The sequence below is a fragment of the Lacerta agilis genome, chromosome 1 (assembly GCF_009819535.1).
Source record: "Lacerta agilis isolate rLacAgi1 chromosome 1, rLacAgi1.pri, whole genome shotgun sequence".
Classification (NCBI taxonomy): domain Eukaryota; kingdom Metazoa; phylum Chordata; class Lepidosauria; order Squamata; family Lacertidae; genus Lacerta; species Lacerta agilis.
In genome coordinates, this window is record NC_046312.1 from 108,353,985 (window position 1) to 108,415,698 (window position 61,714).

Below are 61,714 nucleotides of genomic sequence, written 5' to 3' on the forward strand. Positions count from 1 at the left end.
CATCAGATGTCAAACAGATAAACAACTATTTGACTTTTATACTTTTTATATTTAAAAAAATATATTTTTATTAAAGAATTTCTTGATTTACAAAGGTATTGCAATGTCTCTCTCGTATTTTCCCGTATAACATTTTTACAAATCCGTTTTTGTTGTTGAGACATTAGGAAGAAAAGGGGGAGAGAGGTGGGTGGGATGGGGGGGGATAGGTGGGGCAGTATTTGACTTTTAGAAGACATCTGAAGGCAGCCCTGTTTCTGGAAGTTTTCAATGGCTGATGTCGTATTGTGTTTTTAATATTTTCTTGGGAGACGCCCAGAGTGGCTGGGGGAACCCAGTCGGATGGGTGGCATATAAATAAAATTCTTATTCTTATTCTTACTTAAGGAAGAGACGTTCTGCTCCTCTCCAGTTCCTGGGAATTTCTAGCTGTATCGCCACAAGGAACTTCATGACCATCGGTTTATAGTAGTAAGGTACAGTACACCCACTCTAAATATAGATAGGAGAGCTAAAGTCAATTCAAGAATAAGCATTCCAGTGGTCAGGAACAATGTGGGCTGTAGTCCAATATGGAGGCCACCATATTGGCTAGCCCATGGGCCCATGGATGGGCCCATGATCGGATCCAACAGAGATCTTCTTATGTAAATTCCTTAACAACATAGCCTGTTACGTACATAACAAAATAAAATAAAAAATTCCTTCCAGTAGCACTTTAGAGACCAACTAAGTTTGTTCTTGGTATGAGCTTTCGTGTGCATGCACACTTCTTCAGATACACTGAAACGGAAGTCAGATACACTGAAACTGTAACGTACATGTTACAGGAGTTGTTCGAAGAAGGTGTGCCTTGGGCCACCGTTCCAATCATTCTCACCTGGAAGCCTGCTTCATTTAAATTACCAGACATCGTTTCCAAAGTATGTTAACACTGAGGGTTAGGCAAGCGACTGCATGCACACTTTAACCTCAGCCTGCAGGTACAAAAATGCACACTAAATGCTATGGTTGGGTCATGATTTTTTTTGTCATCTGCCCTGCAAATCGCTGTCAGGTTCAATGGTCAAAAAACTGTCCCGAGGCCATGAAGTACTACAAATAACATTTTGTTTGCTTATAGTTCACAGCATGCTCATCCCCAGAGATGTTCATCTGTCACCAAGTTTCTTGAAATCCTTTTCGTTTCTCTGGTTGTTTTTCGCCGGTTGATTTAATTCTGTTTTTCATCTGCCTGGGGAAAGGCTGTAACCAGTTTTATTTTTCTAGAAAAGGAAGTGCCACAACTCATCATGAATGCCTCCCTTGTTCTCTTATAAATAGGTAAAAATATATATAATGGCAATGGCGCCCACCTGAGAGGTGCTGGAACTGAGTTCTGGTGGATTCCAGCTGAAAAATGCTCTGGCTGCATCTCAGTGGTAGAGAATCTGAACTGCATGCAGAACGTCCCAGTTTCAATCCCCAGCCTCTCCAAGTAGAGCTGGGAGAAACTTGAGTCTGAAAATCCTGAAAAGTGGCTGCCAGTCAGTGTAGACAGTACTGAGCTAGACGGAACAATGGTCTGCCTTGGTATAAGGCATCTTCCAATGTTTCTGTGTTGTGTTTTGTCAAACTTTCTGTTTTGGGTTGTTTAATTTTTTTGTTTTTTGTTTTAGCATTATATTATGAGCTGCTCTGCGAATATTTGCATTGAAGAGGACGGAATGAAATAAATGTTATGATATTATTACAAGCCGAGCTGCAGCAGCTGCAGCAGCGAGGCCAGCATGACTGTGTCTGTTTTTATCCTGTGGGAAAGCCACTAGTCCTACCAGCTTTCCCACACACACGTGATGTTTTGTACTGTACTGTTGTACTTTACTTTCAGTTCTGGCTCGAGAGATGCTGGATGCTATTATAGACAGCTCTGAAATCATGAGCTGGCTAGCAGAGACATACTCTGCATTTTATCTGCAATAAAGTAGTTTATAGCCTTAATGGCTTGTGTGTGTTGTTCTTCACGCTGGAGAGCAATCGCATATTATCAATGTGCCCCTGGACTCGAGTAGCCAGGAGGGCACGCAGGCTTCGTCCCTACCTGGGGGTCAGTCTCACAACTTGCCCCCCCCCAGGACGTATCATAACAATAAATACATAAATAAATAGATGCCAAACACCAATAAAAGTTGAGTCCACAGTGTGGAACTAACTGACTTTCTTTCTGATTTTTCCCTATTGTGCTGTGTTTATCATTTTCATCATCATCATCATCATTTTTATTTCCATTAATTTGCTTCCTATGAAAATCCCAAGGCGATTTTTGAATAAAAATGTAAACAAAATATATCTATAGGATGATCTCTGATAGAGAACAATGAAAACAAATTCATATAAAAACAATTTTTAATTCAGACTGGAATAAAAACCTCTACTTAAAATGATTATTGTTACTGTTTTTATTATTATTAATGATACAAGTAAAAAGAAGTCGTTCGGTCAAGTAAAAAATATCAACTTAGTTTTCTGTGTAAGTACAGAAAATCTTAAAATTACACATGCATTCCCCTTCAGCACTTAAAAGTATATTTCAAGTTGTGGGTTACGGTATATATTATCATTTCAGGCAGCTACAAGTCTGTAAGCGCCCGATGTAGCATGCAACATGTCACATACCAGGAATTCTAGTGAGAATGTTGTCATGTGTCATGCGCACTTGCCCATAAAGCTTGCGAGAAATCTGCTAAGCCACCCAGGCAAGAAAGCACCTGGGCAAAATAAAATTTTGTCCTGAAGCAAAACAGAACTGCTTCAGAACACTATGCATCTAAGGAGTTGCTACTAAACACACACACACTCACACACACACACACACACACAGGCACGAGTAACAAATGATAATTTGGGTGGGGGGGATTTCTTGCTTCTTACAGATCCATATTCGAGTTTAACATGTTTCTTTGGGGGGGGGAGCGTTGCTGCGTTGTTCTGTCTGGGGCCTCTTCAGCCAGCAACAGAACTTATTTCTCTATCTCTCTTTTTTTAGAAGCACACTTCTTTTGAAAACTTTAAGGATTGAGTCATGCCATTTTTCTTTTCTGTTTTTTTAAGGTTGTCCTAGACTTGAACCCAGATCCAGATAGACTACTGAACTGTGATTTTTGCGGTAATTTTGCTACCTGGGGGAAATGCAAGCAGGAAACTCCTCTCACAACATTTCAAGGGAAATTGGGTGATACACTGGCTAATTATTGGGGGATAATAAACATGGACTAAAGATGTGAATAACAGCACAATTATTTTAGCCCTGATACAGATGCATGTTAAGATTTTGAAAATATTTGCTCTACTGTTAGGTAGATGAAGCAATTCTGGGTTTACCCATCAGGGGCTAGAGAGAGAGTTCTAAGCAAGTAGGTAAGCTACTTTGACAAAACAATTAAGGAAAATGTGAGTTATGTAGAAGACACACGAGACCACATTAATTGGTGTTGCCCCCGAGACTCATGTCCAATTTCCAGATCTCATGAAAATTGAGCAATAATGCCTCTCGTATTAACCTGAACTATGGAACAAATATTTCTCAGAATAATGAGACCTAGGTGCAGGCATGTTTGACAATCCTATTTCTATAAATGAGGTTTCCACGGTACCACACACAAAAACAGTTTCTTCTCCGCAGCTGAAAAAAAATAAGAAAACCATTTGCCCCCAATGAATTAAACAGCTTTGTTGAGTCCAGGTGTGTGAGTACGAAGGTGGAATATAAACTTGGTCATACTACCACACACGGATTTACGTAGCCTGGGGATGAGTAAAACAATTGCGAATAAATGTGTCCTGGATGGAATTTGAGTCAGTGTGGCTGTAGCTTTCGGTGGAACTAGATGATTGGAGGAGTGGTCCCTTTCATTTGTCAAACTTTCTTCTTCTCCTCCTGCTCCCCCCCTCCTGCTCCCTCTCCAATTCACTTCAAGAGTGGAAGGCTCTGAGTCGGTAATAGCCTAGGCAGCAACATCAGGCAGAAGTCTCTTCTCCCAGACACAGCACTCATCACCACAGAACTTGGTGCATCCAACAGACAGAGGTAAGAATCCTCTCCTGCCCGCCAGCCCCCAGCCAACTGCAGTGTTGTGCAAGGACAAACCGTGCAAGATTAAGATGTCTTTTATAGGCACCAGCCTTTTAGCAGGGAGTTGGATTGCTGTAGGCTTTTTATTGCTCATTCCTCTCACCCTTGAGTTCAGACGGTTTGAAACCAATACACAAAAGATACATAGATTTATGTGTGGGGAGATCTTTATCGCAGCCGAACCCCCCCCCCCAATGTGACTGGCACTTTTTCTGTGTTTATGCTGGGACTATGTGTGTAGAATACTGGGCGGTGAAATCTCTGCAAGGAGGGCTGAAACTCCCCAACAAGCTCTTATCAAGGTAGTTTTTGCCACCAGCAAGCCATAAAAGAAACAGCAAAGGAAACTGTAAAACTAACTAAAGGACAGAGGCACGGGGGGCTTGTTTATATCTCTGGTGTCAATATTATTCCCTTTTAAATCCCAGTTTCATGTTTGGAAACAGCTCCCAGGGGTGAAATTGAAATTGTTGCAGCAAGCGAATTATTATAGAATCAGGTACTTGACATTGATTTTGGTATCAAACACCAGGCCTTTGGGCAACATATTCCTCTTGAATACTGATCTATATGTAATGCATCCCTCTTAAATAGAAACATATGGGTAAAAATTAATTTGCAGACGTAGATGCACAATCTGCCACATTCTTTGTTGTAGTTATTCAAGTTTCAAGCTGTGCCACAACCTCAACCTATGGAAGGCAAGCAAAGATTGCTGTACAGCTCTGCCTACCTGTCCTTCAGCTCCACTCTAGACCTTTTGACTGCTTGAGAGTCTTTTGGCAGCAGAGTGGGATAAAACCTATGGAAATAACCCTGTATGGCATAGTGGCTAGAAAATTGTACTCATTGGGGTAGGAATCCAAATCCTTGATCTGCCAGAAAGCATTCCAGGTGGTCTAGTGCAAGTCATTATCAATCAGCCTACCTTGAAGAGCTGCTGTAAAATACTTTCTAGATTATTGTTGTTGTTACTTATGACTATTCGATGCCTCTAACCTAGATGCTGTAGTATTATAGAATTTAAAATGAACAATCTGTCCACATGTTTGCAGTTTACAGACTGTTGGTGTGTGTGTGGAAATGCAATATAACTTAAATACTATAAGTTGCTTGGACTCCTTGGAGGAAGGAGAAGATATAAATTTGCCAAATAATATTTTTTTAGACATAGTAAATATGGCAAATCCTGTTAATGCATGCAGTGGTATCATTGCAAGTGACATTTCCTAGGAAATGTTAGATGAATGGATCACGTGCTTTTATTTGTCTATTTAAGGTATTTATATACTGTTTAATCATTGACATTTGTAAGCAATGTACATTAAATTATGGTGCATTTTAAAAAGCCACCAAAGAACAATTAAAAATAATCATTAAATCCTTTCCGCTGAGATGGTAACAAGGTGATCTCCATATTGCAAGTAGAAAACTAGCTTTGTTTGCTTTGCATTTTTGTATTGTGTGCTTTGTTTTGCTTTCGCAATCACAATTTCTTGTGTCTTTTTGGCCAACAAAGCAAACCATGTCCTCTAGGTTATGGTGGCTTTTGTTTCTGCTGGACCACCAAGTCTTTTTGGCTCAAAACACCAACGAAGAAAAAAGAAATGGAATCAGAAAACAGAAGCCCAAACCATTCCTCTCGAATGCAGTAGAAAAGTATCCCAGTCCAAGTGACCAAGGTGACTACTTTGAATTTTAACAGATTCTTTGAAATGGTTGGTTCTGATCCCAAAGTTTATCTGGATGGGATTGCTTTGAAATGTATTAAAGTCTGAACACACCTGCGAGGAAGGACTGTGATGTAGTGGTAGGCAGGAGTGTCCAATGTGATGGGGTTGGTGCCACTTCCCAACAGTGGTGTTGCTGCTACTTACTGGGATGGGGCAGGGGTAAAAACAAACAAAATGGCAGCTGCTCAGATTCACTTTCCCCCAAACTGTATTTCACCTCACCCCTGAAATATTGGCAAAATGTCAATTTCAAGGTGGGTGGGACTGCTGAGAAATTGTTCTTGTCACTTCAGCCCAACTCTAATGGGAGTAACATTCTCTACATTTATCAAGTGATTAACCTAGGCCATTTTAAACAGTCATGCCTCCCCCCCCAAGAATTCTGGGAGCTGTGGTTTGTGAAGGGTGCTGAGAGAGTTGTTAGGAGGCCCTTCTCCCCCACCCCATCCCCCTGCCGCCCCAGAGCCCCAGTTCTCTGTGGAGAGGGTTTAATGGATAGACGCTTTTGAGAACTGTAACAAACCATAGCTCCCGTAATGATGCAAATTATTTACCTGGTGATGTGTTATTTCTAGATGAAGACTGCATTCTGGAAATGGCTTTCCTTTTGGACAGTTCGGAGAGTGCAAAGAACTTCAATCATGAACAACAGAAGACGTTTATCTTGGAGATAGTGGACAGGATGAAAGGGCTGCAGCTCACCTCTGGACGTTCCCTCAGCTGGAGGATGGCCTTGCTGCAGTACAGCAGCACTGTCCTCATAGAGCAAACTTTCAGAGATTGGAAGGGCCCAGATGCCTTTAAATCCCGCATCGCCCCCATCACCTACATCGGCCACGGCACCTACACCACTTACGCCATCACCAACCTCACGCAGCTCTACATGACGGAGGGGACTCACGGTAGCGTGAAAGTAGCCGTGCTCCTGACGGACGGAGTGGACCACCCGAGAAACCCAGATATTTTCTCAGCCACTGCCGATGCTAAACACCAAGGCATCGTGTTCTTCACAGTGGGGATGACCAGAGTGGCCGAGGAGGTGGCCAATGCCGCCAAGCTTCGGCTCCTGGCCAGTGTCCCGGCATCCAGGTTTGTCTTCAATCTGCAAGAGAAAGGAGTTGTGGAGAGAATTCTCAAAGAAATGGTAGGGACAAAGATTTCAGTGGGGCCTATATAAAGCATATACTATACTTAACAGAATATAAGTGTACGCTGCACTTCTAGTATTATAATAATGGTGTCACCTCTATCCTTGCTTTTCGCCCCAGGAGTCCTTGTTCTCAAAGAGGCCCCTGGTGGGGAACGTACTCAAAGAGTTCTGTTACCCGCCTTTCATCACAGGACTCTGCTGTGTTTTGCTTTATATGCAGTGTTTTCTTGCCCGTCTTCCCTTACATAATTCTTCTCCTGACACTCCCTGTACAGTGTCCACTCCTGCCTGTTCTTCTTCCTCTATTCCCTCTTCATTGCTTTCACTGAGACAACATAAATTTATTGTGCAGTTCGTCTCTTTTGCTTCTACCTACTCGTAAATCTTTCTTCTGTGTTTCTCCTCTGTTTCTCCCATACCCCTCCTCCCTGCTGTGACCCCTAGATGCTGCCCTTTTATCTCTTGAAGGATGCCCACCACCACTTCCAGCTCCCACTCCTCAACTGTGTCTGTCACCTCAACTGCAGCGTTTCTCGAGCTCAAGCAGGGAGTGACAGCATCTGTCTCAGTCCTTTCACAAATGAGTTGTATCAAAAAAACTGACATGAGCAGAGGGCCACACCCTCATACAACATGGCTTTCCTCTCCCCTCCTTCCCATGTGGATGAGCATGACTGAAGAAGGCCATAGCTTCAACATTATCTCAGCTGTGGTAGTTTGTTAAACACACACACACACACACTACTAGATTTTTTGTTGTTGCTGAACAACTTGGTTTCACTTTTATTCACAAGGCCACATAATCAATTCTGAACTTTTATGGTTCGTCAATTCAATATTAATGGGTGCTGACTAAGAGTGGGCCCAAGACATTTTGCTGCCTGAAGTAAGTATGCTGCATTTCATATATGGAAGATGACTGGGTTGGACACTGACCATAAGAAAACATCCTCCTGAGGGCAGCAGGCTAGTTTAGGGGGTAGAAGCAATATTTCTATCATGACATTTATTCATTCTTTCATTCATTTTATATATTTAATATCACTGCTTCTAAGTACAGTAAGCCCACAATGTACACAAGGGTCATGTTCCGGGGATCGTGCCTAAAGCCAACATTGTATCTAGTCAAAACTCATTGGGTTCAATGGCGGGTGGGATTGCCAAAGCCATTTCCCCCAGATATCTCTCTATCTATCTGCCATGCCTGTAAAGCTCAATGTGCACAAGTTAACTGCGCATAGGTTACGGGCTTCCTGTAGTTTAAAAAGTACAAAACCAGTTACACAAACATTTACATGTAAACATTCATAATCAATATTCACAATAAAAGAATCCCTTCAAAATTAATTGGCCTGCAGCATGGGATGCTCCAATTTGGATTAATCATTCTTCTCCCAAGTGCTTGATCTCTGGGGACACATTCCTGACATGATGATAGGCTTTTATACAGTGACATTTTACACTGCATTCCTAATTTGTGGGTTTTAATTGAATCCCTAGGGAGCACATATCTATGCCCTGTTTCTGGACCTTGAACAACCAGCAATACCTAGTACTCTGCTTCTTCCTATGATTTGTTCTGTTTGTGTACAAGAAATAGGCATATGCTGGCTCTATGTCGGCACCTTCCCAGCCAGCAAAGTCTCTTTTTTCATTTTTCTCACAGTGTGCCTTATTACTTATAAAATAATTAATTTTGTTTGCACTTATTTGTCTCCCCAGAAAGATCTGGCAGAAGAAGGGGTAAGTCTTAACTGTGGACTGGGGAAGATGGATTACATCTACAACATTTTAAATTAGAGAGTGGTGGTGAAACAACAAACTATCTTGCCAAAACTATGTTCGTTGTTACCATTTCAGTAAATTAAAACAAACAGAAAAAAGAAGAGTAAGTCTTGCGAAATGATGAGCACTAAAAAGTGAAATAAGAAAATGTAAATTTGTTTGGTCTTTGATGCAGCTTGCAGTTTCTTGTTCCAGCAATAGCACTTTGAATATATCTATAATCTATAAGTGGAAACACCTAACGCTAAGTCCCAAGGGTATCACATAAGAAAATAAGAGCCTTCCTCCATCATGCCAGAGGCCATTTTAGTTTTTTTAGTCCAGTATTGTCTTCTCACATTGGATAACCAGATGCCTATGAAAAACGCACAAGCTGGACACAATCAGAATTATAATGTCCTGCTTGTGGTGCCAAGAAATTGGCTTTCCAAGCCATGCTACCTCTGATGCTGGACGTAATACAGTCGTCATGACTAGTAGACATCGATAGTCTTGAAAGGGGGGGTTTGTCTCATCCCTTTTTTTAAAAAAAACACAAAAGCCACCCAAGTTGGTGGCAGTCACAACATCTTGTGGTAGCAAAGACCAAAGTTTAACTCTGCTGTACTGTATATGAAAAAGAACTGAGTCACAGTTGTTAGAGTACTTCTACACCACACAGACATTTGAGATTCCGCCCAGCTACAGTTCACCCAGGACTACTAGAAAAATCTGAAATGGAGATATTTGTAAATTTATCACTTCAGTAGGGAACACAGAATTCAGCACCAGCCAGAAAGCTGAAACATGAACAAGAAGTATGGATTCCATAACGAAATGAGAAATAAAATAGGAAATTCTTTCCAGTAGCACCTTAGAGACCAACTGAGTTTGTTCTTGGTATGAGCTTTTGTGTGCATGCACACTTCTTCAGGTATCTGAAGATACCTGAAGAAGTGTGCATGCACACGAAAGCTCATACCAAGAACAAACTCAGTTGGTCTCTAAGGTGCTACTGGAAAGAATTTCCTATTTTGTTTCGACTATGGCAGACCAACACGGCTATCCACCTGTAACTGAAATGAGAAATGTAAGTTTTGACTATGTTGTGGGGAAACTGTGAAAATATTGATTAGAAAACAGCACCGTAAAGCAGCATCCATTTTCAGTACTGTTTCAAGATTAGATCTCTTCTACTTGTGGTTAAATAAATAAATTATAGGAAAATAAAAGAGCTGTAGAGCTTTCTGCCTAGGTGGGATCTGATGGTTAATTTGTATGGTTATTTCTATTCAAAGTGTCCCCAGCCTCCTATATGTAACTGTGAAAAAGGAGAAAGGGGTCTTCCTGGCCCTGCTGTAAGTATCTTTTTTCCATTTACTTCCTTCGTGTTTTATTTATCTTATTTATTTTATTAAAAAAATATACACCACTTGATTGTAAACAATCCCAGAGTGGTTTACAAAAACCGCTTATTTTTTAATGGTGGCATTGTTTTATTAATTACCAGTAATATCTATTTCATTAAATACATATTCAGAGGCAACAGCTGAGTGATCCAGAGAGAGCAAGATGTTCATTCATAAATGATAGGATCCTTGATTGTGTGGAGAGCCTTCACATTCAGCTGTACAGATGAGGGCTACCTACATAACAGCTATAATGTAATGCTAAGCCAAACCATGGTTTAGTGTGAATGTGAAAATGTAAGGGTTTTTGAGGGAAGAGATTGCAGCTGGAAAAGGAAAATCAGCATTATATGATGGGGGGGGGATATAAGCTGGCATGTTGATGCCAGTGATGTGTGAACGTTACAGAAACCCTGCGTGCGTGAGAATCGCCATTCTTACAATAAACACCTGTCTGGAAGGGACTGCTTCATGGTTTGACAAAAGACAGAAGAACCACAGGAAAAATATAGCATGGCAATGATTGGATGATGGTGCCATGAAGATGCCCTACAAAAAGCAACTGAGGAAAGCATGACAATTCCACACCCAAATGCCACGTGGAATCAAATCATGGTGTGTGTGTCCCCCCCTTTAAAGAGTCTAAGACTACTTGCAGCTCTTCGACTCTTTGGGATGGGGTTCAATCTCATGTTGTGCAGTTGTAAGTGGCTTGGGAGGTCTTGTGCAACAAACATGCTTCCCCTAAAGATTGGATACATTTATTTATTCATTTTCAACAAGTAGGGGGGAAATGCACTGGAAAGTGTAGGGTTTTATTATGTATTTTTGTGCTTATATACTGTAAACCACCCTGTGATCCTCAGATGAAGTGTGGTATATGAATGTAATTAACAACAACAACAACAACAACACTTGCCTTAGCATAACATCATCTAATTGCCCAGGATGAATGATTAATAATAAAAAAGGCACCTGGAAACACCATAATAGAAAACATATGTTCATGAAAACATTATATCTACCAATGAGCTGTTTGAAAAGCTGAGAATGACCCAGCATTCTGGCCAATGTAGCTCTTGCACTGATTGGAGCATGAGTTGCTTTAAGCTTCAAGTGTGAGAGGGAAATCTTTAGAATTTTACTTGTTTCCTGCAATCATGGAATCATTTCCCTAATAGTAAGAATACAAACCAAGGGGCCTCACCCTTTCTTTGCATCTTTAAAAATGCAATTCACAGATGAAGTTTAAACACAAGGCTTTCCATTTAACTTCACTCTGTTGTTGTTTTTCTGCTTCCAGGGTAAAAAGGGTCGCCCTGGTGATGATGGAGCCCCTGGTCCAAAGGGCGTGAAGGTAACAAGACATTTGATTTAACTGAAATGCTCATTGGTTAACATCAGTAATTTAAGACAGGAGCATGTTGAAATAAAAGCATGCTCAGTCACCACATGGCAGTTTACAACTGAGGGGGTATAAATAATTCTAAATCAGTGGTTCCCAGCCTTTTTTTTTTGGCCACGCCCCACCTAAGCATCTCTAAAATCCTGGTGTACCCCACCCCCCGTGACATATAATTCTTATTATTCAAAAAGTGAGCTCCTATTCATGTGGAGCAAGCCTAACTCATTCTCAAATTGCCCACCTTAAAAATCAAATTGCCCCCCTGTGGGGTGTGTGCCCCACGTTGGGAACCACGGTTCTAAAACACCCACAATTCTGAATATAAATTATGTTTTGCATTGAAGATGGAGGTAGTTTGAACAGCAGGGTACATTTTCCCCATCTGTTTTCAGCAATATATAATGTAATCTTAACTTAAATGGACAACATTTTCACTGAATACAGAATGCTAAGCAAAGTAATAACCCAACACCCTGATGTTTCTAGGGGGAGCCAGGCTTAAATGGAATTCCAGGAAGAGATGGGACAGAGGTAAAAAAATTATATATGTGTGCATATATATATATATATATTTTCTATCATGCATTTATTTGCTTTGAGGGAAACTCTCAACGTTATTTAAAAACACATCTGCCCCATATATATTATTGCTCCTTTTTGATCTTGTTTTTACTTTTTGGGCATGCCTTCTTAAAATGCAAGAGAATATAAAGAAGGGTGTGAAGAAAATAACTTGCAAGCAGCAATGTCAAAGAGCAATAAAATGTCAAAGGGCAATAAAATGCAAAAAAAGACTGCTCATTCTGCTCATGGTTATGCAAGATCCAATCAAGTCCTAAGGTCTCACATAAAAACTCTGTCATGTGATTCAGGTTTCTTGTGTACTTCCAGCCAGCATGGTGTAGTGGTTAAGAGCAGTGGACTCGTAATCTGGTGAACCGGATTCGCGTCCCCGCTCCTCCACATGCAGCTGCTGGGTGGCTAGTCACACTTCTCTCTGAAGTCTCTCAGCCTCACTCACCTCACAGAGTGTTTGTTGTGAAGGAGGAAGGGAAAGGAGAATGTTAGCCGCTTTGAGACTCCTTCGGGGAGTGATAAAGCGGGATATCAAATCCAAACTCCTCCTCCTCCTCCTCTTCTTCTTCTTCTTCTTCTTCTTCTTCTTCTTCTTCTTCTTCCAAATCATGTCAGCAATATTTCTGCCGTATTTCCAGGACTGGAATGACACAGGAAATAGCTTGCTGTTGGCACTCGCAATGATACCCAATGGCATTTGCAGTACCAGCTTTATTACATATTTTCATATCTGAAGCATAAATCAAGACAATACTCATTCTACACGCAACAGCTCATTGGTCTGTTTTTGGAGTGTTTTTCATCACACATATCTAGTGATGGAAAGCAGCACCCGTTCCAAAATTTGCAGAGCAACTTCTGAAACTTTTCTAGGGGTTTGATTTCTAACGAAACAGAGGGAGAGGGCAGTGCCTCCCCACCCCACCCCAAAAGCAAAGAGACCCTAATCACCAAATGCAAGCAAAGCAGGCTGGATGGAGTCAGCCAATAAATTTGTCATTTCTGTTACATATTCTAAAACTCTGGATTAATAAGTAAGATTTATTTTCCTAGTACTTGCTGTAAATTTTGCTGCTGCTGATATATGTATATATACCCCGCCTTTTCCCTTGACAGGGATTCAACGCGGCTTACAGATAAAATAGGAGCAGCTAAAAGCATAGCGGGGGGTGGGGGGCAGGAACCAGAATTAGTAATTACTGTTTAGTGTCAGTGGTAATTTATTCAATATGCATTCTGCTCTTCTTCTTTTTCCCATCAGGGAAAGTCTGGATACAAAGGAGAAAAGGTACGGATTTTTCGCCTTCTTGAATCAACTAGGTGCTGCATGCTAAAGACCAATGCAGCCATATTGATTTATTGGATTTGAGGACAAAGAATTTCGCATCTGAAATAGAATGGGAATGGGTGGGGATAAAGCACTGACAAGAACATTACACATTTTTCAAAAGTTCTGAGATAATATTAATGATTGATTGCGCTTTTCTCAATCTAAGGGTGAAAGAGGCGAATGTGGGACACCAGGAATAAAAGGTGACAGAGTAAGTAACTGATGGTCAACTACATCAGATTGCAATGTAAGGACTTGTATAATCAGAAACTGTACCGCTCATAGAACTTCTAGGCCCAGTGCTGCAATAGTAGTGTGAGCCATGTGTAAAAATCACCATTATTATAATAATAATTATTAGCCCTTATAGCCCACCTTTTCATCCAAGGAACTCAAGGTAGCATACTTGGTTATTCCTCTCCTCATTTAATCCCCACAACAACCCTTTGAGGAAGGTTTAAGCTGAGAGGCAGCGACTGGCCCAAGGTCATCCAGTGAGCTTCATGTCTGAGTGGGGATTTGAACCCTGGTCTCCTAGGTCTATGTCTGACATTCTAACCACTACACCACACTGGGTGTCATAGGGGGCGCGGGGAGAGAGAGAAAGAGAGAGAAAGAGAGAGAGAGAGACTTACTGGAGAGAAAATAGTCCTGAAATGCTAGGTAGGCTACGTATTTGCAGAGAGCATGATCATACAAACTGGATTTTTAAACATCTAGTTTGACGTTAGCCTTTCTGCCCATGTTTCAGTTATCCTTACCACATTTGAATCATTTTGTTTTCCCCTTGCTGGCAATTCACTGTATGATTTGTAATATTTTGCACCGTATATGGGCTCACATATAATTTCTCCTCTTATCACTCAGGGTCCAGAAGGCCCAGGTGGACCAAGAGGCCTCCGAGGTCTTCAGGTAAATGAACAGAGAGTGGAAGTCCTTTGCTTCAAGACAGTACTGGCTGCCATCTTTCTGAAGCTAAATTGTCCCTCCTCTGAATTACCGTATTTTTCCATGTATAAGACTAGGTTTCCCCCTATAAAAAATTAATGTCAAAAATTAGAGGGCGTCTTATACACTGATATATCTCCCCCATTTTCTTAAATCTGAGTCCCCGAAAATAGGGGGCATCTTATACATGGGGGGGGGGGGCGTCTTATAGACGGAAAAATGCGGTATATGTTGGCTGTCAGTCACTGATGCCAACTCCCCATCCCATCACTCTTTGTGTCCCTGGAACTGTGGGCTATCTATATCCAACTGATCACTGCACTCTGCAGGTGAGGACTTCCTGTAGATACTTCTCATCAAGAAGTCTGTTCTGTACAGTGTAGGAACCAGACCTTTAGTGTGGTGGCACCTACCCTTTGAAACTATCTCCTGTTACATATCAGACAGGTACTCATAGCTGTCAACCTTCCCTTCTTTTGCAGTGGGGAAATGGCGCTGGAATAAGGGAATTTCCCGCAAAAAAGGGAAAGTTGACAGCCATCTCTATTATCGTGTTTTTAAGACCTTCCTTTTCCAACAAGGCTTTTAAGTGGAGATTTGCATGCCTGTCTGTGTTTGTATTGGACTCGAAATATGTTTTTATTGTTGGTGTTCTCATAGTTAAATCACTTCAGGATGTTTTATGGGATGTGCTTAATAAATGAAATAAATCAGTAACCCATGGTTAACAAGCTGGTGAGTGACTGACCTTCTTCTGTTTCTTCCTGTATTTAGAGAACTAGTCTCTATAGTCCTCACATACCTTTAACAAAGAGGTGGGGGGACGCACATAGGGGTTTTTGTGTCACAGAGAAGGGAAAGCCTTTTCACAGCCATTTTCTTTAACCATTAGCTTAATGAGGTTAAGGTAGCAATATCCAAGTCAGGATTCTCCAGCAGGCTGAAAGACCATTTTTGTGGGTTGCCAGTGCTAGTAATGGGTTTTATGAGCTAAAAGCACAACAGACAGAAAGAAACTTACAGATCAGAGCTTCAAGTGGAAAAACAAATGCATATGATACAGGTTTTTGAAGGCCATGAAACTAAAGGCAGGGTAATCATTTCCAATGCAAAACAAACCAGGATAAACAGATGGTAAGTGAACGTAATAGGCAAATATCACAATTATTTGAACACTGAATAAACTGCTTTGTGTGGATTGAAGTAAAGCAGTCATATTCCTATTTAACAATGCACTCATCCAAGGTCTTTTTTATTATTATTACAGTGTTTTTAAAAATGCCTTCCTATTTAACAGGGTTCCCAAGGACTGCCTGGAGACCAAGGACCTGAAGGAATGCAAGGATCAAAGGCAAGACTCTTGACATTAATTTAATTCTTTTTTTTTTTTTAAACAGAATTTATTGACATTTTCACAAAATAACACAAACCCAACCCCACACCTACAAATACCAAAACAAATACAAATACACATAATGTCAGGATTCTTCTTCTTATCTATATACCTTGCAACAAAAAAAAAAATTCTAGTTCTGAATCTTGACGTTTGACTTCCCCCGCCTATACACCTTCGGTTTTAAAACAGTAAACTATTCCCTTAACAACTTTTCTCTATAAAAAATTTAACTTTACTTAAAAAGAAAAAACACAATTGTCTTAATCTTTGCATTATAACCTAAATCTTAACCAAGTATTCTTATAGCTAAACCTATTTCTTCTATCGTTTATCATGCTGCTTTTAACTTAAAGTTCAATATCTCCTTACTTATTTAAAATAAACTTATAATTAACAGACTTCACACTCCGATTTCGGATACCGTGGCAGACCATTCGGATTATACATTTAATATTTCAACCCACTCCCCCTCTGTCCATTGTTTTTTTCCGCCTTTCACCAGAACCGGTTCTCCAATTATCTTCTTCTGGATGTCCAGGATGTCCACAGATCCAGGCTGCATTCACAACAAACCTTGCATCGAGCTTCAGGATATTCATCCCCTCCATTCTGGGTTTCTCCGTTTCTTTGTGCCATACTACTTCTTCTTGTAAAAATCTTAATTCTATGTCCCTTGCCCCCGAGCTGCCACCTCGGGGTCTGGATATTAAAAATCTTCCCGTTCCAGGGCTGCCACCCCCAGAAACCGGCCCCCCTTCCAGTCGGAGTTGCCCAGCCGTCTCAGACCATCCTTCCAACACCTCTCCCAGCTCTTTGCAAAAGTCTGTTTCCATTGTGTAAAACTTTTGAAAAGCCTCTTCTGTGGATAATAAGTTCTTTCCATTTATAATTCCACTCAAGACTTTTAGTTTTCGATCAAGCAGTTCCAGTTGAAAGACAGTAAGCTTTTCCTCATCCTCCCAATCCTTCAATGCCAACACGAGCGCAAAATCCAGCATCTTGGGGGGGAGGATGGGTATCAAGTTTCAGTTCCTGTCTCTTCCTTCCTTTGTTTCAATTTTTTCCCACGAAAGTCCAAGTCTCCGCCATTTCTCCTACGCCGGAGTATAAAGACCAAAACTTCAAATGGAGATATTTTTTCCTCAGTTAACCCCCAAAAGGAGATCTCAACAGACTCAGTTTTCAAATTCCAAATGCTTTCAATGATTGTTGTAGCAGCAGTCACTTAAAGAGTTAATTTCTTTCACCCCCCGAAGGGAGGGAGGCGGGCTGCCTTTCTTCTTTCCCCCAGATCGTTCCAGGAAAACAAAGAGTCAATCAATTACTTACAGCCTCTGGGTTCTTAACAGCTCCTTAATGACAGGTAGAACTTAGACGCTCATCACAGGCTTTGTCGCCGCATTTGCATCCCGGTTGGGGCATTTCCCCTGTAGCCCGGCTCCGTCGTCCCTTCACCCCCACTCCCCCTTTACAGGGGGAGCGGGGGAAGGGTTCGGAGCCACAACGGGCACAGCCGGGGAGCCCAGAGTGCGGGACGCTCTTCCCGCACCCCAACCGGAGCCCCGCTTTGCGGTAGCAGGGCTCCTAACCCCCGGGATGGACTGGGTGCTTCGCAGCCGAAGCAACCCACGACCACCCGCAATGGCGTCCGCCGCCGGAACATTACATTAATTTAATTCTAAACGCTGTGAGAGATTGCTGCTACCTTTGCAATGTGGGGGCCTACTTTTGCTTTCACTCACGTTGGCCCGGTTAATGCGTCATATGAAACTGGAAAACCAAAAACTATTAAAAAGAAACATGGTGCCCGGCAGATGTTGCTGGACTCCAACTCCTGTCAGCCCCAGCCATCATGACAAATGGTCGGAGATGATGTGAATCATTGGCCAACAACCTATGGAGGTTTCCACACTGGCTACCCCTGTAAACCATGGCTTGGAAACCCATTGCCTTCCAGGTGTGGTTGGACTCCCAGTTCCCATCAACCTCAGCCACCATGGCCAGTGATCAAGGATGATGGGAATTGTAATCTGGTAACATCTGGAAAGGCCCACAGGCTCCCCATCCCTGAGGAAAATGTTGCTACTATTCGGATATTTCCTCTGCTATGAATTCTATCCATCTTAGCTGTGCTGACTTTTCCGGCCATGTCTGCAAAACCACCAAATGGAATATATAAGAAGCAAGAATAAACTCCATTGTTGTTTAACAGTGAGATGTCATATGAAATTCCACATCACAGGAAAAAAAATCCCCTTCAAGGCACTTCAACCCATTCAGAGCTTTGTATGGCTTTAAGCCGCAGGGAACCATTAAAGTACAGCTCATAAATAACACCTTGTTGAGGCTTTTTATGACACTTGAATTTCTTCTCAAAAGAAAGAGAAAGCTGTTTTTTTCTCCAGGCCATCTCTCCAACAATGGGACAGTACATGAGTATTAATTAGTAAGAAATAGATCCACACACAACTGCTTTCTTCTACTTTGAGATTATTTTTTGTTACCACGCTGTTATGTATTCCATGAGGAAAACAGTCTTCATAGCAATTCATCTTGCGTTTGGCTTTCAAGCTGGTTACCGTGCATGTAGCAACCCAGAAGGTCACATTAGACTCTTTCAAAAGTGCTTTTCTTGAGAATCTCATGGAGAGGGAGATTGATTGTATAATCCACTTCAAGTTGGCCAAATGTGGTTGGGGCAATTTCCATGTGGGCAATTTCCAATTTTGCATACTGTCAGGGTGCTGCCCTCACCTCAAGGCAAAGAGTTGCCAGGGCTGTTTCGGTATCGCGAGCCCCTGCCCCAACTGCTTAGCAATTCATCTTCCTCCAGTGAGGAAGGCAGTGATTCCTCTAGTGGGGAGGGGGAGACGGGACCGGGAAGTAGGAGTCAGGGGTCTGACAGGGAAGCAGAGCCCTCGCACCAAGCAGAGGTTGGAAGAGAGGCACGTCTTCCGTCTCCCCACTTGAGCAGTGGGGGAGGACGCAGAGGGGATAGGCGGGGGTTCCGCATCCCGCGGCTTTTATGCTGGGCAAGGAACCGGAAGGGGCCATTCCCGGACTCTGCCGAAGGATGAGATAGACGTATTTTTATAGCTGCACTGTTCATATCTGCACAATAAAGAAACTTAGTTTCAGAAACCTCGGCGTCAGGCTGGTTACTCATGAGCAATCACTGAAAACTACACATACTTTCAACCCCAGTTAAATTTTAGTGTCATATTCTGACGCGGCCAGGATTGGCATGAGGGGGGCATCAATCCCCCCGCCCCCAAGCCGGATCACTGCAAGGGCCCGGATGCCCAGCTGCAACACCTCCCACTGCGGAAAGTGAGTGGTCCTACCCCAAAAATCACTGCTGTGCATTGATGAAATAGCACACTAAAAAAAATATTGGTGCAATCATATTCTCAGTCACATCAAGACTGCTTTTCTTTTTCTTTTTCTGGCAGTGTATCAGCGTGGCCATGACATTATTCAAGGGGCAAAAGATGCAAAGGAACTGAAAGCTGCAACATAGTGGGCATGCTCTGATTCCAGAATTGATTTTAGAAATTATCCTTGTTAAACTGGAACTCACAAGCAGGGCAAGACAGGGCGGCGCAAACCAATGTTCAATGCAGGAGCACAACAGGGAAAATCCATCCATCTTTTCTACTTCTGCTAATTCCTTCTATGTTTGGATGTGTTTCCCAGTCTTGTTTCATTTATTACTCCCACTCCAAGCAATCTGCTAGTTTTATCATGGCAGAAGCATTATGATATATATTGTGAAAAAAATGCCCCGCAACTTAGGAGCGTTTAGTTTGCGCACATTCAGCTTTACACGTGTGGCAAAAAATTAAAAGGGGGTGAGATTCCAGGAAAAATGACTTTGGCAATCCCACTTAACATTGAACCCCAATTGACCATACACAATTTTGGCTTTGGAACTTAACCCCCCGCATAAGTGGCAGGCTTATTGTACCTTAGTTTAAGGGCAGGAGGGAGGGAGGAGCAGGTTTTATTCTCTCTGAAACCCTATCAGAAAGTTTCAACCAGTTCTTTTGTTTTTGCAATTTTCTAAAGGGTGAAAGAGGCCTGCCTGGCCCTGCTGGACTGACTGGAGAAACGGGAGTAGGGTTGCCTGGCCCCAAGGTAAAAATGTCAATCATATAGCCTACTGTGCTAAAGGACAGCTGCTGAAATAATATATGGCTGGATTTAAAAAAAAAACTTAAAACAAGGATAAATGATGTCTTTGTAATACCTGAAAGGTATTCTGGATGCAGTTCAAATACATTCATACCATTTAAAGGGGGGAGGGAACGCACAGAATGGTGTAACTCTCAGTAGTTTATTGGTAATAAAATTTGACATATATAGAGAGACAGAGGGGCAAATGAAGTTATTATTACAGGTATCAGATTTGTTTTACTTCCCCCTAGTCTTCTTAATATCATTGTATTAAATCACGGAATGCTGCTTCATTTCAGTGTCTATAATATTGTTCAAATCCAAACATAACGTATCTCTTTCTGAAGGGTGACATTGGTTTAACAGGAAGACCAGGCCCTGTTGGGCCACCTGGAGTTGGAGAACCAGGTTTACCGGTATGTACTGTGCGTGGGGAGATCACACAGGGGAAATCCCTTAGGAACAAATAATTGCATCTTTATATGCAAAAACCAATGCACATAAAAAGAAAGAGTGCTTCTGATGCACTCAAGGTTTGGTTTCAGGAGTAGCCAATATGTGGACCTCCAGATACTGCTGGTCTCAGGGCCGTCTTAGGCAGATCTGCCGCCGTGGCGCGGCGATCCCTCCGGCGCCCCTGGCGGGCCGCCTCTCCGCCTCTGGGGCCACCTCCCTCCCGCGCTGGCCGCCCCTCGGGAGGGGGGTGGGTGAGCGGGGGATGAGGGGCATGGCGCTGGAATGGCGTGGGGCTCTGCGTGCCCTTCCAGCGCTCCAGCTGGGGCTCCCCACATGGGATGGGAGGTGAGGGCGGCCGGCTCGCAGCCCGCCCACAAGCGCCATGGGCGGCAGCTGCTGCGCCAGCGACACGCGAGCGCCCGTCTGCCCGTGGGGGCGGGTTGGGGAGGGGGCGCAGGGTATGTCGACGGGCTCGCGTGGGTGCCCCTGGGGGCGGCGGCACAGGGCTGGCTGGTCTCCAATTCCCATCACCCTTGATTATTGGCCACACAGATTGAGGCTGATGGGAGTTGGACTCCCAACAATTTCCAGAGGTCACCACATTGACAACCTCCAAATTTCTTGTTCATATTTATAAATCCACTTACCTGCTTCATTCTGAGATATTTTCTAACTTGTCGCAGTAAATATAACTTTGGAAGTGAGAATGAAACATACTAATTAGCAAACGGATCCTGGTAATTCTTCAGTTATACAGGCACGGCCAGCCGCCCATTTTGTATACCACTTGTGGGGTGGGGAGTTGTTGTTTACAATCAACACAGTATATACATTTTATGAAATAAATTTTAAAAATTCATCTGCAGGGAAATACTGAGTTTGTTTTAGGAAGGGGGTTCATCTCATCTTATGCAAAACTATAATATTTCCTACTAGATCTGGCCTACATTCTGTGTGAGTTTCCAGCACCATAGAACATGTGAATGTCAATAGCATTCTCTGCAATGCCTCTAGAACAGGGTTTCCCGAACTTGGGTGCCCATCTGTTTTGAGGCTATAACTCCCATCATCCCTAGCTAGCAGGACCAGTGGTCAGGGATGATGGGAACTGTAGTCCCAAGAACAGCTGGAGACACAAGTTTGGGAAACCCTGCTCTAGGGGGTTCTGTCAAACACACACACAATCTCCTCAGCAAACAAGACAATATGGAAAGAATTCCCTAGAATGTGTGAAACCACTGCCTCTATTTTAAAGCTTGGGTGAGCCCATAAAGAATCTATTATTAAAGTTGAGCTTACACTTGTCTGCTTTTTCAGGTTATTACAGGGTAAACCTTGCAGGCTTACATGTTTAAGCCTTTTCTTTACTGGTGCCGGGGGCAGGGGGGACGGACGGACTCCTAGCATAATCCAGTAGAACTTGTTATACCTGGAGTTCATAGCTGTCTGCTGTTTGATGTATCATGAAAAAAGCTACTTTTGCTTTTCATAACTATAGCATTACTTTAGCAATTTAGGGCAGGTTGAGACTAAGCTCCAAACCACAAAGATGTATGAAGATCCTACTTTGATTGATTCGCTATTGATTTCCAGAATTTTGCTTTCAAAAACATTTTTACAGGGGCCTCAAGGACCACAAGGTATTCAGGGAGAAAGGGGGTCTCCAGGAGAAGGGCTTCCAGGACCAAAGGTACAGAAGAGTTTTGCTTTAAAAATGCCATGGCATATAAATGACCTTTAAAGTGTTTGTGCAAGCCCATTTCCAAACTTGGAATTATCAAAACGTACAAAGAAATGTGTTGCTTTTCATTGTAACCCAGTCCTCAAAACCTGCACGCTGTGGCTGGAGACCTGTTCAGCATCAATAACAACTTTAGCACTTAGGCTGTGGACACACTCCCATTTATTCTGCATTCAGTGCTCTTCCAGTGTGGTGTAGTGGTTAAGAGTGGCAGACTCGTAATCTGGTGAACAGGGTTCACGTCTCCGCTCCTCCACATGCAGCTGCTGGGTGACTTTAGGCTAGTCACACTTCTTTGAAGTCTCTCAGCCCCACTCTCCTCACAGAGTGTTTGCTGTGAGGGAGGGAGGGAAAGGAGAATATTAGCCGCTTTGAGACTCCTTCGGGTAGTGATAAAGCGGGATATCAAATCCAAACTCTTCTTCCCACCACAGTTTTGGGAAGCTGTGTGCACACGACATTAGCCGCAGTAAGAACCTAAGATTGTACAGTGACATAGACCATAAAAGAGCTGTCCCACTCTTTTAGTCAAGCTGCGTCAGCTCTGGGCTTATATTTCTTTTCTTTTCTTTTTTCAACTGTTTTTATTTATTTTCATGGTACAGAAGATAAATTTTGAGAAAACAATTGTTACAACAATCTGGACTTATATTTCTTAACAATGTGGAGGGAGGAAGCTGGATGAAAAGATAGAGTGCAAGCTCCCCGCTCCCCAGCATGACCTGGTACACTGCCTGGAGCATGCTCCAAGGAGAGGGGAAGAGGTAAACAAAACTGTTAAGTGTTATGGCAAGGCTGGGCAGTCTTCAGACTTGAAGGATCTACCGTACTTTGTTTTTTTTTACTACAACCCCAAGGGCCACCAATCAGACCTGGGTGCAAAGTAGTGGTTTGGAGTGGAGGCTTTGAGGACATAGAATTAAGGAACAAGGTGCCTCGGAATACATGTTCAACCCAGGAATTTGTTTTCAGTGCAGAGTCTGGACTCACAATCCTGCCCCACCCATATCTAGTCCTGGTTTCCCCTTCAAGCTTTCTTCATCTTCATAGCCTAATTTAGGCAGTGGAAAGATGGGCGGGGTATACATAAATTATTATTATTATTATTATTATTATTATTATTATTATTATTATTTTGCTGTTGCTATTGTTCAGAACATAATTCCTAGTGATCTGTTACAAATCACCCTGAGATTCCCCAGTAGATTAGGATCTTTCTACCTTTTGCCTGGGACACGGGTGGTGCTGTGGTCTAAACCACAGAGCCTAGGGCTTGCGGATCAGAAGTTTGGCGGTTCAAATGCCCGCGACTGGGTGAGCTCCCATTGTTCAGGCCCAGATCCTGCCCACCTAGCAGTTTGAAAGCACGTCAGAGTGCAAGTAGATAAATAGGTACCGCTCTGGCGGGAAGGGAAACGGCGTATCTGTGCGCTGCTCTGGTTCGCCAGAAGCGGCTTAGTCATGCTGGCCACATGACCCGGAAGCTGTCGGCAGACAAATGCTGGCTTCCTCGGCCAGTAAAGCGAGATGAGCGTGCAACCCCAGAGTCGGACACAACTGGACCTAACAGTCAGGGGTACCTTTACCTTTTTACCTTTTGCCCACCCATGGGAAGCTTCCTTTGCATCAGTGCTGTGGTTCCACAGGAATGCTCACGTCCCTAATGGTTTTATTATCTTTGGTACGTTTTTATTTTTGTCAACTATTGATGACCCATCCTTCACCCCAAAGTCCCAAGACAGGGTACTCTTGCACATTATAAAGCATATAAAGCCAGAACCAACAATTACTTTTTCAAATCAATATGATTAGGAATGCAGCCAGTAGCAGGAAGGAAGAAAGATTCAGCTCATCTCTCTTTTTATATATAAAGCTGAACATGCCTGTAGAAATCAAACCATTCCTGGGATGACATAAAGCAATTGCTTCCCTGAGAACACACAGCAACACTTCACAACAGCTTAGTGAAGTAAAGAATGCATTAACAAACCGAAACTACAAAGGAGACTTAAACAGGCAGAACAAATGTAATTAACCATTCTGGCATTTAGCCAGAACTCCACTGTTAATAGAACTTAGTTCTTCAGAAAAACAAGGATGAAATGTCAACATATATATGTAAGGCTTCTCATATATCTTTGTACATTCAAGTGTTTTCTTATCTAGGCAAATTATAATGTCACTGTTTTATATATATAAAATTTTCCGTTTTTAAACAAAATCAAACCTGTCAAAAGGAAGAACCAAACATCTGGGCTGTTTTCAAGATTGACGGGTACTATTTTAAAACAAGAAGTTTCAAAATGTATATAAGAAATAGTAGAAGCAAAAGATTGTTCCTTGTTGATACTAATCAATAGCCTGATCCGTCTGGGGTAACGTGATTGAGAAAAAAGGGGGTTTCTCCACCCACATCTCTGGCTACATCAAGAACACAATGTGCAAAGGAATAGGAAGATGGACTCCCCGGTGGTGGATCTCTGTATCCAGTGGCTTGTGTGGTAGATAAGGCATTGGGTTGAATCCTTAGTCTATTTCCAGGGGTGGGGTGAGTTGGTACATCAACCCCTGCCCTTGAGCAGGTTCAATATCTCAGGGTACCCTGGTAAATGGATCTGAATGGAAGTTTATGTCCTGAAGCCATATGGAGAGTGGACGGGCCTTACAATATCCAATGGTGGCCTGGGGGTGGGGCAGCTTAGTTGACCTGCATCTTGAGGTGGCGTGACCCTGTTCAGAACTCCAGCCATCTGGTAGGAGGCTGATACGGAATACACACCCAACACCTTAAGCCAAAGCCTATCTACATTTGTAATCTATAAAGTTGTGGCTAATTCTCAACTCCAAAATGTTGTTGTGCCAACCGCCTCACCCTTCCGTCTCCAGGAGCACATTGCACGTTGGTCTGCAACACACAATGCTTAACAGAGAGTTGGTACTTTCAGTTTTAGCAGCACTAATCACCTGTCTGAAACCTTTTAACTCTTCTCCGTTATGGAGGGTGTCGAAGTGGAAGAAAATTCAGGTTCCTCCCCTCCATAGGAAGGTGATAGTGCTGTTGGCCATCTGCAGTTTTAAATTACTGGAAACTACCCTGGTTTCACACAAAAATGGTGGGTCTAAGCACCTTAAATAAATAACAATATTTCCCACTATAATAGAGCATAACGTTGCCAAAAAGTGTGCAATAGGTGAATCATGATCTTTACGTAGATGAATCATGTACATTAAGAAAGCCATGTTTGTTATATGGCATGCGCTGAATTCTTCCTATCAGTATGGAGGATTCAGGACCGGAACATAAACATTTGAAATGGAAAGAAGATAAATTGTTTTATTCATCTCTTTGTAATGACTTTCAAATTCAACAGTGATCTCATCAGGTGGGCGGGGAACTCTCTTTGATGCACAAGAGAAAATCAACTCCAAGCACTGCCTTTTGCATTCTTAGTATTTTTGAATTATATCCTTACATTGCCAGCAATCAGTCCATTTGTACTAAACAGAACTTTAAGGATAAAGCACAGATCACATTTTCTAATCTAACCTCTATGCAATTTTGTCTTTCCATACAGGGAGATCGTGGCTTTGATGGTCCAAAGGGACCCCGGGGCCAACCAGGCATTGGCATAAAGGGTGAAAAGGTGAGCAGTAAATATGCCAGGGGATTTGCAAAGTCTAAATGACCTGTGACTGATACTAGTCACAAAGAGTGTAATGAAGCAAAATAAAGAATTTGCTTTTTCAATGGCGATTGAACAATACTGTAGTTCGCAGATAGATTTATGCCCAATAAACTACTCAAAGCCCATTTCAACATCTCTTCATAGTAAAGTGTGAGATGAAATTCTGTGGGAAAGTTAAGTTCTGGGGTACAAAAAGAAAAGAAGACTGTACATGTTCCTTACTGTGCCTGAGACAGCATCTATAAAAGGCTGCCATTTAATGTGTCCTAAGAAAATACAGCATACATTTGTCAACGTCTCTGTACTGAGACTATGCCAATGGCTTCGAAGGAGCTGGTCCAAATTGTACCCAGTGAATATTTACAGCACAATCCTATATGTGTCTATTATAACTAAGTTTCTTCTTCTTCTTTTTTTTAATCTTTATTGGTTTTATTTACACACATTAAAAATATTTACAGTCTCATCAATACAGATAAGAAAAGAAGAAAAAGAAAAGAAGAACAAAGAAAAAGAAAAACACAAAAAGGGTTAAAATTGATTTACATAACCACACTTCTCACACTTCTTATAACTAAGTTTCAATTAGTTCAGCGGGGCTTACTCCTGGGTATCGGATTGCAGCCTAAGTAATTTGTAAGGGGTTCCATGCATTTATATTTTGTATTAAGTAACAATGCTTTGTTTATAAGGGTGAAATCGGCCCGCCTGGTTTGCCTGGGCCTATTGGATTACCTGGTGTTGGACTTCAAGGAGAGAAGGTGAGTTTTGGTGCTTGCAGGTATTTTAAAATTGCTTATGCCTTGCTGAGTGAACTCTTTCTCCAGGATTCATTTTCTGACATCTTCTCTAGGGAGTAGAAGGCCCCAAAGGACCACCAGGGCCAAGAGGGCCACCTGGACAGGGATTGCCCGGACCAAAGGTGAGCCAAGTCAACTGTGTCAGAGTTGGGTTTAATTCCGTGATTGGTCTGCATGACAGCAGACTCTGATTGGCTGGAGACTCTAGTCCAGGGATAGGCAACCTAAGGCCCGTGGGCTGGATGCTGCCCAATAGCCTTCTAAATCTGGGCTACGGACTGTCTGGGAATCAGCATGTTTTTATATGAGTAGAATGTGTCCTTTTATTTAAAATACATCTCTGGTTTTTTGTGGGGTATAGGAATCCGTTCACCCCCCCCCAAAAAAAATATAGTCTGGCCCCCCACAAGGTCTGAGGGACAGTGGACCGGCCCCCTGCTGAAAAAGAGTTGGCTGTGATGAGCAAGACAGTTGAAATTTGACAATTGGAGAAGTTGAAGGGAAAAGTAGCTCTGAAGGAGTTCCCCCCTGTGTTTTATTTCTCCTTCTATTGTGTATTATTGATTGTTACCAGTTTCTTTTCTCAACAGGTTCCATATGCTTTATTTCAGTCTCTCTGCTAACAACCAGAATGGCAACTGCTTGATTTTTAAATAACTATGTGGGATTTTGGCAGAGATCCCCAACATTCAAACATCTCACATGTGGGCAGTGTAATCAACAACAAATGTGGTTGGGAGTGGAGTTTGGGCATAACAAGAAGAAACCACAGTATCTTGAAAACTTAAGTGAAAGCCTCTGATTTCCCTGTTCTCAGCCATGCTGGGCTCATGCACATAGAACTAAACCATAGCTTAGTGTGATATTGAAGCCCTGCCAAGGTGTTCAGGATTTTATTTTTATCATTTCAGTTTTGCCATGTATATAGTGGTTGAAATGGTGCTGCTCTCTATTGATGTATTCCCACCGTCTCTCTCTGAAGACGAAATAAACTGAGCAGATTATTTTTATGTTGCTCAAGCATTTCAAATCATTTTGTTTAAGGGTGATCAAGGTTTACCAGGAGAAACTGGAGCTCCGGGAGAAAGAGGTCTTGGAGAACCTGGAGCAAAGGTAAGGTAGAATTCTAAAAGTTGAATATTACGGTAAAACTGTATAAAACTGCATTATAAAAAGGCATTTAATTGTTTTTGCATTGCATAAGTAGCTCTGTGTATTTAAAGTTCAAGGACTTAGTTCTATTGTATATTTAGGAGAACTGAATACCAGGGAGAACAGAAACAGGAGAGAGGGAAAGGCTTTCAGCAACTGCTGGTCACGATGGCTATATATTGCCTCAAATCTATATCAGAGGCAACATAGATTATTTGCTGGGAATCACAAGTGAGGAGAATGCTGCTGTCCTTGTGTCTCACTTGTGAGCTTCCAAAAGGCATCTGGTTGGCCACTGAGAAAGCAAAATGCTGGACTAGATGGGCCTTTGGTCTGATCCAGTTGGGCTCTATTTGTGTTCTTAACTTTCCATTTCTCATTGACATTAGGGGGAACCAGGTTCTTCGGGACTAGCAGGTCTACCTGGTCTGCCAGGAGAAGATGGAGCACCAGGCCAAAAGGTTTGCTTATTTTATTTGAGCATGTCTGTTTCTAAAATTAAAAGAATTACTGTAAATGCCATTTGGCAAATCTATGCTGGTTTCATCTATAGGAATTAGTTCTGTGTGATGTGATGTGTTGGACACATTCACGTGATAACACCTAGAGATAGGGATGGAAGGACCTGCCAATTTCAGTTCTCTCGCTTCCTCATTTTTCCCCAATTTTAAATTCCCTTGTCCAGAATCCTGCAGCAATTTGAAATTATTATTTTCAAAAATCCTCAGCATTTAATGTGAATTTCTCCTAATAGACACATTTCTATGCAGTTTTGCTAAACACTCAAAATTTTTGAAAGCAATTTTCTTCGTATAAATAATTTGTTGCGCTGTGGTGCCAAAGTGCCCCTCCTGACAGCAAAAATGCGGTAACACTGGGGAAGCATCGAAGAACAACAGATAAAAGCATCAAAGAACAACAAATGAAACGGAATGATATGTGAATGGCCCAGTATAAATTCACTGCGAATTCTCTATTATCGCATGAATGTCACATCGCGGAATACACCTACAAAAAAACTCACAAAAAAACCCACCAGTCTGGAGGGACCTTTAATGAGTCCTTGGTGAAGGGGGGAATTCCAAACAGGGACTTCTTGATTCACAGAGCAATATTTTAGCCGCTGAATTGCACCAATATATACAACGATATGCTAACGCATTATTATTATTTTTCCTTTTGCAGGGAGAACCAGGCTTACCTGGCCCCCGTGGTCCAGAAGGTGCTCCTGGAATTGGAATACAGGGTGAAAAGGCATGAATTTATTTTTAATTGGTCGTGGAATTATGTGTGCTTTTTATTACCTTCTATGAGAAAGTTAAAGTAGCTTTTGTATAAAGCAGCTTTTACAACTTTTTCCTAGGGTGATCAAGGTCAAAGAGGTATACGTGGATTATCAGGACCAACTGGAGTGCCAGGACCTGCAGGGGCTAAAGTATTTATCTATCTATCTATCTATCTATCTATCTATCTATCTATCTATCTATCATCTATCTGTCTATCAATCTACCTACCTACCTACCTACCTACCTACCACATCTGGTGTCAAAGGTTGGTGTGGTGGAGCAGTTGCCAAGGGAGGAAAGGCAACAGCCCCTCCAGAGGTCCCTTTTTATTATGCATTTGTGATTATTTGTGCTCATGAAAGTACCTGGATGGCAATCCGCGATGGCACTTTCAGTACTGTTTGCTACTGCAAATGTTTTGTGGTGCTTCCTCTTTTGTCAGTACTTGTTCCATAGTTTTCTTTAAAAATAAAAATACTTTTTATTGGGGGTTTTGTGTTACAAAGCAAACAGATACAGGGAATGGTGCATCTATTGTCTCCACTTTCAATTCATGGTCTTTACGTTTGGTGAGAGACATTTTTTTTCATAGACATCTTGCAGTCGGGAGAGGGGAGAGAGGTGGTTATATTGGTCTTTCGCTCTTTTGCCTATACTTAGTGTAACGGGAGGGGGGTGTAAGCATCACATGGGTAGGTCCTTTGTTTATGTATTTATTTATTTTTATTGATATTGCGAGAGGTTAGGGGTTTCCGAGCTTGGTTGGTTCTGTTTAGTTGATTGCGGTGTGGCTGATTGGTGTGAGGGAGGCGGGCTAGGTTGATGGCTCAGGTGAGCCATATTGATTTCGATGCTGTTGGAGGGGATAGATCATTGTTCTGTTGTGCTGAGTATGTAATAAAGGGGAACTGAAGAGGCAAAATTCTGCAACTTTTCATACTACAAATATTATGCGGTGTTTTCTTGTTTTTTCATCCTGCTTTTGTCGGACTGTAATGCAAGAATGCCCCGCAAGAGAGCAACAGTGGTGTGACTTGCGGAAGCGTTGCTTAACAGCTGATTAAGTGGTATGGTGTGTGGATGGTTCAGTATCACTCCGTCATTAATGCAGGATTATTGCGCCAGTAAGAGAAGTTTCAGAATAGACTCACAAAATTAACCCACCAATCTAGAAAAGCCCACAGTGAAAACACAGACCTCACTAAACCAAGGACTCATCCTGACTTCATTTTATGTGGCATTTCATGGCATAGGTCTGCTCTTTAAAGCTCTGTGCCGGAGTGCTTCGCCCCACCCCCACCCCCCACCCTGGCACTTCCCCTGGGAAAACTTACTCTTTACTGCTGAATTGAACTAATGGCAATCTGCAGAAAACCTGATTTGTTGTTTTTTTGATTGGCGTTAAAGAATGGGTTTTCCTGGGGAAAGTAACAGGAGGGAGGTGAGAGCTCTTGGATACAGAGCTTTAAAGTTCAGACCCGCGTCAAGAACATGCAGGGCAAAAAAAGTATGGGTGGATGAGCCGTTAGGAGTGAGGCTTTGAAAAAAACTTCACATCTCGGTGATCTTTTATTAATTTTGTTTTGTTCCTTTTCAAAGCCATTGCTGTTGTTGTTGTTGTTGTTGTTTTATAGGGTGAACCCGGTACACCCGGCCGTCTTGGAATGCCAGGTCTCCCTGGACGAGCCATAATGGGACCAAAGGTAACAGCCTCATTTCTGTTGCTTCATAATGTTCAGTCTGGACATAGTAATGAGCCTAGCGATGGTTGCAATTACAACAGTCCTTGAATCCGAGATATTACTGAGCGCCAAGTATGACAAGATTTCTACCTGAAAAGCACTGTCGGGTCAAAACCGTTGCAAAATCTGAATGTGGGTCATCATGCGTGAACATGCACATGTCTGTGTATGCACTGGAAAAAAAGCCAATCAGAGCTGGTCAAAAGAAGGACCATCTCCACAACATAGAATTAATGTGTGTTCACGAGCATCACCTGTGCATGAGTTGTAATCTATTTCATATGGGAATTTTGTGACATTTGTAGCAGCCCTTAAATAAAGGCAGATTCGTTTTTTAAAAGGATAGTACATAATATTCAAAATTCACTTCTGCAGTTGCATATGCATATTTTTGGTTTTATGTGTATTTTTTTTTAATTGAAGGGTGATCTTGGATTACCAGGACCTCCTGGCCCAGTTGGAGAACAGGGAATAGGGATTCCTGGGGCTAAGGTAATGACCAAATTGGTATACTCACTTAAATTAAAAAAAAAAAAACAAATTAAAAAATAGAAAATAAACATCTAGCAACTAATAACTGTTGAAAAATGTGAATATGTTCTTCTTTTTTTGCAAATAGGGCGATCGTGGACATCCAGGACCACCGGGACCATTTGGACCAAAGGGAGATGGGTACCCTGGCCTACCTGTAAGCAAATGCAATTTTGACAAACTGCTTGTGGACTTATTTCAATAATGTGTGCTGCCATATTGGGAAATATGGGGCATTTGTCATTGCAAAGCAGTTAATAGTTAACCAATTTATTTTCTGATTTCAGGGTCTTCCGGGTCTTCCAGGAGCTCCAGGAGATCAAGGCCCTGAAGGGATTGGGTTACCTGGACCAAAGGTAACATCTGGTAATTTAAAGTAAAATTATAAAATTATTGTTTCCCAATTAGGTTGTAAGGCTTCTTATTATATTATAATAAGTTTATTATATTAAAAATGATTGTAGTGTTTTTATCTAATACTTTTGGAAAATGTATATTACAGTTCTTAGCTAAATATTACTGCCCTGATATATAAACTTCACATTTCCATATATCTCTTATCTCTATCTATCTAGCTATCATCTATCTGCCTTTCCCTCTGTGGTGCCTCTTAAACCTTATCAAGACTTGAATTTTTAATTTGTTCTCCTTAATGATTCCTTCCCATGTTGATTGCTTAGCATGATAGAAGTAATATTAAGGATGAAAAAGTAAAACTGGGCATTCGGAAAATTATTTAAAAAATTTTCTTTTAGGGTGATCCCGGTATCAGAGGACCAGCTGGTCTCCCAGGCCCAGCAGGAGAAGGCCTACCAGGGCCTAAAGTAAGTTATAATTACTTCTCAAATTGAAACATATCTTTTCAGGAATAATTATTACTGTCTTCTTTCCCTATCTCTCTGCAGCTGTGATAATCTTAGCATTAATTTAGGAATAAATAATAATAAATAACAGGCATTGACAGAGACAAAAAGTTAATCTAAAGTCCTAATTAAATTAATTTGCCAATTTACATCATCATCATCACCATCATCATCACCACTACCACATGCCAAAGTCAATAGTTCACAAACCACATCATCCATTGACCATTTAGAGTAACTTGGGATATGTGATGTATGGATTGTCGTTTAAGACAACAATAAAACATATTTATTTGGAAGTAAGTACCACTGAAATCAAGTGATGCTTCTTAGCAGATATATGGTTAGGATTGAGCTGTACATACATTGGCTACCAGCCATGGACTCTCAAGAACCCACTTGTATCTCATAAACATTTCAAGTAGAAGTGACGTGAAATGTGGCAATGATTATCACATTTTGCAGGCGTATAAGGTTGCTATGCTGTTTCTCTATTCAGGGCAATGTTGGGCGACAAGGACCACCTGGAGCCTTGGGACCTCCAGGTGAAGGTATCCAAGGACCAAAGGTAACAACATTTCTTGCATTCAGTTTTACATGCAATTTGGGTTGGGCTCAGTTTTTGGCAATTTAGAGATGTTAAAAACTTTGTTATGGGTTGAAATATATTGGAAAGACAAACCAGACCAAAAGCACTTGCCAAGAAGGTTGTCATTAATCAAGTCTGAAAAATCAGAGGTTTGTAGACAATCAGATACCATCATAGTTCCAACCACAAATGATGATGACTAGCAATCTCGTGGCATCACTCCCATGATCCTCTGGGCAGCCTTTGGGTTCCTGGGGGTGTATGATTGCAAAGCTGAAACTAAAAGGAATTTATGGAAGGGGACCACCAGGAGTGGAGTTTGTGGCTTAATTTGACCCAATTTGATGCAGCCCAGACATGGAAAAGGTTTGACAGATTGATATCTCTTTCTCTGTGGGAGTGGGGTGCATGGTTGGTGGAACAATTTGTCTGGCTAATTCTGATAATGAATGAGAAGACTCTGTCATGCCAACTAGTTATGCAAACCCCATAGCGGTCAGCATCCAGAATCTTACACAGACAAGTGGCATTCAGCTATCTGAGATTTAGGGGTGAGGAACCTGTAGTTTAATGGTGAGGAACCTGTGGACCTTCATCATCTCTGATCTTTGGTCATGGAAGATGGAGCTGATGGGTCCTGGGTATCCAACAACATGTTGAAGACCACAAGGTGCTGTAGCCCTTTTCCACTGCCTACTCCATTGGTTTTCAGCTGGTGGGTTGCTGCTCACAACTGAGTCAAGGTGGGTCACAACATCTGCACTACTAACAAACATTGTGATGAAAATATTAATATGTGGCACCAAGGAGAACATATGCAGAATTCATTCTGCATGAAGTGCTACATTTGCTAGAATGTCTTTCAGTGTAAGCTTATTTATGAACAGACAGCTCAAATAAAAATCCTTTCCCTTAAAAAAATTTTTTTTTTAACTTTTAATCAAATTTGTGTAAGCAATGAAGGTTGATTTAGGGTAGACAATAAATGTCAATGATTCTGCCTTGCCTTCAGGGTGAGCAAGGAATTCAAGGAATGCCAGGACCCCGTGGGGCTCCTGGAGAAGGGCTTCTTGGACCCAAGGTATGGTATCAAAATCTAAAGAAAGGTTTCTATCTGTTACCCAGTTTAGCTGCTTGAAGTTACTCATAATCTATTTAAAACAAAAAAGCAATGGAATTAATGTTATGGGCATTTTGAAATATATAGTATGGGAAGACTAGACAAGTTTAAATTAAGGGGATTAAATATAGTCATTAATGGCTATGGGTCATGATGACTATTTACTACCTCTAAGGTAAAAGGGTAAAGGACCCCTGGATGGTTAAGTGCAATCAAAGGCAACTATGGGGTTGTGGCGCTCATCTTGCTTCAGACTGAGGGAGCTGGCATTTGTCCACAGGCAGCTTTCTAGGTCATGTGGCCAGCATGACTAAACCGCTTCTGGCGAAAACGAACACAGTGACAGAAGCCAGAGTGCACAGAAACACTGTTTACCTTCCCGCCACAGCGGTATCTAATTATCTACTTGCACTGGTGTGCTTTCAAACTCCTAGGTCGGCAGAAGCTGGGACAGAGCAACGGGAGCTCACCCCGACCTTCCGATCAACAAGCCCAAGAGGCGCAGTGGTTTAGACCACAGCGCCACCCGCTCTAATATCAGGGGCATTATGTCTCTGAACCCCTGTTGCTGGTGATCACAAGCAAAATAGATCTATGCTCCCTACCATCTGCTGCCTCTTTGCCTGCATGATGGGTTCCACCAATCAATTCACTCAAAAGGAGTTTCTCCATACCTTGACCACTTAGAATGGTTGTGATTATTCCAGAAAATCACACCAGTTATACAGCCACTGACTACAATACTGTATCATGCTCTAAGTGCCAGAGTACTCTCCCTTCCACACCCAAGTCTGCTGGGGGTGGAGTGGGGAGTTGGTTTGGTGGATAGGCTAGTATGGGGTCTTTAATTATGTCTTGATGTGCTACGTAGTTGAGAAATTAGGATGGATCAGGCCTATCAAGTCATGCATTATTATTTTTAATGTATGCATTTGGAATTCATATGGTAGAGTCCATTTCTGCTGCAAAATGTAGGGAACTTCGACATAATACTATCTAGTCCTCCCTATCAGTGCATATTATTTTAAACAGAGGTGATTAATGTGATGACTTACGAATGTTGTGTAATTAATTCCAAGGGTGATCGTGGAGCTGCTGGTGAAAGAGGAAGAAAAGGAGAGAAGGGCAACATGGGTGACCCTGGTTCAGCTGGAGAACCTGTATGTAATAATATGCATAAGAAACCGTTAATACTTTTTCGCTTAAAAAAATCATCTAACTACAAATGAAACACATTTGGACCCCATGGGAGTGGGAGGAGTGGCATGAAGGGAAACAATTTAGAGCAGGGAAAGCATTAAATATTCCTTTCTCCCAGGAGACTTCTCCTCTCCAAATTCCTTTCCCGACACACGTATTTGTTACTGATTTTTTTCTTTTTTAAAAAAACCCTCCTTATGCTGTTTGTTAGTTATAAATTAAAATCATTTATATACTGCTCTTCTTAAAAAAAATCTCAGAACGGTTCATAATCATGCTGTAACTTAACACAGCAAAATAAAAACCATAAAACATTTTCAACCTTAAAACAGTAGCAAGGAAATCATCCCACAGATTGTTCTAAGAGACTGGTGACTGGGAGTGGCCGCTGGGACCATATAACACCAGTCCTAGGATCTTCACTGGCTCCTAGTACGTTTCCGAGCGCAATTCAAAGTGTTGGTGCTGACCTTTAAAGCCCTAAATGGCCTTGGCCCTGTGTACCTGAAGGGGAGTGTCTCCACTCCCATCGTTCAGCCTGAGGTCCTCCTCCAAGGGTCTTCTGCTGGTTCCCTCAATGTGAGAAGCAAAGTTACAGGGAACCAGGCAGAGGACCTTCTTGGTAGTGGCACCCTCCCTGGGGAATGCCCTCCCTTCAGATGCCAAGGAATTACACAACTTTCAGAAGACATCTGAATGCAGCCCTGTATCAGGAGGTTTTTAACGTTTTAAGTTTTAAGTTTTTAGATATGATGTAAGTAGCCCGTAGTGGCTGGGGAAACCTAGCCAGATGGGTGGGGCATAAATAAGAAAATGTTGTTATTTAATGAATGATTGTCTTTTTAGGGCAGAACCGGAGCAAAGGGCGAGCAAGGTCTAACAGTAAGCAATTAATATTTTGGAAAGAAAATTCATATATGCAATATTACGGTATCTCAAGCTCTGTATGTTTCACTGAGCAGCTATGAAAGTTTTTTTTTTTTTTAATGCTTTACAGTGGTACCTCGGGTTAAGTACTTGATTCGTTCTGGAAGTCCTGAAACTGTTCTTAACCTGAAGCACCACTTTAGCTAATAGGGCCTCCCACTGCCGCTGCGCCGCCAGAGCACAATTTCTGTTCTTATCCTGAAGCAAAGTTCTTAACCTGAAGCGTTATTTCTGGGTTAGCGGAGTTTGTAACCTGAAGCGTATGTAACCTGAAGCGTATGTAACCCGAGGTACCACTGTATTTGAAGAAGGCATATATAGAGAAAGCTCACTGAGTACCAAATTATTTTGTTCAGAGTATTTCTTTATAATTTCCTGGCTAATGGGAAAAGGGGGATGTTGTTGTTGTTGTTCAGTCGTTCAGTCGTGTCCGACTCTTCGTGACCCCATGGACCAGAGCACACCAGGCACGCCTATCCTTCACTGCCTCTCGCAGTTTGGCCAAACTCATGTTAGTAGCTTCGAGAACACTGTCCATCCATCTCATCCTCTGTCGTCCCCTTCTCCTTGTGCCCTCCATCTTTCCCAACATCAGGGTCTTTTCTAGGGAGTCTTCTCTTCTCATGAGGTGGCCAAAGTACTGGAGCCTCAACTTCAGGATCTGTCCTTCTAGTGAGCACTCAGGGCTGATTTCTTTGAGAATGGATAGGTTTGATCTTCTTGCAGTCCATGGGACTCTCAAGAGTCTCCTCCAGCACCATAATTCAAAAGCATCAAGGGGGATAAAGGAGGCCAAATGAAATAAAAATGACATTGTAGACATCACATTAAAAAAAAAGTCAAAAACCATGGTAGCCATAGAACACTAGAATAAGTCACAAAAATAAAGCCATCTAAAGGAGTGTTTTTGCAGGAAACTGACCACCTATTAAATGTGTATTTTTCAAAGTGGTGCTGTAGAGTGAGCTGACCTGGGCTGAAGGAGGTACAGATTTCAGTTCCGGGTGTGCTGCTGATGGTGTCTCTGTTGGGAATTCCATTCCTCCCACGCTGCAGATGTGTGGGATTGTTACATGTCACATGTCTGTTTACATTCCAGCACAGATTGTTGGAGTCTCATGAGCGGAACATCCGCTCTGTTTTGCTTTTGTGTTCTCTCTCTCTGAGAAGAACGACAAATATGCACAATAAACGTGGCCTGGTATCCACGCCTCGATCCAGATCTGTTGTGTGTTTACTCTGCTGATGAAATATATTCAGAATAAAATGTGAATTTCATGCTCTTTATTCAGCTCATAGTAGCAAGGAATGAATATTTCCTCAAAGTGTCTGCTATATATACATTATTTACACAATGGGCCCCATGTGATTGGCTAATTCCGGGCTACCCCTATAGGCCAATCAGGTTGTGGATTCACTTCCTCCAGGAGCCTGATTGGCTGCTCTTGCAAGCCAATCAGGTTGCTGATTCACTTCCACCTGGAGCTGGATTGGGTGGCTCCTGCGGACCAATCAGACTGCTGTATTCTGGAACCTATTTTTCTAGGATCCAGCTCAGTACATACCGGTAATAGCTGAGTAACGTGTGCTCATGCACAGCAGCATGAGTCGCAGACGCATGTCAGAGGAGGATGACTGATGGATCTCTGCAGCAGCAAGAGAGACGCTCCAGCTGGGGGTCTGTCCAGCTGGCTTTCCATCCCACAGTTCCGACAGTCTCTGGAGCTCTGTCCAGCGAGTAGATGGATCTTCACTTTCAGATTTAAGTTCAGGATACTTCTTGCTTGGGCTGCCTTGTCTTCAGCACCCACGGCTGGATGTCTGGTCCTCCTTCTGAAAGACTGCACTGGTGGACTTTAACCTGCTCACCCACCTTGGCTCACCTTTGTGCTAAGTCAGTGGAGGTGCTGTGCTCACTGGGATGGGGATGAGGTGGGGTAAAATAGTAGCAAATTCAGTGGCAACCCCCCAAATGTACACACACCTGAAGCTGCCTTGAACTCACCCCCATCTCTTTCCTAGCAAGCAGCAGCACTGCCACCAGGAATGCTCCACTGCACTCCACACAAACACACACACACACCAACACTGTTGTGCTAAGTGGGACACCAAAGACATCCTATCTTACATCCTTGGGCCACTCAGGCAAAATGATTTGATGCATGCAATAGCCAATACAGAATTGGCTACGGTAGAGTAATCTTTGGTGAAATGCAGGTGATGGAAAGGTTGCCTTACTAAAATGTCTCCATTAGGAGAAATAAATTCTATATTTTAAGAAATGTGCTGCAGCATCCGATTGGGATTATAATATTCCCCTGCACACACAAAAGGCAGTCTATGAACTTCCGAGGGTATTCGCATCTACTGCTAAAGCTCCCTAAGCCATGATGCATTGCAGCATTTAAGCATTGACTGAATGGTCCAGGACTTAAGTGCTTAAGCTTCGTTGCATGAACAATATTGGCAACAACTCTGATGATGAAAAATGCCTGAAATCTGAGGTATGCTGGCAGAGGCCGTGCTGTTAATTGCTAGGAATAAAGCAGACGTCAGATAATGTATATGGACCCTCTTGTCTTTTCTAACCTAGAGAGAAGATATAATTAAATTGATTAAAGAGATATGTGGTAAGTTTTCAACAAGCCTTCTCATTCCAGTCCTATGCCTGTTTGTTTGTTCTGATCATTTCCTCCTCCCAGAAAATGATTATCAAAACATCTGCAACTCCCAAGGGGAAATGAAAAGGTTGCCCAATAATTTGATATGCCAATTTAATATTTAAAAATTCACATTTAAATAGTTTAGCACCCAAAAAGAGCTGTGAGAATTAGAACACTAACAGATGTCTGCCTTTGGCAGGCACTTTTAAATTTAGCCTACATAGTTTGTCTAAGTCAAAAGGAGAAAGTGTTCGGTCAGTTCCCAGATATTAGCAGTGCTCGCTTCACAGCCCAATTATGGCTAATCTTAGATTCTGACCTAATGGGGAGTGGCCAGATTCTGAATTAATGGAGAGTTTGTCACTGTGTGGAAAGGTTCTTGTGACTCCATCTACCAATGTGAGCACTGTGAATTTCAGATTAGCAATAGATAATCTGAAAGTCTCGGTCATACTAAGGTCTCCATTAAAACCATCAAGTAATTTAAATTGGTTCTGTTTCATCTGCAATCGTACTTCTACCCTAAGAAGAGTGTAGCTGTTAAGTCGACTCATAGCAGGCTGCAATCGTTTGCTCTTTTTTAATTAAAAAATGCCCTTTTCCTCATATACATCACACATAAGGAAGATAGTATATAATTAAAGCAAGCCATATGGTCTATCTGAATGGATTTGGTTTGTTGTTTTTCTTTTTTGCAGGCTGCGGTATCAAATGCAAGGAGATACCTATGGAGCTTGTGTTTGTGATTGACAGCTCTGAAAGTGTGGGCCCAGAGAATTTTGAAATAATCAAAGATTTTGTCACTGCTTTGGTAGACAGAGTAACTGTAGGGAGAAATGCCACCAGAATTGGCCTTGTCCTCTACAGCCTGGAGGTTCGGCTTGAATTTGGACTTAATAGGTACACAACTCAACAGGATGTGAAACAAGCAATCAGGAAGATGTTGTATATGGGAGAAGGCACTTACACAGGCACAGCCATCCGTAAAGCAACACAGGAAGGATTTTTTGGGGCTCGAACTGGCGTGAGGAAAGTTGCCATAGTCCTCACAGATGGCCAAGCAGATAAGAGAGAAGCCGTCAAGTTGGATATTGCTGTCCGAGAGGCTCACGCAGCTAACATCGAAATGTATGCCATTGGAATTGTGAACACTTCAGACCCAACACAAGTTGAATTCTTGTGGGAGCTGAATCTCATTGCATCAGACCCTGACAGAGAACATATGTACCTCATTGACGACTTTAATACTCTTCCAGGTGAGCATGGCTCTTAAAAGAATTACTGGTCCCCACAGATCATCTTCAAGCTTTTGGGTGCCTCAAGTCAGAGGTGTAGGGAGCCTCTTGGGTGCCTGGGGTGGCGTTGCCGAGCAGAGGCACCCCCTGGAGGCGGGGCGTCATGACCCCCCCTCCCCTAGAACCCGGGGCGCACCCCCCCCACCGCCCCCCCCTCACAACGCCCATGCCTCCAGTCAAAGATTACCCTCTACATCCCTCACTAAAGGTCTTGGAACAACATATTGGATTTAGAGCATGCCATGTAGGAATGTTATGTTCATCCATAGATTTTATATCACAAAGCTGTAGAGATAGCTACTTTTCCTCAGACCAAGGGCTGCATTGACCCACATTCAATGCTCTGGGGTCTGCATTTCTGAGTGGCCATAGCTGAAGTGTAAAAGCATGCATAGTTGAAGGGTAATACATGGTGGTTGTTGTTGTGTTTTTTTTTAAAAAAAACCAACAACAACACTATTAAGGAAACAGGACAGAAAAGACTTAAGAATTAATATAGACAACACTGACATGGATCAGAAATAGAATGGATCACCCAGTCTTTTGTCCCTTTGTGACCCAGGACATAAGCAAGCAGGAATGAGAAGCTGAGGTTCTCAAAGGGAGAACTCTGCTAAGACCTCTGTTGTTCTCCACTCAGGGCAAGGGGGTAGGAATTAAAGCAAGACTTTCTTATGTATTTCCCTAAAATTACACAAATAAGAATTTCATATTGTGGACCTATCTTAATAGTTTGCTGCACCAGTTAATAAATGCTTAGGGCAAAATATACCAACTTTTGTGCAAGCACAAAAACATAAAATATGATGTACAAATTCTTACTTTGCAGAGGGGTGGGTGCCATGCTGTTTTTATTGTAATTATTTGTATGGTTTTTATAGGGGTGTGTGTGTTTTGTTTTTTCTATGTTTTTGTGGTTCTTATTATTATCATCTGTAAACTGCCTTGAGTCCCATCAGAGGAAAAGGCTTATACTCAGAGCACACACATTGAAATTAATGGGCTTTATTAACCAAAGTCCCCAAATTTCAGTGGGTTTGCTGAGTAAAACTTAGCTGGACACAACCCATTTACTTTGACATAAATGTCTATGGTTTGGGGGTTGCCATAGGTGAAGAAAATAATGTTCCAACAGCTATCCCAAGACTTAAGAAACAATTACTTCTTTTTAAAAAAAAATGTTTCAACATGCTGAAAATTAAATGAGTAATCTTATTTCTTGACCAAAATGTATTTTTTTTCAACATTTGGGATTTTAAAATGGGTTTTTATTTTCTTTTGTTCCAAGCTTTGGAGTCCAAACTTGTTAACCAGTTTTGTGAAGATGAACATGGCGCCTTAATATATAATCGGATTGGAGCTGGAGGAAGCATAAATGGACCATCTATCCACTCAGTATCTTCTCGTTCTTCACAATACATATTGCACACAAACAGTAATAATGGACAGTCAGTTTTATCAAATGAATATGAAACACCAGTGAAAGAGAATTCTATAAATCTTGGCCAGCCTTCTCAACCATTAATCCCGGTACTCATTGGCTAAGTGGATATTTTCTGGATTCTCTCTTTTTGCTTGTAGTGATTATTATTACTTATTAAATTTGTATATCACCCTTCATCCAAATCCCAGGACAGTTCACAGCTGAAAAATACAAAATGATAAGGTTGTCTTTAAAAATTAATTGTAAAGAACTGCCTTTGCAGCTCAGTATTTTGAACCTGAATACTTATTTTCAAAAAGTAGCTTAGTTAGCCATTAAGTTATTTCAATGAAGGATCTAATTCCAATGCTTTTAATTTAAAGGTAATTTTATCTAAAACCTGCAATCACCTGATTGATGCTTCATGTTTCCATAAATCAGGAAAAGACTATTTGAAAGCTCTGGAACCTACATTTCAGTCTTGAATTTAAAGCATATATGACTTTCATGTGCAAAGAACCAACACAAGTGGTTCTTTGTGGTCAGAAATAAAATGAAGCAGGTCTCTATTAGGTTTCCCTGTATCACTGAACAAATATTTGTTTGTCTGTCTATCTATCTATCTATATCTATCTATCATCTATCTATCTATCTATCTATCTATCTATCTATCTATCTATCTATCATCTATCTATCTATCTATCTATCTATTCCCTATAAAGTGACATGGTGGGTTGCAACAATGTAAAAATACAATATTAAAATCAGTTAAAACAATTTACGATCAGAAGAATAGGTGGAGTCCTAAAAATAAATATCTCAGGTATCAAAAGACGAGAGGTGCATCTTCAGCATATGACAAAACTGAAGAATGCAAGTGACAGATGCAGCTTTGTGGGGAGGGAATTCTTCAGCTTAGGGCACAGAGAATGTCCTCTTTGGGACCACCACTCTCTGAACTTTTGAGGGCGGTGGAACTACCAAGAGGTATCTCTGCTAATCATAAGACCCAAGAGGGTCTGGAAGGAAGGAGGTGGCCTTTCAGATATTTGGGGCCTAAGTTATTGAGGGCAGTAAATGTAAGTTCAATGGTGGAAAGTCCCCGCTATATTTTAAAATTAACAAAACTGAATTTGTTTCAGACCAAAGAATTGCACAGGTCATCTCATGAGAACTACGATGTGGAACCTGATGATCTCTCATCTTTGTCTCCTGTTAAAGGTAATTCTTTTTGCAATCTGGTTCTTAAAGGATATGTCTCATAGGCAAAACAAAAACAAACAAACCTCACCACCCTTTCCTTAAATTCCTAGAGGGTTAGCCATGTTAGTCTGCTGCAGCAAAAAATAACAAATAATATTGTGACACTGCAGGTATTATTATGGCACAAACCTTCAGGGATTAAAATCTACTTCATCAGCTACATGACATGTCATCCCGTCTCTTGAATGGTTTTTTTCTCTCTGTGTGTATAACATTATATTCTGCAGCAGTTACTTCAGCACTGCCGTCATCGCCATCGTCATCACCGCCGTTGCCATCGCTAACAGCAGAGAAAATGCTCCCACCTTCTCATTCATCAGCTTCCTCCATGCCACCTACACCCAAACCAGGTCATGACATGTATCAAAGTTTTAACACTCTTCCATTTCCCCCGTATATAATAAAAATGTAGTGATGTCGTTGTGCAACCCTCACTGGAGGATTTGCAGTGCCTCCTCGCAATCTGGGATTTGCATAAAGCGGCAGCGGTTGTGGAAAATGAAGGCAGACGTTTTGAGTAAAGCGAGGGGAGAGGGAACTGCAAGGAAAATTGGGTTATTAAACAACAGCTGAAGTTGCAGTAAAGTATAATGAAGGTACAGGCGTCTCCCCGCTTACGTGCATTCGACTTACGCGCAACTGCGCATATGCGCGACGCCTGAAAGTAAATAAACCCGTTTATACTGCAAAAGGGCATGAAAGGGGCAAAAAAGTGGGGAAACAGCAAAATTTGTGCGAAAAGGGGGGGGGGGGAGAACGGCCATCCCATGAGTCTTTGCACCAATCTTTGAGGCCTGTGGAGAGTTGGGGTTTGGAGGGAGGTTTGGAGGGAGCAATTGTGGTGGAGTTCAGTGGATTTTTGTGGGTTTCCAGAGGTTTAGAGGGAGGATTTTTATATGTGATTTCACATATACACGTGGTATGCAGGAACGCCACCTTCACATAAGTGGGGGAAGACGCCTGTCCTGTGGAACATTTGAGGGCTCCACATCTTTTATCTCTTTCACATGAGGCAGCTGAGAAAATGAGCAGGAACAGGTTTGAATATAGGAAGGGAATGACACGGAAAAGGTGTGTGTGTGTGTGTGCATTAATAAGAGAAAAATTGAGAGGAAAACTTAAACAATAGAGATGTGAGTAAAGCAAGATTGGAGAAATACTGAAGAGAAGAAGAAACACTATCCATTTATCCATCCATCATGTTGGGGGGGGGGGTTTAGCGTAAATTGTCACTACCTTGATAAATTTAACTTCTAACATGGTAAATGTTTGATTAAATTTGAACTTTATTGCCACAATTACTTTTGTAAAGCACTATAATGAGAATAATTATATTTTGTTTTTGTTTTTTGTAAAGAAAATCTCCTGAGCCCTCCACAATGTAAATTAAGATTAGATCAAGGACCATGCCGTGTGTATATTATAAAATGGTATTACGATAAGCAAGCCAATTCTTGTGCTCAGTTTTGGTACGGTGGCTGCGATGGAAATGCTAACCGCTTTGATATCGAGGAAGACTGTAAAAAGACCTGCGTATTTTCCTCTTGAGGTAGGAACCAACAAGGCTTTTCTACAGACTCTTGTAGTTCTGGGAGGAGCCTGTGCTGACACTGCCCCAATATTTCAAAGAATGCTGCTTTCCTGTGCATGCTTATGTGCGAGTGACCGGAATTTACTTATCAAGAGACTTGTATAGGATTACACTTTCAAGGGCTTCATGATTGTGGAGAGGTTCATGTTACACTTGTGTGTCCTTTCACTCTCACCCAAGATCAGAGCTTCAGAAATAAAATATGAAAAATCAAGGTTGCGCGTGAAAAAGTAATTCTCAACGTAATGCAGGTTGTGTGACCTGTGCCACACATTGTCAATACCATACTGTTAGTAGTCCCACTGGTTCGTGGGCTTAAACCTGATGTTCTCAAATGGCATGGCAGGACCCCCCCCCCCAAAAAAAAATAAGCTGCAAAATATTTGTAAGAGGGTGGAGGAAGGTTGTGACTCTTAGACCTAGCCAGCTGGGGATCACTGTGTCTCAGAGGGTCTTCTCTCCCCCCCCCTCCCTCTATGAGTTCCAACAGTCTGCTGGAGGAAGAAGCTGTTCTGCCATGTCCTCTTAGATCAATGCCTTGAGCATCCTGAAGCTGCGTTGTTTCATTCTTCTAATCCTGTCCCACACATCTGCCTGGATAAATAGCTCTTTCACTTTCCTGTTTCCCAGATTCTCCAAGCGAGGGAGAAGTCCTAACTCCTTACCCTCTAGCAAAGAAGAGAACCGCAGTCTGCTGTGTACCCACCATACTGTACATTTAAAGCACAGCCCCACCAAAGAATCCTGGGAACAAATCTTGGCTACAGTTCCCAGCACTGTTAACAAACTACAGTTCCCAGGATTCTTGGAGAGGGTGTGCTGTAGACGTATGATGTGTACACAGAATATTTTCCAATCTAATATAAATGATGCTCTGAAGAGCAACTTGGGTCACACTGGGAAAACAGTATAACTGGAAATTGTGAAACAAGTTCTGGACACAACACTCGGATTTAATTTTGTTTTAATAGAGAAAATCATATTTATCAATACAAATTATATAACTTGTCCTATTTTACAGATGGCTGAAGGATATTAACAGAGACGCTCACCGAGCAGAATTCAACAGAAAAGATTGTTAGCCAAGAGAGGGGAGACTTTGTGCAAATGTATTAAGATCTTTTTGTATTTTGTACTTGATTAACAAGAGGAAAGATGACCAGTATCCTCAAACCACTTATTCCGCTGTAGTCCTACTGAAGTCAATGGAGCAGTCTATCGTCTATTTCCGAAACAGAGCTTACGTGCAGGTGCAATGTTAAGACACATACTGAGGCCACACAGATGTTCGGATTGTATCATCACATTGCTCAGCTGACAGTAAGGCCTTGTGTCATGGGAATGGGAAGGAAAACAGCCTTTAAATCTGCTTCAGATGGTTGGATTTAGAGCGGATTTAGGCGGTTTGGGGGGCCAACAAGGGGGAGGGGAGATTGCTGAAAGCTGCTTCCTTTTCTGTTCTAGTCACAGAAACCATACCATTGGATAACACCCTTCACATCTGAAATGATCGTAATTGCTTTGTAAGATTGTAAAACAGTAACAAAACAAACATAAAGGTTGTGTCTTATATTGTGAACAGAAACTTCCCAACTGCCCTACTGAGGCTGATTTTACCCTGCCCCCTGCCACGTTCGCTTTTAATTTAGGAACATAGCCGAGGCAATAAATAACCAGGAAACAATGGAGAGGAGTGATTTACCAATTCAAAAGGGTCTCATTTAACTCATGGTAGAAACATTATGTTAAGAACCCTGTCTTTTCCTGGTAATATGTAGTTTCACCCTTAGGAATCTAGAAAGCTGTATGGTACTACGTTTGCCAAGAAATGTTATGAATTCCTGTATGAGGGCTCTTTATAGGACTTTCCCAAGAGCTAGCAGCCTCCAAGAACCAAATAGCACCAGCAGAACAATAACCAGTGGTTACCCCCCTTTCCTTATACACACATCAAATTCTCGCTCCACAATTTTCAGTTTGCCTGTGGACTATTCCGGAATAAATGAGGATTTCCATCTGTTGGAATCTGCAGGTAAATGTTACTCAGGGGTAGAAATTAGATACTTCTTCAAGGCTGCAACCCTATGCACAATTATTTGCAATTAACCTCAAAATAGAAGCGTACTGCTGAGAAAGGAGTCCTGCACAGGTTAGGGTTGCACAAGTTAATCCTAAAAACATTATTTTGAACTAACAGACTCCTTGGACGTTTACATCACTTGATAAACTAGTTATGTAACTTTGGGCATGATACATGACCCCCCCCCTTTTTTTGCCTCAAACCATGTCTTCTAGATACTACAAAATCGAAAATTCTTTCTAGTAGCACCTTAGAGACCAACTGAGTTTGTTCCTGGTATGAGCTTTCGTGTGCATGCACACTTCTTCAGATACACTGAAACAGAAGTCACCAGATCCTTAAATATAGTGAGGGAGTGGGGAGGGGTATTGCTCAGAAGGGTGGTGGGAATGGGTGATCAGCTGGGTGATTCTAGATACTATACATGCCTCGTGATGTGCTAGAGGTTTTTCACCCACTGGACTAGTTCACATGTAATGCTAAGTCATGGCAAGAACCTCATCAAAGCCTCATCTTCTCTCTTCCTTAGTTTTTAAACAAGCCAACCTCAAACCACAGGCTACAAAGCTACAAAGCCATGATCTCTGCTTCATATGTGATAAGCCAAGTTTTGTGAAAAGTGAAAGTAACTGTTACAAGTCTTTTTTCTAGCTGTGTGAGAGTAGGGAGCACACAAGTGTGAGGCTTTTGCTCTGGTTGGTTCCAGCTCATGCATATAGCAGCAAAGCATGGTTAAGAGTGTTACATGCAAACTAGCTCATAGCGTTCCAATTATGCTGCTGAAAGTGAATATTGACAAGCAGGCAGCATGGCAAGATTACCTGTAAAGCTACATTAAATGTGTCAAAATAAATTGTATATTAATTTGGCTCAGTCCTAAAACTTGCTGAGCCAAAATATAAGAGATTAGAATGTGGGCATCAAACACTATGCCATGCTAGCGTCACAAAACTACTGCTTGCTCAATAGAATACTAGCACTGCAGGTAGAAACATCAGTATAGTATACAATACATGTTTCAAAGTGGGTTGTTGATTTGTTACCTCTGTCAGCATATGCCCATAAATATTTGCATTCCAGGTTTTTTGTTTTTGTTTACTAGCATACATATATCAGCATTAAACGTGCAATAGGTATTTTATGCATAAAATATACTAGAATACTTTTTGCACTAAGTGTATTTCTGTGCCACTGGAAAAATCTGAGTGGTGATGCAAAACTACCAGTAACATCTCATCTCACTGTGTTAATTAAAAGTCACTGTTTCTTTTAATCACTTCATATGAGGAAGATATTTAGAACTGAATGTTTGCTTTCGTGAAAAATGTAACCAAGAATAAATAATATTCTTTCAAAATAGTTTTTTATACAGGCTGTAGTCTCTGTCCAATTCATAAGTTTATTTGGTTCTTTCAAGTGCCTTGTGGATTTAATGTTAATGTTGCTATCTATGCGTGCTTACTTGAGAGTAAGTCCTTTTGAAGTCTGGGATTTCTGAGCAACCACACACACAAGTGGTTAACAAAAATCTTAACTTTAGACACATTGTACATTATTTAAAAAATATTGTAGTTGCTGGCATCTCAAACTTGTATTTAATATGCATGCACACCTTTCCACCAAATAACAGAATACTGGTTGTCACAATATTGGTATTTAGTGGTATTTCATGGCAATAATTTCTGAAAGCCTAGACATTTTTAATTTTATTTAACACATTTAATACCCTACCTTTCCTCAAGTAGCCCAAGGGTGCTAAAACATGTTAAAATAATTATTTTTAAAACAACTTGACATTTTTTTTTAAAAAAACCCATAAAACCGCCAAACGCTAAAAAAAAAAGAAGAAAAATGCAATTACCCTAGAAAAATATAAGCAAAGCATTTTTAATCATTTCAATAAAGGAATGTTCATTTAGGGACCACCAGAATCCTTCCTATAAGTAAGGTTTTGACCATCCTCCGGAGGGTGTTGAGGGATGAGCGGACGGATCTTGCGAAAGGGGCGCTATCCCTAGTCCCAGCCGGGCATAATTTCTGAGAACGTTTCGAAATCTTGTTAGAAAGCAACGCGCACAAACTCCACCCCTGCTTGAGACGGGGAGCAAATCCCACCGACTGGGCTCAATGGAACGTTTATTACTGACACTCCGCCTTTCCTCCATGGAGCTTCAGGCGGCATACCATTATTGCTCTCCCCACTTTTATCCTTGCAAGAGCCCTGGGAGGTAGGCTGGGCAATAAATACAGCCCTATCCAGGCCGCCTGGCATTCTTTGGGGCCCAAGAAACCGGTTTGCTATATGCACCCTGCAGGCGCGCCTTGTCCTTGCCATCCCTAATTTGATCCGCCGAGCGTCGTTAAAGACAGCGCGGAGCGGTTGCCGCAAAAAGGCACACACAGTACGAGAAGCCCCGGAGCATGCGCACAAACAGGCTTCTTCGCGCGCCGCGGCGAGGAAGTTTGTCCCCAGCCGACTCCCGTCGGGGAGTTGCCAAGGAACGGCGCACGGACGCCGAGACGGGCCCCGGCGGTCACTATGGCGGCCGCGGCGGACTCGCTGTGGGAGGACAGGGACGTCCGCTTCGACATCTCCTCTCAGTGAGTGTTCTCGCGCGAGCGGGGGCTCCCTTTCTCGCCGTGTCCCCCGCGCGGGCGGCTCCGTCACGACAGGGAGTCCGCGACCCGTCCCGGCCTCGCTAAGTAGCCGTTGGCAAAGCGGCCGCTTCCGGGCCTTGCGAGCCCGAGAGCCGAGAGCGCCGTTTCCTTCAAGCCTGTCAGCGCCATCTTGCGGGCGCCGAGGATTCCGCCCTCGCTCTTAAAAATAAAACTCGGGATTCGCACGCGCGTCTTTGGTTCCCCACGTTCTGTAGGGCACGGGTCTTCTCGGGGCTTTTTTATTTGTTAAGTGGGCTTCCTCAGGTCCCTGAACGCCAACGGCCTCTCCGCTCCTGAACACAAAAAAGTCGCGCTTGATATATCAAAATCAATATCATTTATTGATTTTATATACTTTCCCTACACCTTTAAAGCCCGTCCGAAGCATATTAGTTGCTCCTTAAAAGAATTGTGGGCGTAGCACCTTAGAGACTTAACTTAGTTGGTCTCTAAGGTGCTACTGAAAGGATTTTATTTTATTTTATTTCAATTAGTGTTTTATTTGGAAACATGACTCTTTTTGGTTAGGGAGAGGACAAGTTTTTTTCAAAGATCTTGGATTTGTGTGTGTGCATGGTGAGCATTATTGTCCCAAAATGTTTCATTGGGATATTACTGGTTTACCTAAATAAAAGAAAACCAAGGGATGAAGCAGCAACTTAGCATCCAATATTGTTATAGGCAAATGAAAATGAGACCAGGAGAAATTCTCATTGACTGTTTGGATCCTATTGAAGATACCAAAGGAAACAATGGAGAGAAAGGTACAACTTCTGGTTTCTATACCCTTTCTCCCTATTTCTCAAGTGCCACCAGCACTCTGTTCCAAGCTAAAAGTTTGCAGGTTCTTGTCAGGCAATTTTTGGAGTGTTATATCCCACCTTCCGCCCAGTGTTATTTTATTGTTTCACAAATGTGTGTTCTTCTGCATGCCTAAGGGATTCCCCACATATGTAGAAGCCATGACCTTATTTTTGGATTGCAGCATTTTGCTTCCCGAGTGATTGGCACTGGGCCACCTGAGTTTGCTATTATTAGATATTACGATGATGTGTCAGTGCAGGTGTCCAAGATCACTATGTGTATTTATTTATTTATTTATTTATTTATTTATTATAAATATTTATATCTTGTCTTTATATCCTTTCCTTGTGATTTATTTGATATCAGCTCCCTCTTTCTACCCCTCCTGCAGATCTTAGATAGTATGTAGGTCCTGAAAGATTTTGACTTTGTTGCGGTAGTTTGCTTGCCCAATCTCTTTTTCTAATATAGTTACCGTTCACTCATTTCTGCTTATTTTCTTGTGCAGCAGATTTGAATGGGTTATTATTCTTGGAATTCTGCATAGGAAAATAGGAAGCTGCCTTATACTGACTCACACCATTGGCCTATTGAATTCTCTATTGCTGTTTACACTAACTGGCTCTCTGGTTTCAGTCAGGGTTCTCTCCCAGTGCTACCTGGAGTTGCTGGGAGTTGAACTTGGGACCTTCCTGATGCAAAGGAGATACTCTACCACTGAGCAATGACCCTACCCCAAATAGTGAACTCTGAGTGGGAATCCTTATGTAGTCAAAATATCACTATCCCTGCACAAGAGGGAGGTATCAGTAGACTTATGGCGATTGTTAGATTTGCAGTAGTACAAAAACGTTGCAAACTGAGCAAGCCAAGTGACCACAGAATCAAAAGCTGGCTCTTGGGAGAAAAAAAACCAAAAATGTGGTGGGCTGGAATGGAGTATATTAGAGAAGGTCATGGCTGGTTGAAACTCAGGACAGGAGTGCTCCACGTTTCATTGCACATCCCACTTGTTTGTTTTATATATATGACATTAATAAATGGATGGGGGATACTGGGTGTAGGGGATCCTGACTGAGTACATAGGATTGAGTAGGATAGCCTTTATGTGTTTTCTGTCTGTCTAGTATTAGAATAATTTTGCTATAAATTATCTGGTGATTCCCCCCCCCTTTTTTACTTTCCAGGCAGACTTTTGGTAACAAACTTGAGAATTATTTGGCACTCCATAGTATTGCCTAGAGTCAACCTCTGTAAGTATCCCTTCCTTTGTTTCTATGCCATTAAAAAAATTAACTGGTCAATCAAAAGCTTTTCTCCTTCACCTGGTACTGCTGCTGTTTCAAAGAGAGACATTTACATCCCAGTCTTAAGCGCACTTGCTTGAAAGTAAGTCCTAATAGTTTCAGAGGTGTTAGACACCTTTAGGATCAGAGTGGAAGGCTCTGGTTTTACTGTAACCTTCATCACTCTAATAATGTTGTGTATGGGACGCGGGTGGCGCTGTGGCTTAAACTACAGAGCCTAGGGCTTTCCGATCAGAAGGTTGGCGGTTCAAATCCCCGCAACGAAGTGAGCTCTCGTTGCTTGGTCCCTGCCCCTGCCAACCTAGCAATTCGAAAGCATGTCAAAGTGCAAGTAGATAAATAGGTACCGCTCAGGAGGGAAGGTAAACGGCGTTTCCATGCGCTGCTCTGGTTTGCCAGAAGCGGCTTAGTCATGCTGGCCACATTACCTGGAAACTGTACACCAACTCCCTCGGCCAATAAAGCGAGATGAGCACCGCAACCCAAGAGTCGTCTGTGACTGGACCTAATGGTCAGGGGTTCCTTTACCTTTACCTTTATACAGTGGATGCTCAAGTTGCGAACACAAACCATGCGTGAGGCGCGTTCACAAGCCGCTGCGACTGCACACTCATGTGGCGCAATTTAGCGCTTCTGCGCGAGCGCCAAAACCCAGAAGTAACCCGTTCCGGTACTTCCGGGTTTGGCATGTTCGTATCCTGAAAACGTGCAACCCGCAGCGAGTGCAACCCAAGGTATGACTGTATTATGTTTGTATTAGTAGTTAGAATTGACATAATTATTCCCATGTAAAGAATGCATTGGTAAATGTTCTCAAAGCATTCTGGACATTACAGAAAATTCTAACTTTCCTTAGGTATATCTGGCATTCTTGAAAATAAGAAAGCCTTGCAGACTTCGCATTGTCCCTTGCCAACTCACACTGCAATTGTCTATTTGTTTGTGTGGGGCACACAGTGTTTCATACTTCCTAAGATCACTTCATATAAAAAGTGTTTTGATGCGGCATATGACTACATCACACTTCTAACATTAAATGTTGGACAACTTTCAGACTGATATATTAAAAAATTATAAATAAGGATGACATACTGTGGTCAGCCTCCTTTCAGGTCCAGTGTGCTGGCAACCAGAAACTTGGTTTGCCCTTTACTGGATTATAAAACTAGGTGGCAAAAAATTTCAGGCTGTTCTTATTTGCTCATAATCTTTATCGAGGGCATGTCAGCTTAGTTCTAAAGCTGTTTTTCTACAGTGTGTCTAGTCTAGTAAGATACAGTTACCTGCTAACAAATAGTATTCTTCAAAGTGATGTTAATTCTGTTCATATAAATAGCATTTGTGGTAGCTTAGCCTTTTGTAAACATGTAGTTAATTGTGGACAAACGTGGGTTTGGACCTGAGACCATGGATAGACGGCTTCCGGGGGGGGGGGGTACGTCTGCACCATACATCTCTTATACAGTGGTCTCTCGGGTTACAGACGCTTCAGGTTACAGACTCCGCTAAACTAGAAATAGTACCTCTGGTTAAGAACTTTGCTTCAGGATGAGAACAGAAATCTTGTGGCAGCGGCACAACAGCAGCAGGAAGCCCCATTAGCTAAAGTGGTACCTCAGGTTAAGAACAGTTTCAGGTTAAGAACAGACCTCCAGAACGAATTAAATTCTTAACCCGAGGTACCACTGTATAAGAAAACTCTGACACCATGATTAACTATCCTCTGGCAGCAGCCACTACATCAAGCTTCAAGAAGGAGAGAGAAGGTTTAGGAGACCACTCTTAACAGTGTGCTCAGATACTTTGGCACTTCTTCTTGAACTTTTCCACTGCCAACTGATTATTGAAAGGACTTGAAACAAAGCTCTTGTACTTGAGATTGCTTATTTTTTCCTCCTTCCCGATCCATTTTCCTTTTGTGTCATGTCTTTTTTGATTGTTACCCTGAGGGAAGGAACTGTCTTTGTATGTGTGTTGTAAGGTTTTTTGATTGAAAAGTAAAATAAAAGTTTTGGAGATAAACAACTATGCACATGTCTTCTCAAAAGTAAGCAATGCTGTGGGGTTCCTGGAAAATTTCTGATGCCCTAGAGCAGGGTGACCCAACTTTTCTTTCCAAGTGGGCCCCAAGAGTACTTTGACATAGAATCTGCAGGCTCCATACTGCCTTGTTGCACCCAGAGGAGGAGTGAGGCCAACATTTTATGCCCCCTGGGTTTGGGAAGGCAGCACAAGGACTGTGGGGGCCCATCAAATGTTGCCGAGGGCCACCAAAAAGACATTGAGGGCCGCATGTGCCCCTTGGACCACCCTGCCCTAGACAGTGATCTGATTTAGCCTGCTTTTTTTACTTGTACTTAGTAAACAAAAACAAAAAATATTGAAGGTGCCAAACTTGCCTTAAACTGTTTTGGCATCTGTTCATTGTTACTATGAAACAGAAAATGTTCCATGGAAAAATAAGCACTGGAAAAATTGCAGCCTCCAGTTACTGCAAGCAAGTCTCATTAGACTGCAGTGGTATAGACAATTACCTGGGAGTAGGTTTCATTTAATTTAGTTGGGTTTACCTGTGAATCGATTTACTGTTATAGTAGCAGCACGTGTTCCTGCAGCTACAGTTAGTACATAGCTGTCACACAGTGATTTCATTGGGAGGAATTCAATTTAATGGTGGGCTTTTCTGAACATTCCTTCAGAGCAAGCATTTCTGCTTGCCAGGTGGAAATACCCCCCTCTCCTTCCCCTTTGTGCTGTTCTGGGGTTTCTCCTGATCCTCCAGAGGTGGGGTGGAGATGGAGGAAGACCTGTTGTGCTAGCGGGAACCCTTTTGGAATGAACTAGCACACTGGGTTAAGTTTAATTTAGGCAATTTTCTATTCCAGACAGCAATATATAGCAGACAGATATCTGGAGATATTCAATGACATCTTTAACAATACTGTTTTTGTTTTCCCTGACTCCTTAGCTGTTGGCTACAATTGCTTTGTAAGCACAACAACAAGAACTGCTAACTCGGTGAGTTTACAAAACAAATTTTGAATTAGAGCGTATTTTGAAATATATAATGTGCTCTCGTCAAATGACATGTTTTTCCAGTTCTTCTAAAACACATTTAATTGTCGGCAAGTCTTATGAATTTCAAAAGCAACAAAAAGCCTTGTGACACCTTAAGGGCTAATGACTTTATTATGGTATAAACCTTTGGACAAAAGTCCACTTCATTAGCTCCATAAGTGCTACCTAAGTTGGCAGGATATATGTAGAGAGAGAAAATGTGTAAGCAGTAAAATCAGAGAGAAATGAAATGCAGAAAAATACAGACTACAACATTTAAAGCTTAGGGGTTGTATTCAGCTGAGTCATATTCAGAGTGACCAATTGATTTCAGTGGGTGTCCTCTGAATTTGACTTAGATGGATACAACTATGTATACAAAATAAGTATATGCAGAATAAGTAAAGGGAACATTCACAAAGTAGTGTTGAGTGTAACACAGATATCCTGACACTGGTAAGTTAATTAATACTTGTAGTGGTAAAAGATAAACAGTTCCAAACAAACCCCAATTAATTACTTAATTAATACTTGTAGTGGTATGAAAACCATTTTATCTCGATTAGGATAATAAATTTCTGAATCTAATAAATTGGGCTCTACTGTGCAAAAGCTTGTAGCAATTGATTAGTTTTTAAAGTGTGAGAAGACACTTTTGTTGCAACAGACTAACATGGCTACCACCCTGGAAATTGTTACTGGTTTCCAATTATACTGAGAATACATAAATATTGAGATTGTTCATTTCTTTTGGAAACTGCAGTACTAATATACTAAATCTTATAAATCTTTTCTCTTACAGAAATTAAGAGGCCAGACAGAAGCACTTTATATATTAACCAAATGTAACAATACACGTTTTGAATTCATATTTACAAATGTGGTTCCTGGAAGCCCCAGACTTTTTGCCTCTGTTATTGCTGTACACAGGTACTTGAGCTTTTTTAATTTTAAAAAGTGTTAGTCTTGCATAGAAGCAGGAAATACTTGCTGAAGCACAATCCTAATGAAGTTTGTAGGTTTAGTTGCATATGCCATATAATCAATAAATTTTAGAATGAAAGGTTTGCATATATTTTGTTCAGTGAGGAAATGGTAATAATTTGGGATTGGCATGCATATGTATGCAGATACACAGAGCAACCCTTATATTTCAAGATAAGAATATTCTCAGGATGGGCAGATAAATGGCTTTTTAGGATAAAGGATCTTAATGAGGAAGGGCATCCCATTGTGGAGGTTTCCCTTCAAGCTAAACTCAATCTCTGGCATAATTACTTCCATGTTGCTCAAGTTAGAGGAGGCAAATTGGTTAGGTGAGGAGTATAAATATTTCCCCCCCCCCCCATTTTTATCATTGTTTGAAACCGTGTTTTATTATTCCTAGAGCTTATGAAACTTCAAAAATGTACCGTGAGCTTAAGCTGAGATGTGCATTAATTCAAAACAAGCAGTTGAGATTGTTACCCAAAGAACAAGTATATGACAAAATAAATGGTGTCTGGAATTTATCTAGTGATCAGGTACAGTGTAATATATTCATAAACTGAAATTAAGAATGTGATTTTTTAAAAGCCTTTCCTGCAAAATCTGGCAAAGAAGTTCTGCAACCACCTTGTGAAACTGACTACTTGAAAAATACATGGCACTGAATATTAGCTCTTTAATATTTATGTGCAAGTTCTGTCATATTACTTGAATTTCATAAGACTGTTTCCTGAGAACCGTGAGTGGAAGGGGACTTTCCTGCCCACTTTCCTGTCCTGTCCTTCATTCCCCAATAGACACTCCTGAGGTTCAAGAGACCCTCCATTGTGGTGTTGACTGGGTCACAAGGGGCTGCTGGAGGAGAGGGAAATTAACCAAAATTGGTCAGAACCATCTTAGGAAAGAAGAGCTGTCCTGGCACAAGTTGGTTCTGCCCAGTTTCAGTCAGTCCCCCCCCCTATCTTCCAGAGTTCTCTGTATCCCACCCCACCCCATTTCAGAGGATCCCTGTTCCTGAGGAGGAACATTTAGAAGGCCACTGCAGAAGGTGGGAAGGTCACTTCCACAAGTTTTCTTTGTCTTGCATTTCTCAAGATGCAACCCATATTCATTTGGCATGTGAAATAATGTGGCCACTATTTTAGTGTGTGAAAATAGGCACAAAAGCAATATTGCAGAGCAAAAGGTTATTCTTTTATACTGCTATTTTAACTTTGGCATATGTGTCTTGCATGCCATTGAACTTGAATGGTATATTATTTTGAGTCCTGTAGATGCAATGGAAAGCTTCTTATACTGTACTATGGTTCAACCCTGGTTTGCTGTAGTAAGGGTTTCACCAGTGCATTTTGTATTTAAATGTGAGTTTTAGTAAACAAAACATGTTATTCTCTTTACATTTTAAATGCAGAGGGACCTAATATAGTGTTATAGAGAAGACTAGTACCAACTAATTATAATTTCTCTCTTTCCTAGGGAAATCTGGGTACCTTTTTTGTTACAAATGTAAGAGTAGTTTGGCATGCTAATATGAATGACAGCTTTAATGTCAGTATCCCATATCTACAAATTGTAAGTACAATAACAGTACAATATTTTTGCCTAAATATTAATATGGGTTACCTTATTTTAATTGTTGTATATATAATTTCCAAAGAAATACTATGGAATTTTTGGCAAGTGTCAATGGATATTAATATAAACTTCACAAAGCTGACAAATCTTAGAAGTACATAGAGTCAGCCTGCAACTTGCGAGGGGGGGCGGGGCGGGTTACATTTCAGGGATTGTGCCTAAAGCCAAAATTGTGTATGGTCAAAACACATAGGGTTCAGTGGCGGGTGAGATTGCCAAAGTCTTTTTTTCCCCCAGATGCCCACCCCCTTTTTATTTTTAATTTTTAAATTTGCAAAGCACATAGAGCTGAATGTGCACAAGTTAAATGTGCGTAAGTTGGGGGCTTACAGTATGTATTTCCTCTGGTGGTTGAAATGAATGGTCTTTTAGCTGTATGATAGTGGAAGGGATACAGTGTCTTTGGTGTTAGAGACTTGTCCTGAGTAAGTTTGCTGTGACATGCATTATTTAATATTTCCTTGTCAGGCAGTGCTTATGCAGAAATACACTGATGGAAGAAACTTTGTATTTGGTCAGCTTTTAGGCTCATAGAGAGAACATTGAGGATATTCCACCTCCAAAATCTGCAGTCAGATTCACATACATCTTTGCATCAGGCCAATAGCATTTCCTCTGTACTGAGGAATTCGGCTTATAGCTCACACTCTTTACCCCTAGTTCTTTTAAAATGTTGGTCATTTTATATGGTTTCCATGGTACTTAGCCAGTGCTGCTAGCTGAGCATTATAGTTGTTTTTTGTCAGAGGCATATGAACAAAATTTGTATCAAAGTTCCCAGGTAAGATATTTTCCAACTTTTCAATGTTCTCAGTGTTCTTCTCCACTAAAAATTCATGTGCATTTATAATTACAAGTGACTGGAAATAGAGTAATTCATGGAGTCCGTGTCAGTAATTTCAGTTAATTCTATTAAGGAGTCATATTTCAGTCATTCTTTTTAACAAACAATTTTTTTGCTTGTTTTTACTTTTTCAACCAGCGTTCAGTAAAGATCAGAGACTCAAAATTCGGCTTGGCACTTGTCATTGAGAGTTCTCAGGCGGTAAGGACTCAGTATATTGTACTTCCTTCAGTTTTTAATAATTCCATACAAAACTCCATTAAGTAATTTCTTAAACATATTCAATCAAGCACCTATACTTGGTGGTATTTATTCCCGAGGAAGTTGCTGCTTTGATTAGGATGTCATGGTAGTATGATCTTTGCAATCTGAAGAGCTTAGTTATGAGTTCACAGAATAATGACTATGATAAATGAGCACCAGGTGACTAATCAAATCTCTGAATGAGACACCAGCATATCAGCTTGGTCACTTGCTATTTTTGAGTGCTGTGCCCATGTAAAAGTTTATAGAGTGTTGAAATGATTTGCTCTTGAGTAGTTCTTGGGAGTAGAACTGTTTGTGAATAAATAGCTTCAGAAATGCAGTTTTGAATGTGTCATTGCTGATTACTTCCACATAGCACAGCTGAGATTAGTACTTAAAAATAGCTTTCAACCTTGAATTGTTCCATTCTTTTTGTAACACTATATTTACAGTTATAGCCATTCATAAAAATATGATGACTAATAATGAACATGTAACGCACTGCAAAGCCCCACTAAATTGCTATATTTATTTAATATAGATGTTGTATTGCTTCAATATATCTGAATGGTTTAAATACTTGAGCATGATTGAAATTGATAATGGTTTGCCTCATCTTCCTAATAAAACTGTGGCTTATCATTGATATGGTATAGCGTTTTGTAGCACAATTTCAGCCAAAATGGTTTTACTGAATTTAGGTCATCATACTGTGGGATAACTATCGGATATGTTTTCTTTCAACATACACTCTTTTATAGACTGGTGGTTATGTGCTTGGATTTAAGATTGACCCAGTGGAAAAACTAGAGGGAACAGCAAAAGAAATAAAATCATTGCATCAAGTCTTTTCAGTTAATCCTATATTTGGAGTAGATTACGAAATGGAAGAGAAGGTATTCCTATTTTAAAAATATGATTTATATAAATTAAACTAGCTACTACTTACTTAACAAGATTTAAAGATTAGATTTAAAAGTGTTTTCTTTCATTTATTAATTTTCAGCCTCAGCAGCTAGAAGATCTGACAGTGGAACAGATACAGGATGATGTAGAGATTGAGGCAGATGAGCAGACAGATGCTTTTGTGGTAAGGTTCTACAGAAAAATAATAATCCTCTGTTGATTTACCTCAAATTCTGTAGTCCTGTGCATACTTTGACCCCCCTGAACTCTGTGATGCAGTTCACACATCACTGTAAGTCACAGTTAATGGCTTACTGTAAATGCTGCCTGATCACTTCCACTTCACTCCTGCTCTCGTGTGTGTGGGATGATCAAGCAGCAAAGCTTGGCGTCTCTCCCTGACAAACCATAATTGACAAGCCAAGAAAAAAACCATAATCCCCATTTCAGATATCACAGTAAACCTTGTGGCTTGATCCTCCCACTTGCATTAGGGAAGAGTGAAGTGGGAGTGAAGGACAGCATTTATGATAAGCCGTGAATTATTGCTTACTGTGACTGGCCCAGCATAGCTTCCTTCTGACCTACAGGGTCAGGTGTACATCACTTAATGTTTCTGATCCTATGGGAAGATTACAAAACTTTGTGGAATGGATCCAAATATGCCTAGTGCAAGCACAGAGGGACTTCTGCTTGTGAAAGGCAGCCCCACCAAATTGGTTCCTGTGCTTCCAAAGCCCCTGTACTCAATCCCACATTGTTTCAGAGGGTCCCTTGACACTTGGGAGCAGGTGGTTTTTTGGCAATGGAGGACCAGAGCAAGGTGTGTGGGGGGGGGGGTGGCCAGGAAAGCCCCGCTGCATGAATGGAGTTCCATTCATCTCTGGGTCCAACCCTGTATTTCACAGAAAAATTCTTGGTCGTGAAGAATGAGAGACTACTTGCAGTAGGTTATATCTTGTTCACCTGTGTGTTTCATACTCATTTCAGTTTGTGATTGAACAGAGTGGCTCCATTTCAGCTAGCAGTCACCTTGAAGCTATGCTGTTCTTGTGGTCCAGCTGCATGAAGTGATAAGAATCCACATGCTTATTTTTTGCCCTGTAAAAGACAAACAAAATAAAACTTCTGAGGTCCTTTAAAAGTCACCTTAATTCCAGAGACCCTTGGGAGCAGGAAGGGGAAATCTTGTAGCACAGGCAGAAGTCCCTTGCACAGTATAGTGAGCACCTGTGACAATACATCTATTACAATCACACTGGATTTTTCAAAGATCAAAATGCTATCGCATATCTTCTACCTCTTCGGTATGCCTTCAAATATCTGGTGAGATGTTATGCACCTTTGGGTTCCTTACTTCATTAAGGAAAGAAATGTGTACAACTTTCTCATGTGAATATTTCACTCTTTGTTTGACACTTACCAAAGACGTGACACTAGTACACATTTCTTAAGAGTGTTGATGCTGTTGAAATAATCAACAGTCCTGACCTCTGTTTCAGTGTGGTGTATCAAATTGAAAAAAGCTGTTTTAATTACTGCTCAGAATTGCTGTAGGTTATGTATGATAGAAGCATTTCCTTTGTGTTTAAACGAGCTATTTTGAAAACTGGCAGGAAAAAATACTTTGTTTAATACTATATTTTATTAAATCTGTCAAGGCGAAGAGATTTTTCTTTTATTTGATAAGAGTATAAAATGGAGTTACTCATTCTGAATAAGGGGGAAATGGAACAAAATGGCAGTACATGGTTTTAATAACCACTTCAGATATAAAAGATAATTAGATACAAAAGTATTTAATTGAACTGAGTTACTTGGTGTCTGTGTTTGAATTAACAAATGTTCAATTCTTAGGCTTCAGTACTATCTAGTTACCTGGGAATAAGCCCCATAGAACTCAGTGGGGCTTCTCAGGCATACACAAGGTTGTGCTGTTTATAATTAAAATATTTAAGATGATATATAATGTTAATTGTTGGGTCTGCTTTGAGTATGACTAACATTACATATCACCCTTAGACAATTACTTTTTAAGGTTTTTAATATTTTTTAACTTTTCTGTTGTAGGCTTATTTTGCTGATGGAAATAAGGTAAGATTTTATTTTATTTTTAGCTAAAACTTAATAGTGTGTTAGTTCCTAATGGCCTAATTGATCATATTAACCTTTGTTTTCTTGCAATTCCTCTCTTCCTCATTTCTTGAAAAAAAGCAACAGGACCGTGAGCCTGTTTTTTCTGAAGAGTTGGGGCTCGCCATAGAAAAACTAAAAGATGGCTTCACACTGCAAGGACTCTGGGAAGTAATGGGTTGACATTATTTCAAAATCTGTGTAGTCTCAAAAAGTCATGTATTGAAAAAGCTACAGCTCCCTGTTTTATAGAGATGATTATATTTTAAAGAAAACTATTACAAGAAGGAAGAGATAATGATGTACAGTGTATAGTTGTCATGTTATAATAAAATATATTGGATTATATATTCATGGAATGTACAGTTGTGTAATTGTATACATTGCTTTCAGTGGTTACATTTAAAATTATTTAAAAATATTTGATTATTTAGAATATGTGTTGGTCTCACATGAGTGTAAATAAAAATATTTTTAAGAAAATAACATGAGATAATATGTGGTATTTCTGAATTTCCAACTATGACCCAGTCATTAAATCTTACTCTTACTTCATTTCACCAATATACTGCACATTCCATTACCCTGAATGTATGCTAAGAAATGAAGTTTACTTTTATGAAATCTACTGGTTGCTTTGACCAATGTTGAATTTGTCTTTTCATTGTACCTTTTTATCTGTTCAATATTTATTTCCTTTTTACTTACTAGCTATTACCGACTACTGATTT

General features: G+C 41.3%; 2 protein-coding genes across 4 annotated transcripts; both read left to right on the forward strand.

The window, feature by feature from the left end:
* Window positions 1-821: 821 nt before the first annotated feature.
* Window positions 822-45,745, forward strand: LOC117046851 (collagen alpha-1(XXVIII) chain-like). The gene is made up of 38 exons (XM_033149351.1): window positions 822-923; window positions 3,091-3,145; window positions 5,518-5,793; window positions 6,420-6,988; window positions 8,717-8,737; window positions 10,057-10,116; window positions 11,471-11,524; window positions 12,059-12,103; window positions 13,410-13,436; window positions 13,645-13,689; window positions 14,346-14,390; window positions 15,724-15,777; window positions 19,891-19,959; window positions 20,346-20,414; window positions 22,076-22,144; window positions 25,771-25,839; window positions 26,574-26,642; window positions 26,735-26,803; window positions 27,726-27,794; window positions 28,223-28,294; window positions 29,019-29,087; window positions 29,197-29,268; window positions 30,754-30,822; window positions 31,285-31,353; window positions 31,481-31,549; window positions 31,680-31,748; window positions 32,148-32,216; window positions 32,755-32,823; window positions 33,857-33,925; window positions 35,044-35,124; window positions 36,011-36,046; window positions 38,685-38,721; window positions 39,453-40,010; window positions 41,338-41,579; window positions 42,615-42,693; window positions 42,963-43,085; window positions 44,093-44,284; window positions 45,348-45,745. Exons 1-37 carry the CDS (start codon window positions 822-824, stop codon window positions 44,281-44,283), a joined length of 3,879 nt encoding a protein of 1,292 aa, XP_033005242.1. The 3' UTR covers window position 44,284; window positions 45,348-45,745.
* A 3,128-nt stretch (window positions 45,746-48,873) lies between these two features.
* Window positions 48,874-61,474, forward strand: BBS5 (Bardet-Biedl syndrome 5). Of its 3 annotated transcripts, XR_004427728.1 has the most exons (13): window positions 48,874-49,007; window positions 49,746-49,828; window positions 51,056-51,121; window positions 54,144-54,193; window positions 55,035-55,162; window positions 55,620-55,755; window positions 56,696-56,791; window positions 57,837-57,899; window positions 58,706-58,840; window positions 58,951-59,034; window positions 60,011-60,176; window positions 60,921-60,944; window positions 61,065-61,137. XR_004427728.1 is itself a non-coding variant. In XM_033166687.1 (12 exons), exons 1-12 carry the CDS (start codon window positions 48,946-48,948, stop codon window positions 61,164-61,166), a joined length of 1,029 nt encoding a protein of 342 aa, XP_033022578.1. In that variant the 5' UTR covers window positions 48,874-48,945; the 3' UTR covers window positions 61,167-61,474. The 3 variants fall into 3 exon arrangements, 2 of the variants coding, with proteins under 2 accessions (XP_033022578.1, XP_033022590.1); XM_033166687.1 differs by lacking the exon at window positions 60,011-60,176 and having other exon boundaries at window positions 61,065-61,474; XM_033166699.1 differs by lacking the exons at window positions 57,837-57,899; window positions 60,011-60,176 and having other exon boundaries at window positions 61,065-61,474.
* The last annotated feature ends 240 nt before the right edge of the window (window positions 61,475-61,714 follow it).

What these genes read in the sequence shown, in the direction of transcription:
- LOC117046851 (XM_033149351.1), top strand. Translation starts at nt 822, where the DNA reads ATGTTACAGGAGTTGTTCGAAGAAGGTGTGCCTTGGGCCACCGTTCCA. An exon ending in ACTGAACTGTGATTTTTGCG is followed by an intron (nt 3,146 to 5,517) that starts GTAATTTTGCTA and finishes GATGGTAACAAG; the next exon opens with GTGATCTCCATATTGCAAGT. An exon ending in CGACTTTAATACTCTTCCAG is followed by an intron (nt 40,011 to 41,337) that starts GTGAGCATGGCT and finishes TTTTGTTCCAAG; the next exon opens with CTTTGGAGTCCAAACTTGTT.
- BBS5 (XM_033166687.1), top strand. Translation starts at nt 48,946, where the DNA reads ATGGCGGCCGCGGCGGACTCGCTGTGGGAGGACAGGGACGTCCGCTTC. An exon ending in GTATCCCATATCTACAAATT is followed by an intron (nt 56,792 to 57,836) that starts GTAAGTACAATA and finishes TTTTTCAACCAG; the next exon opens with CGTTCAGTAAAGATCAGAGA. An exon ending in ATTTTGCTGATGGAAATAAG is followed by an intron (nt 60,945 to 61,064) that starts GTAAGATTTTAT and finishes CTTGAAAAAAAG; the next exon opens with CAACAGGACCGTGAGCCTGT.